This window comes from Sinohyriopsis cumingii, chromosome 7 (genome assembly GCF_028554795.1).
Source record: "Sinohyriopsis cumingii isolate HCF-2022 chromosome 7, ASM2855479v2, whole genome shotgun sequence".
Lineage (NCBI taxonomy): Eukaryota > Metazoa > Mollusca > Bivalvia > Unionida > Unionidae > Sinohyriopsis > Sinohyriopsis cumingii.
Window position 1 is genome coordinate 135,829,550 of NC_142967.1, and position 72,089 is coordinate 135,901,638.

At 36.3% G+C, this 72,089-nt stretch overlaps 1 protein-coding gene across 1 annotated transcript; it reads right to left on the bottom strand.

Annotated features, from left to right (window-relative positions):
* Nucleotides 1-289: 289 nt before the first annotated feature.
* LOC149796199 (F-box only protein 7-like) lies at nucleotides 290-48,616 on the bottom strand. The gene is made up of 10 exons (XM_089966148.1): nucleotides 48,437-48,616; nucleotides 43,497-44,037; nucleotides 37,200-37,353; nucleotides 26,700-26,780; nucleotides 21,986-22,075; nucleotides 17,834-17,886; nucleotides 15,458-15,581; nucleotides 10,216-10,253; nucleotides 8,487-8,661; nucleotides 290-6,535 (listed from the first exon to the last, which is right to left on the bottom strand). The coding sequence occupies exons 1-10, from the start codon at nucleotides 48,562-48,564 to the stop codon at nucleotides 6,420-6,422; spliced, it is 1,500 nt and encodes a 499-aa protein (XP_089822274.1). The 5' UTR covers nucleotides 48,565-48,616; the 3' UTR covers nucleotides 290-6,419.
* Nucleotides 48,617-72,089: the final 23,473 nt, after the last annotated feature.

A 72,089-nucleotide genomic window follows, 5' to 3' on the forward strand; every position in this document is an offset into this window, starting at 1 on the left:
TTGATAGAGTGCAGCTTAAACATATAAAGCTGTTCCAATGACTACTAAAAGACATTAAAAGAAACTATCATGAAGGTGCCCACAGGAATGGTAAGTAGGGTTTGAAGAAAGCCCAATATGGCTCAACCAATTATTGATAATATAGTTTACACTTTCTATGTAGAACATGTATCATATCTGGTGATTTCATTAAACAAATTTATATTTATTTATTCTTCTGCACAAAATGAGCACTTTCTAGCACTTTCCTTCTCAAACCTTACATAAATATAAAGGAAAGACAAACACATTTTCAAGCTGAAAGAGATCAAGCTTTAATGACAACCTGTTTCGCAGACTTACATTTCTGACAATATTATTTTGTTTGCATTAGCATTCAGAATCAAAGTTCATGAAATGTATAAAAAGTATTTAGTCAGTAAATCTATTGATAAATAAACAAAAGGTTATCAAATACTTAAGACTGAATGTGATGCTGCATACTACTTGACATACATACAAATTGTTCATTTAACCACAAATACATTACATGCATTTTGGAGGATCTGACTAGAAGCTTGTGGACATTTCTGGCAGATGGTTTGTGGATACAGGTTACAGTATTTACAGGATTTTATATATATATATATATATATATATATATATATATATATATATATATATATATATATATATATATCAGAGAGAAATAGCATGTGGTAATTTACTGACACATAACAAAGCGTTTTTTTTAAACAACTTTAATTGTAGTTATCAATACATTCAATGCAACATAAAAAATTGTTTATATTTCCGGACTGGCATATACAATGCCATGAATGATGTAAAATACAAAGATCACTTTGCAAGTGAAGAAAACAAGGAAAACTTATAAAAATACAAAATCAATAACAGTTAAATCAGATGAACCAAAATTAGAAAGTTAATTTTTACCTTTTCTCCCAATGGGAGAATTACTGATAGCCTACCAATTAAATTATGAAAATGTATTACTATTATGAAATGACTCTTTTAGTCAAGAACAAATATTATGAGTTGAGGGTCAAGTAGTCTGTCCAAAATAATCTTGATATAGTCAATACTGTGAGTACAATGCTGTTGGGTATTTCTGCACACTTAAGGTTTCCGTCTATGTGAAGGGGCAAATTTCTGGCGATCTAACAAGAATACATTAGTTGAGACCAGAGAACCATTAATTAGAAATTAGATTTATGGAGACAGGCACGTATCATATCGCCATACTACCATGTCTGGTAATGTCTTTTCAAGGGAGAATTTTGTTCCTAATTAAGCATGTGTTTATACAGCAGCCAGACGGACTATTAGGGACATGGTAAACTTTATTTTCATGGTAAAGTTGTCACAACTGAAAAGTCACAGAAACTCTGTTACTCAAATTACCAGGTCAAGCTGACCCCGACTTTGGCGCCTCTGAAAAAGGTGGCAGACATATTTGATTCTGATTGGTTACGTTAAATAAGAGGCATGTTTCCCACACTAAATTTCCTAGGTTTTAATATCGCCACATCAAAATTTTTAACCAGTCTAAGCTTTTCTGCAAGAGAAACCAGAGTAGGCCCTGAGGGATTTGCATGAAATTTCCTCGTAAAAGAACTTTTGTCAAAAGGGGACTGTTGTCAAAAGAAACTGATGAACTAATTTGGTGAATAGAGGGAGGAACGTTGAAAGCAGAGGTAGTGTGACAATTCCATGTAATTTGTTGATGCCATATATAATGCTATGCTGAATTTATTTACTTGCATTTGTATTTGCATGAATCTTTTTTCTACATTCTTATGATAATTCGCTTTATGAAGTATAACTGTTGAGTTTATGCACAGGAACATTAATCTTCTTTAGATAAGTTTGACAAATTGTTTGAATTTGTCATCTTGGTTGCATAAGAATTAGGTTCTAAGAATTTAATGCATTACATTACTTAATATGATTACAAGAATCTATGTGAATTCACTGAATTTAGAAGATTTCACATATGATGAAGAGTAAGTGTGTAGTAATTGATGTAATGTATTTCATTTATTCATTGTGTAAACTGAGGCTGGCTCAGAACCCCAGGCCTCATGTGGTGTGTTAATGTGTGATGTTAATGCGTAACGAATTAGCCATTCGACTAACTAGGGTCATTATAGGACATGTGGAGTTGACTGATAGCCTTAGCATCTCTCTAGCACTGATAGTAAAATCTGATAATGAGGGAGAATAATGCAAAATCCCCTGTATCATAAATAACAGGAAATTTAGGTTGTCTCTATTTATATTTCTTTAAAATGGAGAAAATAGCTCCTGAGACGTATACTGTGATGTAATCCTGCGACATATTAATTTCTGAAACATATTCTGAGAGTATCCAGAGACGGATGGTGGAAAGTATCATCCTGAAATCCAAGGGTCTGAACAGCTACAGTGGAGGCAGAGCAAACATGAATGAGCAGGTTATGCAATTGTACAAGACGCTGACTTCAAATGTTCACTCGATCCTATGATGAACTAAATCTATCAGTAAACAGATCGGCTATTTCATTTAATCTATTTGTGTTTTTTTTGTAATTCGGTGAAAGTTTTATTTCTAAAAGCAGAGTATATTCCTGATGAAATGAATTCTCACAGTTGTTTTATGTAATTGATTAAATGATTAAATTGTTTGTTTACATGTATGGGGGCTCATGTTGGTTTGTTCTATATATCTGCTCAGATCTCTATCTATTTCACCCATAAGTTTCACCACTTATATTTATATTTACTCAAACCAGGCAATAACATCGAGGGCGGTCAACCGCTCGATAACAAAAATCCAAATTAAGCGGGACACCCAGCAAAGTCACACCATCCACCCCACCTTACAGTCTCCAATATTAAAGCAAAATGCATACCGAATTTGACCACTTGACGAAAATAAAATACAGCAATGCTTACCATTTGAAAAGAGGCAATTGTCACCAGAATATTCTGTTCAAAATAATATTAATTTTGGACACTGGGGAGACCTTCTGTGTTTTCCTGACTCGCAATATGTCAGCCTATTCTGCACACAGCGTTGAAAAGATTGTAAGATTTATTAATCGAGCAATAGAAATGAAATGCATTACTTTGGACTGTTTCTGTCAGCATTCAAGTAATTATGTCAGGTTTATAGTTAGTTTTACAAAATTCAACGTAATAATGCCAATAAATGGCAAGATATATTAAGCAAACAAAACCGATCTTGTAAAAAAGTTAGTGAAGTTCAATATTTTATAAAAAAAAAATCTTTTATGTGGAAGAGAAACAACAATTAATAGGAGGTAATGCGTTTACAACATCTTGCTGATGGGGAAAAATTACTAAAGAATTTAGAAACAGACTATATGCCAGTGAATTTCTTGAGAATTTATATTCTAGTGGCAAGTTGACACGTTGGGTAGCAGACAATTTTGTACGTGTGGGACAACTTCTTGCAAAAATGGAAACTTGGATTAAAATGCAGTATTGTTTTAAGGTATACATTTCCATCTTTTATATAATGTATTTATTTGTATGATTCTAAAAGATACACAGTAAATAGGATTTTCTGGGTTACTGGTTCAAGAAGGCCATGGAGTGGGTCTTCATGTTGACATTTATAATCACATTTTCATATGCATTTCAAGTCGAAATGCTGGATATTTTTGTACACTTTATGAATATCACTTTTCTTAATTAAATTGTGATGTTCTTTCTTGATACAAAATGGATTTTTGACCCAAAATAACACATGATCCAATGTTTACAGAAATGACGTATCAATGCGCAGAATTACTCGACGCACAGAATTGGCCGACATGGTGGTAGACATTTTTCGCAGACACAAATTGTCACAATTTTGTCCAGAAATGCACATTTTAAAATTTAGCAAGTTACACTATATATTAAAGATTTCTGATCAAATGAAGTTATCATATATAAAGTTAAACATGTTGGTGAATTTGTGTTTGGTGATCTCATTATGTGATCATTAAATTGCTAAAATTTCTCCACAAGTAAAACATTCTTGCTATGGTAATAAGGTACTACTATATGGGTTTTGGGCATAAGCATAATTTGAATGTCTAGATATTTGGTTGGTTAAGAATTATAACTAAATTCATATTTTCTGGCACATGAACTTTGAAGAAACCTCCAACCCAGATGCCATATTCCATGCAATTTAGCACCAAATGTTTTCATTCAGATTAGCCAGTAACAGTGACTGACTGCAGTCTGCAATTAGGTAGATGCTGCTGTTGATTGGCCAGTAACAGTGACTGACTGCAGTCTGCAATTAGGTAGATGCTGCTGTTGATTGGCCAGTAACAGTGACTGACTGCTGTCTGCAATTAGGTAGATGCTGCTGTTGCTTGGCCAGTAACAGTGACTGATTTGCTGTCTGCAATAAGGCAGATACTGCTGTTGATTGGCCAGTAACAGTGACTGATTGCTGTCTGCAATAAGGCAGATACTGCTGTTGATTGGCCAATAACAGTGACTGACTGCTGTCTGCAATTACTAGGTAGATGCTGTTAATTGGCCAGTAACAGTAACAGTGACTGACTGCAATCGGCCATTAAGCAGATGCTGCTCTTGATTGGCCAGTAACACTGACTGACTGCAGTCTGCCATTAGGTAGATGCTGCTGTTGATCGGCCAGTAATGGTGACTGACTAGTCTGCCATTAAGCAGATGCTGCTGTTGATTGGCCAGTAACACTGAATGACTGTAGTCTGCCATTAGGTAGATGCTGCTATTGATTGGCCAGTAACGGTGACTGACTAGTCTGCCATTAGGTAGATGCTGCTATTGATTGGCCAGTAACAGTGACTGACTGCATTCTACCATTAGGTAGATATTGCTGTTGAATGGCCAGTAACAGTGACTGACTGCGGTCTGCAATTAGGTAGATACTGCTGTTGATTGGCCAGTAACAGTGACTGACTGCATTCTACCATTAGGTAGATATTGCTGTTGAATGGCCAGTAACAGTGACTGACTGCTGTCTGCAATTAGGTACATGCTGCTGTTGATTGGCCAGTAACAGTGACTGACTAGTCTGCCATTAGGTAGATGCTGCTGTTGATTGGCCAGTAACAGTGACTGACTGCAGTCTGCCATTAAATACATGCTGCTGTTGACTGACCAGTAACAGTGATCAATTGCAGCCTGCCATGAGCAGACTTTGTTGTTGATATATTTTATTGATGACATTTACAAATCTTAAGGCATTTTCATCTGCTTTCATAAAATTATTGCTTACTGTGCAATTCAATAAGATGTGACCTATACATGACATGACATCACCTTTTACTAAAGTGTATCATAATGCTAGGAACCTTGGGTAAACCTGAATATTACAGGACTTGGCTGTGATTTCTATCCCTTATTAAGTAATTAAATGCTTTATGAAATTTTACAAATTATGATAACATCAATGAAAAATACACAAACCCATGAAAATCCTTACCAATTTGTGACTTGCTGTAAATTGTCCAAGCAGGCTTTTTGTTGCAGAAAAACCTAACGTGATCTCATCAGTTGTTTCATTCTAAATAAATTCTCTAATTAACATACCTTTTTCTTTATGTTAATAATTAAAAGTCAATGATCTTCAACTTGTACAAATCCAATGAACAGGTGTGTGTGTGTGTGATTTGGATTTTTAATGTAGCTTTAACAATTTTTCAGTCATATCACTACGATGTCTGCAATGTGGTAGTTTATAGTGATGTCTAGCACCGGAGCATCATGCCGCAGACATGTAACATGATGTCCCACCAGTCACATTATCCTGACCCCAGGCTGACCAGTCCTAACACTAACCTCTTAATGAGTGCCAAGTGAGGCAGCTGTTAGTACCATTTTTGTAAGTCTTTGGTATGACTCGATTGGGGATCGACCCCACGACCTCCCGCATCCGAGGCAGATGCTCTAACTACTAGGCCACCGGAGCGGTCCTGATGAACAGGTGAATACTCATTCAGCTATTACTTTATGGACAGGAAGTGGCAGAAGTTTTCCTATAGATTTGTAATGACCCTTACATGGGTATTTATATTTAAGAGTAGCACAAAAACTGCACACCAAGTTATAAATTGTTTAGTGATTTTGAATTACTTTAACCTTTAGCTATGGACAAATTTGAACATATTACAAAAGTTAAAAACTTAAACATTTCAACAAGCAAACATCATTTAACTTTTTATGCATCAAATACAGCAAAACTTTGAAATAAATAATTAAAATACTCTGCACGGCTTGATCGATATGCTCAGTCCCATTCTAAACCATTCTTTAGTCTGCAACCTTTAACAGCGTGAAATGATGTTGAGTGTATCTGCCATGAACATGGAACTTCAGTAATGATTGTAGTTAAGCGTAGAAGTTTTTCAACCAAAGGTAAAGATTAAAGATCAAAAGAACCTTGGCCCCATTCCGCCAAAACCTCCACGTCTTCCTGGTCTGGGAAACATGCCTGGAAGAGGACCCATTGGGTCAAACCTAGGCCTTGGTAGCAAGGGGATAGGGCCTAAAACAAAAACAATATAATGAAACCAACAAAAAATGGCTATCTGTTAGAAATTAAAGATGTCATTTTGTGCTGTATTAAACACTGATGAAACTTTGAACACAGAATCATAAAACTGTGCAATATACGTGCAATACACATTTTCCAAAATGCAGACCCTATCATGCCCCAGCACTTAGAAGGTAAATGAATCAACCAACACTGAGTCTTGCTTGCACACACTATAAATATATTGTTTTCATGAGCGAGTTTCATTTTTGCACACTTTTAATAACATCAGTAAACCCGTAATATGTGGTAAAGATATAAATAGCTGACTCACTGGTTATTTCATCAAGCTATTATTGAGATTATGATGGTGAATTGTTGTTATTTGTCATGTTAAATTCTTGCAGACAAATTTACAGATTAGAAGAAAAATTTACATAAAAAAAGTAATATAAAAGACATATCCAGGATGTTAACTGAAAACTAATGATGCCCCAAGTATGGAACTTTTCAGAAACATATCTAGCGCCTATCTTTGTATCTTTATTCTTTTATTCATCTGAACTTCAACTGATGCGTACGTTAAGTATTTAGTAGATAAATATGTAGAAAGCCCTCAACCGATTAGGGCAACTCACAAAAAGCCCTCTGCAAATTAGGACAACTCACAGAGAGCCCTCTGCCAATTAGGACAACTCACTGCCAATTAAGACAACTCACAGAAAGCCTTCTGCCAATTAAGACAACTCACAGAGAGCTCTCTGCCAATTAGGACAACTCACAGAAAGCACTCTGCCAGTTAGGATAGCTCGCAGAAAGCCCTCAACCAATTACGACAACTCACGTATGATACTACTATGCATCATCCAAATTATTCGCAACATTTTCTGTTTACTGTCATGCTTATATTTCTTAATTTTCTTCTTTCTATCTCCTCTCTATCTAGCACTGTTGTAAAATCCAACTTGTAAAAACCCTAGCAAAGGTTGCTGGTTGAGATATCCATTTTGTTTATACTGGTTAATGCAGAAATGTTCATTCATACAGTACAATACTGAGGTCTGTTTAACTCTTTCACAGATACTTAAGTTTTTCTTTTCTGCATTTTTAGTTTTCAATATTGTCATTATAATCTGTACTGCTGAAATTAATTTTATACATATGCCTGACATCTTTAACATTTTAAAATAACTAGCTATATGAGAAAGGCAGATAGTAAGTTGCTAGATCCCTTAAGCATTGTCTACCACAAAAACATGCTTAAACTATGGTTGAATTTTATACACAAGATTCACACAAAATGATGAAAAGCAATCTGCACAAAAATGTCAATAAAAGAACTATTTTTCAGTTTAACAAATTTGTTAAAAGACATTTCTCAAGCTTCAGCACTGACAGTCTGAATAATTGTTCAGAATCATGGGATCAAGTTTGCCACAACTGATGCCAGGAAAATGATCCATCATTAATGGAAAAATAGTTTACAGCTGTAGCCACTGCTAAAATACTGCTTTAATGAGTATTGATATGAAGCACACACTTAACATACTGACAATTTTCTAAACATGCCTGATTTAGTTGGCACCAATATACATTCCACTTTGCAGTGTAAACTTGTGCTAAAATGTGCTATAGTGTCTTAGAGTGAATGATGTATGATAGACTTAGTTACTATTTGCTGCAAGTCCTTGAGGAAATGAGTCAAATATATGAATGTAATCTACACTGTACTGACTTGTTAGACCCTAATTTGTGTCTGTGATGCTGAGTGTAAATGAACCAGATACACTCATTTGTTTAGTGTAATACAAGGTCTGCAGGTCTTATAATACCGTATGTACTCACTTAGAAGTCAAGTCCAATTGTAAACTGCACAGGCCCAGATCTGCCATCGCATGATATGCTGACAGATCTGGGGATGTGCAGTTTGTTAGGAGTAATCAGTAGAACAAGCAACATGTACCTGAAAAATTTGGAAACAAATCATAATCTCCACCAATAAACCCTGGTCCTGGGGGCCTCCAAGGTCCAGGAAAATATGGTGTGGGGACAGGCTGGAAATATGGGGGCTCAATGAATACCATCTGTTTTAGTCGTTTGTTACGCTCTTTCCTCAGTAAGTATTGCTCCTTGTACAACTGAAACAAGGAAATGCATAATGAACGATTGGCTTGGTGATCACAGCAATACAACATCATTTCTGTAGGTGGATATGGTAACCATTGCATTTTTTTTCTAATTCAGAAAAAAGGGGTTGTTGCCAGAAGCAGCCATATGTATTTTTTTATCCATCATCCAAAATTACTTTTTAAGATATTATTGGTTCAAAGAACTTACAAATGGCAGCACCTTGATATGTTACAACTGAGAAACAATGACTACATGAAGTATGATGTGGTTATTAAATATTATACAGTTATTATGATTTACTATAAATACATAATCCTTAAGGTGAGTTTGCAGTCTTCTGAATCACTTATTTACATATCTGTCACTGAGAGATCATACAAGCCTGCTACATGCTTGTCAGCCCACATTGGTGGGAAGCAAGGCGCAGCAATCCCTTTTCCTGTGGCAGTGGCGGTGGTGTTGTTATCAACAGTTTGTAAGATGTTGGTTAAAGCTTTTTAGCAATGCTCTGATTGTAGATTTGACATGCAGGCTCTCACCTTCTTCTCTTACAAGATTTTGTGACCAGCTCATGTGGCCTGTACTCCCAAGTGTAACTTGAGAAGGTCTGGACTTACATGTTGATCCACATATAGCACTGCTGTAAAATGACAAAAGGCCGAACCGACATACTAGAGAATTAATTCATAATAACACATTCAAAGTATAAGAGAATCCATCTAGGGGTTTAGCAAATAATATAAGCAAATGAAAATTATCCCCCCCCCACAAGCAAATTTTCAGCAGCTCTGGCTCCCAGGTCATAGGTGCAAGCAAGCATGTCATGAACAAAGTATCTCAGCTGATTCATGGCAGATATGATGAGAATTTAACATGGGGTTTTGATAACTTAAATAAATGGCAAATTCTGCTCAAACTCCTAATGAAATGTTCTATTATTATGACCTTGACTCAAGGTCAAGGGGCAAGTAGACATCACAGAATGAATGGCATCAGCTTTATAATGATTTGTCCTAAGTATGAAGACAAACAAATGAAGGGGTTTTGGATTTATGAGCAAAGAAAAAACTTTAACCAAGAACCTAACTGTCAACAATATCATCCCTGCCTTATCTTACCTCCCACTAACATCGGCTTAACTAAAAGCAGACTGGGAAGGTGGGTATGCTGTTGCTTTGTTAAATAACATCTGTATGACTAAAAAGCAGACGGGAAGGTGGGTAATACATGATGTTGCTTTATTCTATAACATGTCTGTATGACTAAATATAGATGAGGAGGTGGGTATGCTGTTGATTTGTTCAATAATCCATCTGGATGACTAAAAGCAGACTGGGGAGGTGGGAATTCTGTTGCTTTGTTCAATAATCTGTCTGGATGACTAAAAGGAGACTGGTGAGGTGGGTATACTGTTGATTTGTTCAATAATGCATCTAAATGACTACAAATAGACTGTACTTACTTTATACTGGATGACTAAATATAGACTACTTACTTTATACTGGATGACTAAATATAGACTATACTTTTATACTGGATGACTAAATTTAGACTGTACTTACTTTGTACCAATCTTGAGAGAGGGAGTTGTCAGACCTGTCTGAAAATGAAACAGTGGAGTAAGGCATCTGAAATGAACAGAAACTACAAAGTTCTGACACTGCCTAAATCAACATTTTGTCTGAATGTGTAAACACAAACATTTTAGACCTGGAAATTATAAACCTTTGGAATGTAAGTTAGTACTCAGATTCAAGATGCTGACTGTAAGTAACTTTGGAATGTAAGTTAGTACTTAGATTCAAGATGCTGACTGTAAGTAACTTTGTTTTTTATATGCATTTAGTCATGACTTTCGAAGGATTTCCAATTAATGTCAGATTTATTTGTGAGAACAGTCAGAGAAATTGTTAAATGGATCTCAAATAACAGGTTCCGAAACATTTCATTTTTATTATCAGTTAAATATGAAAAAGTAATATAAAGTACAGGGTCTATTTATTCGCAAGTTTGTAGAATTTAGCTTTCAGATTTTTTGTCCACTCCTCATTATGTACAAAAAAGAAAGTAAAGAGAAGTCTAAGCCCAAATTTTCCCTTGATCCTGTGGAACAGAAAGTAGAACTGTGAAATAGAGAATAATATTCCTGAAAACAATATTTAAATGGCAAACTAAATTTAAAGTAATAATGCAAAGAAACAGAAAATAGTTCATGAAACTCAAAAATAAACTTAACCAAAGCCAGTGAAGTATAAAATAAAGACTGCACAGACATACTTTATGTAAAAGGTTAATGAACACACCAAGAGGAATCCACTCACAAAGTGGAATGATTTTGCAGCAAAAGTACACAAAAAGCTGACCTAAACATTAAACTAAAACAAAGCCACTTCAGTGTGCAATATAGGTCATACTGACCTTCTGTGTATGTGTCTTGCCTGCACATAGAGATATCTGCACATATTACTGCACAACCTTGCATGCAACAGAACATGAAAAACTGATCAAAATGAAAAACACAACCAAGATGTGACAGTTGGGGCAAAAATGACAGATGAAGAGATAATTCCTTGCATATCATGACAGAGAATAAATATAGTCTAGTTTCTTTCATATCACAGCAGAAAATAAATATACAGTCTAGTTTCTTGTATCTGACATAACTGGTCCCTGGGAATTATGTCGGTTAAAAGCTAAAGTGGATAAAATAATATGGGAACATGACAGTTGCTTTTCTTGACCAGTTAATTCCATTATCAATGTTACTGAAATTAAAACCAACAAATAAGGCCAAATATGCCATGGTCACAGATCTCATCTATTCACCTTAGCATACCTGTTAATCCTGCCTCTGAGTAGATCCATTTATTGTTTATGTTATGGGTGACATTGATTTGACTTTGGGTAGTCAAAAAAAAACCAAAAAAACTGATTTAATTAGCTAACATTTCAATTTAAGTGCAGAAAAAGTAAGTGTGACCTTATAGTTAATTTTGCAATTCACATGCCATAATTTCAATGGACTACATGCATGCTTCTGAAACATCACAGGTGAGAAATATACATTAAAACCATTTCTTTTCTCTTCTCACTTAGAGAGACAGAAACATAAACATTTTACTGGACATAGGAGTCCATCTTGATTATCTCTGTACATATATGTCTGAGACTGCAGATCACAACTGAAGGTAGCTGATTCTTGGCCAGAAATCAGGTTGGCAAATAAGTGTGACTGAATCATAGTTCCTACTAAACTGTAAACAACCCTCTTCCATTAACAATGCCTGATTTCCACTCCTCCTTTGCTGATGCTAGTGAGAGAAGGAAGACAGTTTTAAATGGTAAGGGGGTTTAGATAATGCCCAAAGAACAAATAAAAAGGTTAAATCTCAGTTTTAAAATGCAAGTGACTGGTCTCGAGAGCTCAAAGTACCTATAAATTATGAAAGAAGTGGGTCCAACCCAATAGTTGAGCATACAGAGAACATATGATTACTGGAAATGGCTGGACTAGATCCCTTTATGGTGGATACTGAGCAACCATTACCCTCAAGGAGAAAATCTGCAACTGAAGTTAACTGGGTTAGACAGAATCAATGTATTTCCTACTGCACTAACCACAGAAAATTCTCCAATAAATCTTGGAATCTTAATGTCTTCCAACATGAGTGTTGCATTTGGCAACCTTGACCAAACTGGTTCTGACTGATCTGAGCCAGACATGAATGTGGAGAATATTAAGAGTGCTGTGCAAGAGGGACCCTTTATGCTGTGGCAGCTGATCCCTCCTCAGCAGTAACTGCCTGGGGTCATTAATCAAAAGGTTGTGGAAATCAAAACTATGATCACTGGGACTACCTTTGAGTTATCAAGATGATATATAATTTGGAAGTTCTGACTATTTGAAGATCCTGAGGGACTATTTTGCAAGGTAGTTAGGTACTGGCATACTTTCAATCCCACCTCAGATATCTGGTCTAGAAAGAGAGAAACATAAAGAGGGAGTTTGTTCTTCAGCTCGTCTACTACTACTGGCTTTTGTCAAAGATAACAAAATGTACCAGCTACCAGATGGTGCAAAAATCATTCCATGACTGTCAGCCTGTCTGCCAGAATTGCTTTCTAGCCAAGAATACTGCATACTTCCAAACACAAAGAAGCGGCACAAACACCTTCTAGTTGTCTATGATATGCATTTACCAAAGTGTTGTCCAAGATGCAGTGATGTCTTATGTGGTTCATGCAGTCCTGAAGTGTTAGCAAAACAGTCTGCATTTCTAAATTGTTGAGGTGAATGATTCAGTCTCCCAATGGACAGGAGAAATATCCTTCAGAAGGGTATGTTTGAGGATAATGTACATTAACCATTTCTTGAAGCACTCAATGGGGACCCCTATGGAACCAAGGTGGGGGCCTTGAAAGAAGTGGAGGATTTAGAAGTGAAGCCAGTAGCCATTTTTACTATGGAAAAGATTCACACATTGTTCCATGAAGTCAGACCAAACCTCTAAAAACAGGCTTAATCTGGCAGTTGTTGAAACACTAATAAGAGACAGACTTGGCAGGAGAATAGTGCAACTTCTTAGGAAAGGGAGTTGGGTTTTGTAGACTTCCTCCCTGGCCACTCCAGCCACATCCTATTTGAGAAAGATCAACAGTAAGTTTTAAGCTGGGTCTGATAGTTCTGTTGGTTCCCCTGACTTAAACATTTAGGTGGGTGAGCCACGGATCTTCTGGGAAAGGCGGAGGGGTCCTTATTGATTTAGCCACAAGTCTTGTGAGGCCACTGTATGGATTAGAGCTCTGAACAATGTCTCTGCATCAAGAAAGGCAGTCTGCAAAAGGCTTCTGCTGCGCTCCAGCAAAACCTTTGAATGTCTCCAAGGCAGCATCCCAGGGAGGTTAAGAAATTCTGCTGAATGTGCCATGGATACTGAAAACTCATTTCTAATTGTCTTGGCAAAGGCTTCCAACAATATCTGCAGGACAGCTGGAGATAATGATTCCTCTTTCACTTGACTGAAGGAGGAAGCCAAGAAAAAAAAAACCAGCATTCTAAGCACTGAAAGACTAGAGTGGAAGATTTGCCCTGTTAAGTTTCTGGGCTTAAGGAGCCAAGTTGGTGAATGGACCTTGTAGCTGTAGGCTGGAACCAGTGTCCAAATGATAGGAGAGGACAGACTACTACTCCTGCTGTTTGGATGTCTCTTAGCTTTGAGATAACTTCTGAGTATACTCAGTCACCGCTGCGGAGTGAGGGAGCAAAAGTACATCCAGCATAGTCTGTACCACTGACAGCCTCTTCAGAAATGGAGAGGATCATTGTCTGTTCAACCTGAGAGTTCTGGACAGAGATCTGAGGAAAGAAGGTGACAAAGATGGAGGCCCTAAAAGAGGATTCAATGTGCCTGGTCATAACTCATCTATGTGAACCAAAATTGACAGTTCATGTCATGTATTTATTATCAGGGCAAGATTGGTCTATTCTGTCTCATCTTCATCCTTGGAGAATGGGGGTGTGTGCCTGTTCATAAGGGTAGTAGGATGGATGGATGAGACTAAGCGATTGTTTTGCTCTCTTTGGAAAAGAGATTGACAATTTCCTCTTTATGCAGAAGACAGCAAGTGGCAGTCCTCTTCTTCCCACAATAATGAGGCCCTAGGAGACTGGGATGATCTACAGCATGTCTGGCCTGCAGATCACCACCAGGCTGTGGAAGTCCTCAAGCCCTTTACAGAATGAATGAAATTGCTGAGAACTTGACTCAGTTCCTTACCCTAGATGGGACCAAACTCCCATTCCTTAGACTGGTGGTCAAAGCCTAGTGCCTGCTCCTAAGATTTTTTTCTTGGTGCATGTCACTCAGTGCCTGGTGCTCAGTTATCAGTGACCAAAGACCGAAAACAAGTGCCTGGTGCTAATCACCATAACCACTGATTCATGCCTGATGCCCAGCAATCAAAGCTCTGTGCTCACTGACCTGGTGGCTGGTGTTTGGTGCCTAGTTATACACAGTTGTAGACTGTCACTTGAGATATTACCCAGTGACTGATGACCAGTAACCAGTGATTGGTGATAGACCTTCTCTGTCAACTTGCACATTTCCTCAGACCTTCTTTGACTGTCAACTGACAGTCCTGGTGACCAGTGACATAACTTTGCTGACTGTTGTTTGGAACATTACCCAGTGCCTGGCAGCCAGTGTTTGGTGAGCTAGTGCCTGGTGACAGACACTCAGTTTTGATCATGATTTTCTTGACATTCAACAAACTGAGTCCAATTCTCTTGGTATTTTTTAGAAGAAAAACTGGGATCCACACCTGACCCAAGTTATCCAGCTGCACTTCACTGAGGAAGAAGTGTACTTTGTAAACATGTATTTCATAGTTCAGATATGTTACCTGATGCAGAAAAAGACAACCTTGAGTTCGATTTGAAAAATGCAGGAAGGACACTATGACCTACACTTGTTTCAGAAACGGCAGTTCATCTCTCTTAGTGTAAGCAATACTCAAATTGATGGAGCATGGTGTGTAACAAATGAAATTGTTTTTCAGGATTTTCTTTGATACTGGTAAGGTATATGAATATTCCTTTCTGAACGTCTCTGTCAACTGCTTTTTAAGCAGCTGAATGTCTGTGTATATATTTTGAAAAAAACAGCTGTCCATGGGTCGCATGTATGCTTTAATGGAATAGTCGCAATGTGTTTTGGATAAATGGATAGTCAGACAAGGGTTATATTTAATGTCCATAACATTGGTGAGTAATAAATTAAAGCTATTAGGTTGAAATGAGGTTACTTTTAAAATCTCTGAGGTAATGTCTTCTCCATATATATGGATCTCTGGACAACATTAGTAGCTCATTGTTGACTTCAGAAACAACTACCGTGCTCTTGACATCAAGAAAGCTGATGATCTTTGACTGAAAATAGACAAAAAAGCATACTTAGTGAAGTTTTCTTCCCCACCAGCTGTGCTGAGAGCACAAAATTTGTACATTCATGAACTCTGGTTTGTGAGAGCACACTTTCTGTAGTGGACACTTGGGTATACAAAATCTGTAACTTCCTATTTGTCATTTAATATACTCAGAAACAAACCTGAACATCAGCTGTGCATGCTCAGCGTGTTTCTAAAAACATGATAAAATTCATGATGGCTGATGCTATTTTTAATGAAATATGTTTGAAAATTCAGTGTTATCATTTATTAGATATTTCACAAGTTCAAGTCCAATATGGAGATGAGTCTCAAGCGATTTGCTATCTATCAGAAATAACGATGCAAAAGCCTTGGATTCAAATGCTGTTTTAGTGCCATTTAGTTGAGTAAAACACAATTATTCTTTCTCCATTTAAAATCATGCACAGTTTCATTACACTGTCAAAGTGTTCATACTCTTCTAACTTCAGTACAATAAATGAAGTGACCATCTAGCACTGGAAATCAAGATTTAACATGGAAAACAACCTTTCCAAGTGGCACACAAGGACAAAATGCTGTGCCATATTTAACAATCCTAGTCAGAACTTGTAAGAGACCTAGCTTTACGTGTCACACATAATAGTTTTTTGTCAGTTATTGATCATCGGTCTAATAGTAATGAGATGAAATAACACCAAGAAAAGATGGAAAAAAGCCACAACACTGGTTATTCTAATTTATTTCAATATTATATTTTTTCTTGTGGTGGGGACAGCAACAATTTCTGGGGTTGGCAGATAAAAATAGGCTTGGTTGGGTTTAGGTCTAAAGTGTACCATGTTTCACACCTCAAATACTAGCTTTGAGTTAAAGAGAGAAAATAAAAAACATAAAATATTCATATGTGACACTGATCATGGAGATGCATCTTCTCATGTCAAAATGCATTTATACCAAGTTTCATTCATTTACCTCCAATGGCTTTAAAGTCGTGAAGCAAATAAGCCAGTGTTATGGATTGATAAAATGAGATACATAAATTCTCTAATCTCCATATTATGTATATCGATGTGGCTTTTACTCTTGGTGTATGTCTGTAGATTGCATATGATCTATAAATAGGTGTTTACAAGTTTTAAAATTAATTGTAATAATGAACCTGTGTACAAGTTTCGGGTGATAATTGAGCCAGGTGAGTTCTGTTGCAAAATGAGGTATTGTGATAAATGTCACATCGGAAGTAAGCGCCATGGGTTGAGTAGAAACTATTGTGACATAGAGCCATATGGGTGTATATAAGGACCCCGAGGTGGACAATTAATTCATTCTTATTTCCCATGTTCTAGTTTTAATAACAGTCTGCACATAAATTTAATGCTGTGTTTAGATACAATTTGAGAGGAAACATTTGTTTGGATTATTCATTGAATTTACACAGTGTCCATATTACTGTTTGGATTACAATATTATTCTGGGATTATTATTAATTTATTCAAAGGAGTTCTGGATAATGCTATTTTGATACATCAAGACTGTTGGCACATCAGTGCATTTGATGGCCTGGAATTCATTGGGAACAATCATTTCTTTTGGACTTGTGTAGAACTTTTTAGGATTATTTTGGATTTAATTTATAATACTGTAGTTCCCGTTCATTTAATAATTTAGATAATTAAATTATTTCTTAAGTTTTACAAAACTTGTTGGTTTACTTTTTTCTGTTGCTTAGCTCAAGTCCACAGAGTCTTAACAAATGCTGTTTACAAAAGTGGCAAGGACCAATAAAATATGAGTATTTCTTAAGCTAGTATCCCCCACCCCCTTTTCCAAGTATTTTACAACATTATGGAAATAATTATCATGGTTAAACTGCATCTTCACTGGTTTTATATCCTAAATGAATACTTAAAATGTTACTGCTCCCTTTAGACCATTGTTAAACTGCATTTGTTAAACATGTTTACTATATTTTTCATAGAATAATACACAATACACAAAAGAACAGCTTTTGTATTATTAAATCATGATGATTATATGCAGAATTTTTCAGTTCATGCAATATTGAGTGTTCTTTGGAATTAAAACAGCATACTATCAACAAAGTTAGCATTACATAAAGCACTAGAAACAACTGTAATTCTTTATGGTACAAAGAATATGCAAGAAAATTAATCACATTATTATTTATCATACAAGCATGCATTTAAAATGAAAGGGTCAATGATGAACTGAAATGTTTCCTCTCTTCACCTTGACTTCTTGTGTAAGCGCCAGAAATCCATATGCCTCAGGCTTTCCCACACCTGCAATAAAAATAAAATATGCAAACTGATGGTATCACCTGTGATAATGTCACTGTAGCCTTAGTAACAGACAACCACCCCATGCAAACATGACCTATGACCCTGTAACCACTTCATTCCTGTTAAAGCATTCTGCTAGAAGATATAGCTTTTTTGTACATCTCTCAAATTTACTCCAAGAAAACCCCTAAACAACAATTGACCCCGTAACTTTGACCTAAGGATACTTAACCCCAAACGATAATCACTGCACATTATTGACCCTGGTTCAATGTATAATGCTGTTCATAAAAACATATAACAGAAACCTTTTGTTCTAAAAAACTTAAAATGACCACATTGATCATGACCTTTCGACTTCTGCATCAGTAGACAGCACTGCTAGAAATGAAATCTTTGACTATTAACCACTCACCTAAAATTTCAACAACACCCTCTGTGACCTAGACCTTTGATCTACTTGGCTTTAAATCTTAAGAAATGTTGACTTCCCCCTGATGTATATGCATGCGAAGTATATATTAACTGATTAAAACTGGAGATATGGCTCTATAAAATGTTTATCCCTGGCAGACAGATTAAGTGACAAATTGCGATGTGTGACCTTTTTTGCAAGTAGGTCAAAAACATACCAAGAGAAATACTAAACAATTTGCTCACGTACACTGCCTCTGCTGCACCTCATCCCTGTCCTCATGATGGAGATAAGTCGGAAGTCCAAAATGTGCATCGCTCTTCCAGACTTGATTTAAGTTCAATGACCAGTCAACACACATACCTCTGACATTGACCATGACGTGTACAAAGTTTTATTATTGCAATCCAATCAAAACTGTAAGAAGAGTTGTGTTCACAAAATTCGAAAACATATTTCATCGAGTTAACTTGAAACGGCAATACCACTTAACAAAACTGCTGAAGCACAAACATTTGTTTATGAATGACAATAACTGTGTGTGTGTGTGTGTGTGTGTGTCTGTATATATATATATATATATATATATATATATATATATATATATATCTATATATCTGTGTGTGTGTGTGTGAATGATGCAAAAATCTTTTATAATAAGGGTGTGGTACTAATAAAGATAAATACATTCATCTAGTTTAATGATTGTAGCATTCACAGAGCTTGAGACAAATAAACTTTAAACACAAACTTGAATCCATGTCAGCAGTGTGAAACATAGGTCACTGTGCCCCATTTTGTGATAAAGGTGTAGTATTCATCATAATATATCCACTCAAAATGTTTCATTATTCCAGGTAAAACAGCAGAAAAAACTGGGTGTAGAAACCTATATGGTCATATGCTAAATACCAAAACTTAACCTTAGCCAGTAAAATGTGAACCATGTCACAGTGACCTTCTTTTCTTGTATGGGTGTGACACTAACAGAGTTGCATAAAATCACCTAGTTTGATTAATCTAGCAAGAACAGAGCATTGACAAATAAACTAAAAATGCAAAATAAAACCAAAGACAGTAAAGCAAAATCTATGGGTTGAAGTAATCTACTTTTTGATTTATTTATTTATTTATTGTGTGCAGTGCATGCCCAGACATTTAACAGCACCATCATCAGCATGGTGCATAGCCTGCAGTCCACTGGGAAACTTTGTCAGTGGGTAGCTGTTAACAATGTGTGACATGGTCTGCACAGCTCCACAGCTACAGGAAGAGTCAGTGGCCTGGCTCCATCGCATAAGGTTGACTGCACAAATGCCCCTGTCCTGTCCAGAAATGGATCAGCATGGTCCACAATGTCGTGGAAAGATGAAGCCAGGAGGGCAGACAGATGGCTCAGCTATGAGGGAGTGGTTTACATCTGTTGAAGACCACTCATCACTCCATGCTGAAATAGCCGTCATATCCTCTGGCAAAGGACTTAACCAGATTAGACGTCTCAAAAACAAGCAGACTGCTTGATGTGAAGTGATGTCCACGTACAGTGAAAGTTTCTCACTTTTGTGATGTGGATGCATACTCATCAAGATCCATACCCTCAATAGTATTTCACAATCGTGACATAACTGTACATATACAGGGTGCCAAAAACCTGAAATAAATGTAAAATGTAACTAAGAATATAGTTACTGTTCATATATGCACAAATTAGGTCCCCTTCATCTCCTCCCAAGTTGATAGGTGCTTCAAAGCAAATCCAAACTGTTGCCTAGGAGTCCATGAGTCACACAGATAAAACTTATTTTGCTTAACATCCTGTACTATTTTAAGAATAAACTGGTTCACTAATGATTTTTTTAAATTATAATATAGAATCTGCAAGATACATTTTCAAACTGAAGAAACCTGTCTGTTGTCTTGGAAATTTTTCATATACAGTTGCTATAAACAGAACATACTAGTATGGTCAGAAAGTACAAGTCTGTTATGAAAAAGCATACTCTTCCACAATTTTCACCTACCAGCCTTCTTTTTATGATCATTCTCAAATTTATATCATGATTTGGGATTAAAATGATGATAACAACAATACTATTTATTGCTTTAATTTCTTTTTTTTAAAAATGTTTCAAGAAAGCACCATCCATATACAGGTGAGTATAAGACATAACTCAATTAAAAGCATAATAATGATTATGCTAAAAGCATAATGGTTGGCAGGCATTAACTAACAATGCAAAACTGAATACTTATTTTCATACCAATTTAAAGATTCTATCAAGATTTTCTTTTCTTTCATGTTAAATTCTTTTTACTTTCACTATTTTCAAGAAATTACTATCAAAATAGTAATGATGCATTTAGTTCATGGAATATATTAATGAGACAATAACTTACATTTAACAGTCTTGTTAAGTCCATTCTACACTTCAGATATAATTCTGATGGTTAGGAGAATGAAGTGTATAATAGAATTCCTGTCAAATTCCAGAAAATAAACTTTTCTGTAGTCTTGCAGTGTCAAGTAGAAAAGAAACTGTGTTTGGTTTATGACATCATAAACAGTGAGTTCGAGTACATATATGTTCATGAAAAAATAATGCCATAATCAGTTAAAAATGTTGTCATTGTGAGACAGGGTGATATTACATTGCAGCATCATTTCAACGAGCTGCAGAACCAATTACCAACCAGGTCCAAAAAAAAAATTTTCTTTCCTATAAAATATCAAATTTTTAAGAACAGGCAAAGCAAGACACATAATAACCACCACTGACCCTGTCCTGCTGACACTTCTTACATATTTCATTGTCAATGCTTCTGAAAAAAAACAAGAATGATAAAGAAAAACTGGAATTAATAACCCATAATATGAAAATTCAATAAAAACACCTGCAATATCAGAAAATATTAGATATTATTGTGTGCAACTTAACTCTGAAAAAAAAATATACACACAAACTTTGAAAAATTTGAAAATGTATACACAAAACATTCCAACAAAGGTTACCAATTCCTTGTTTTGAATGCATAAAATTTAACCAAAATTATGGATGGACCATAACAGGCAAATTGATGTTACCAGTACAGAGCAGATACTTAAACAACTGCCATCTGGCAGGAGTACAGGGGAGGTAATGAATAAGAGTTTCTTCCTTTTGTTTACATCATATATACACATAAAAGAAAAACTTTTAGTCTTCCTGGAATTGTCAGACTTTTAAAGGTTTTATAATTATCCATGAAACATACTTTCTTACATGAAACCACACAATGCTGAAGACTGAATGTATTCCATGTGGCCAAGATTATACAAGCCCTTTTCATTTTAGGTGTGCATATATTTTAAAGAAAAGATTTTCATCAACACTTGCTGTGAAAAAAGTGCATATTTCGGAAAAGTTATGGACAAAACTGAATTTCAGGTACAAGTTTTGTTTGGGTCCAGCTCTACAAGGGTCAGCGGATTAGTGAAGTAATCATCTTGTTCATCCATTTGTCCATCAATAACATGGTTTATTCAACATAACTTGACCAGGAATCATTGGATTTGAACCATATGCTGCTTTATACCAATGACACCTCAAGAGGTTATCCTTTTATGCCATCACTTAGAGGAGGAGGCCCACAAAATAAGAAGTTTTATAATCATGAGTTTTACCTGATGAAAATGGGCTTACTTACTTGATCTTAAATCATTCAGAAGTGGCAAGGCAATTGAATCCTTAAAGACCGCTGACAACTTGGAAAGACTTCTATAACAGTGAATACAACCTGCAGAGAAAAGTATGCATTAAAACAGACAGCCTTAAAATAAACTGTCTTTAGCATACAGTACTACCAGTGTTGATCATCGTTTTCAATTCAGTGTATTTAGGCTATATATAGAACTGACAAAATGTGTATTATGATGGACAAAAATCAGACAAGAAAATGAAGACTTAAATGCCTTTTAGTTTGAATTTTTCTCATGCAATAAAGGTGTACTCCATGTCTAAATTACTACAATGAAAAAGACAAGGTACCTGTTGTTTACAATGACATAACATTGTTAATGTTCTCTTATCCTTTATTTATGGATTACAAGCAAACAACAATACAATTATGTCATATAAGCTCATTTTTGTCTTTTCTAACGAATCAATCTGACTGAAATTCATTTTTGTCTTTTCTAACGAATCAATCTGATGGCAATTCATTTGTGTCTTTTCTAACAAATGAATCTGATGGAAATTCATTTGTGTATTTTCTAACAAACCAATCTTATGGAAATTCATTTGTGTCTTTTCTAACAAACCAATCTGATGGAAATTCATTCTTGCAAGCAGCTCATCTGGCTTTCAATAAATATTAACAAAAGTTCAATCCGGACATTAAAAAAAAACTAACAGTTAGACGGGCTAACATACAATATAAATGTACTGCTTTTCCATTTTTTCAGTGGCATTACTTACAGGCAATAAAAAATTATAACATTTCATGCATGGCATCTGACATGCTTTACAGTGTGGAAATTTACATGATGATTTATTGCTTGAAAAAATATAAAAAGATAAGTTAAAGGAAAATGAACTGTAATTTTCATTTTTTTGCCTGGTAGAAAAGTATTAAATGAATGAAAAATACATGCCAAAGTACTATCCAAATCTAGGGGTCAACCTACCAGGCCAAGTGTAAGCTTCATCTTTTTTAAATAAAGAAAGCAAACATGACTTAATGATGTCATTTTTTCAATGTCTACCAAGGGACAGAAATGCTGCGGTGGCCTAAGAGGTTAAAGCATTCACCTCGGATGAGGAAGGTCATGGATTAGAACCGTGGTCGAGTCATTCCAATGCTTATAAAAATGGTACTAGCAGCTGCTGCACCTGGTGCTCAGCATTAAGAGGTTAGTGTTAGGACTGGTTGGCCTGGTGTCAGGATATTGTGACTGGGTGGGTCATGATGCTGCATGTCTGTGGCATGATACCCCAATGCCAGACATCACATTTAACTGCCACACTGCAAATATTATAGTGATATGAATGAATTTTTTTTTTAAAGCTATGTTAAAATCCCAAACACATGCACATGCACACAGGCATGCATGCACGCACACACACACACCAAGGGACATCACTTCATGGCTTTTGAGATGCTCAATGGACCCAGCTGAGTAGTGACAGCATTGTAACCCCAAGGAAAAGGCATTGCATGCTGTCTTAACAGGTGTTGATATCAATCATACCAACAAAATAAATTCTTATGCATTCTCTGGCATGTGTTTTAACAGCTGATTGACTATTAAAAGCAAGAGCTTGATAAATGGTTGGCAAATAGCTGAACACTTGCAGTGCATCAATGAATTCATGTACAGTGAATGGAAATCGATGGTGACTTAGCCGGTTATCAAGGTCTGTCTTCTATTTATTTTTCTGAGGGATCTTTTCTGAATCTTTGTTTGTTTGTAGGTGAAGACATACACATAATCTATAATACACAGTACAGCACTATCCAATCAAACACGATTTAATGTTGGTTGTGCATATCGATGAATATGAGCAAAGTTAAGTAAAACTCTGATCATTTTCTTTGCAGTGTTGAAAACTGAATGTAATGTAGCTAACACAAGAATTAAAATTAATTGCTCTGTGTTTTATAACTTCTGCACTTAATCAATGTTGCTGGACATTTGGCTAAGTGTTGGGTCACCTAGACATAAACATAATCTTCCTGACGGGGACAAGGACCATGACAGCTTGCAATTTTAAGACTGATACACAGTATAATCCCCAAGTTCTAAACCCTCTATGAATTACTGATGTAGTCAAAGTGTATTGATGTTATGATGATGACTGCAATAAAAGTTTGTTTCATTTAGTGAATAATTATACAGAAATCTTCCATCCATCCAGCCAAGTATATATCTCTCCATCCAAACATACACACTTTCAAGTCTGAATACTCTCCATATCAATATGATACATTCATACACTTAAAAAAATGCATTTATACTAAACATGAAACAGAACTACTTTAAAACAATGCAAAATAAATATGCATAATGGGAAAGAGTACACCATTAAATTAAAAGAACCCAAAGTATGCACATACACAAAAAAAGAAACACACACACATATATATGTGAATTTCTTGTTTTGCTCACAGCTGTCCCTGTTTGGATCACACTTCTACTGATTCTGCCCAAAATAATAAGTCACTTCTGACAAAAAGTCAAGTCTAGGTTGACACGTGCATATCTACTGGTCCCTTTAAAGCTGTGGATGATTAATTTCACACATTCATGTTGACAAAATCAAAATATATTCTAATTATTTGAAAGCTTACTAAAATCTACTAAGACTAATCTGCTTGCAAACAACTAACAACCAACCTATGACATGGAATGAACTTAGCAACTAACAACCAACCTATGACATGGAATGAACTTAGCAACTAACAACCAACCTATGACATGGAATGAACTTAGCAACTAACAACCAACCTATGATATGGAATGAACTTAACAACTAACAACCAACCTATGACATGGAATGAACTTAACAACTAACAACCAACCTATGACATGGAATGAACTTAACAACTAACAACCAACCTATGACATGGAATGAACTTAACAACTAACAACCAACCTATGACATGGAATGAACTTAACAACTAACAACCAACCTATGACATGGAAAGAACTTAACAACTAACAACCAACCTATGACATGGAATGAACTTAACAACTAACAACCAACCTATGACATAAGTGGAATGAACTTAACAACTAACAACCAACCTATGACATAATTGGAATGAACTTAGCAACTAACAACCAACCTATGACATAAGTGGAATGAACTTAGCAACAACCAACCTATGACATAAGTGGAATGAACTTAACAACTAACAACCAACCTATGACATAAGTGGAATGAACTTAGCAACTAACAACCAACCTATGACATAAGTGGAATGAACTTAGCAACTAACAACCAACCTATGAATGAACTTAGAAAATTCACTGCATGAACCATTACCTTTTTTTTAAGATGCAGAGGTTACAAATATGGCAGCAATGAATGCCTCAGAAAAATAAATGATGGTGGAAAATAAAGTGAGAAACTTTCCTTTATAACAGTGTTTAGAAACAAAGCTTGGTAATTAGCATTTCACATCTACCAAGAATTCCTCAAAAGAACTGATGCTCTACTGGCCCCAATAAATGTCCAGGAATTTTAGACAGACTATTTCTTCCTTAAAACTGCTGAGTGCTGAAACCATCTTGATATTCTTCAGCAATAATAAGATTTTCAAATAAGATGCTGTAGATGTCAAATTGCCACCATTTTCATTAAGGATCAACAAGACATCATAACAAGTTTCCAGAAAGAAATCCCCATGATAAAGAAGTAACAATCACTAGATTTTCAAAATCTCAGACATGGTAGCCATATTGGATATTAGATTGGTAACATTTTCATTTCAACCAGACATCATAGGAAGTCTTTGTTGAATATCAAGAGGACCAGCTATCAACGAGAAATAGCCATAACAAGATTTTGATGATGGCTCTTGTGGCAGCCAAATTGTAGGTCAGATGGACACAATATTCATTTATGACCAAACAGACATCACAAGAAGTCTTTCAGTGAAAATCTCATGCTGATATGACCATTAATTCAGTAGTGACAGAGAGTTTCAAGTTGGCCAGTGTGGTGGCAATACTGGATGTTTGAGCAGCACCATTTTTATTCAGGACCAACCAGGCATCATATGAAGTCACTTAGTTAAAACCAATGTTGATATGACCATCCATTCAGGATGAGAAGCAATAAAACTTTTTAGGATGGCTGCTGTGGTGGCCATATTGAATTTGCAACCAGCACCATTTTCATCTATGACCAAGTAAAATCATAAGAAGCTGAAAACCTCATGGCACTATTATGTTTTTTTGAGCATTAGTGATAACAACATTTTCAAAATGATTGCTATGGGGGCCATATTGGACATCATATCAGTACTGTTTTCATTTGGGTCCAACCAGATATCATAAGTATTTGGATGAAAATCTCATGTCAATATGAGAAATACTGATAAAGATTTTCAAGATAGCTTGTGAGGTGGCCATATTGGGCATGAAATTGATACCAATTTTATTTAAGACCAAAAAGACCATAGGATAAATGTGATGTAAAAATTTTCATGGCAATCATCCAAACAGTTAAGTCTAAGGAGAAGCAGCATCAAATCTGTGCAAGAAATGAACAGACAATGTATAACAGACAATCCCTTAATCTCTTCAGGTTTATGACCAGTATGACCAGCTTATAAAGTTGGCTTGTCACATGCAGTTCATTTTCCTATAAGGGTTTATATTATTATAAAACCTACAACACTTAATTTTACTTACCACTTGTAACACATCTTACGAAATCATCAACCTTCAATCTGCACTGCCAACTTTTGACTTCTGATGGACTATTGACTTTACCTGCAGAAAAAAAATATACAAACATGTTGACTTTCCTCAAAATATCAAAAGGAAAAAAAAAACTTTAAATGGCATTTCTTACGCATGCATGAATTTTGACCTCACTTCAACAATGATGACCCAAACAGTGCCATTTATAAACTGCAAGTCTTTTCAGTGTTTCTGTAATTACTTCATCAATATGGTCAAGGACAAATGTTCTATGATATAAGCTCTTTTAACGAGAATATACGTATTTTACTACAGTGTTTTCTGCATCAGCTGTAGGGGCCTTGAGTGGCCGATTGGTCTAAAGCGCTCACCATTCCGGATCACTGCCATCTCACCTCTGTCTGCATGGGTTTAAGTCTCAGGCCCGGCTAACATGGGTATGTGAGAAAGCCTGCCAGTAGCTTCTTGTGGGTCGGTGGTTCTTCCAGGGGTTTTTCCAGGGTTCTTCCACCACCAGTTATACTGGCTGCCATGTATAGCCTATCTTGTGCTGAAAAATGGCGTTAAGCACTACAACAACAACAACAACATGGATCAGCTTTAAATGATAGCCAACTATAACAATTAGTCAAGACTATGAAAACATTAGAGTTTTTCAGATACAAAAATCAAGAGAGATAAATAGCAGCTACATAGTTGTCTTTGGTGCACTTACTCTTTGTGATATTGTTTATGAGAATCAACCCTCATTCAAATTCTTCTGAAAAAGGGGTTCAAAACTAATGAGAGTTCCAATAATTTCATATTTTCTGCATGCCCAAGTGTAAAATTGTAAATAATTGTATCATCGACTTCTGCTTTTGCAACCTCTCATTCATTGCCGTCAACTTTGCTTTCCAGTTGATGCACATGATCTGAAGGGATGAGTTTTTGGGGCCTTGGTAGTGTCTGCTTTCTTAATGATGCAAAAGTCTCCATGATTCATGATCAAAGCTGACAGAAGAAATGAAGTCAGTGAAGCATTGGTATATTATATATTATTATATATTAATCAGTAAAAACAGTAGCTTCAAGTTTTGTAATAGCTCATGTGATAGAACTGTGGCTGTGTCATAACTAGCTATTTAACTATGTTCACAGCCCAAAAAAGACAAATTATGCAAATGACCTTTTCTCTGGTGTGATAAAATGACAATTGTGGTTTTCTAGTTTCTGTGCTATTTTAACATACAAAACTACCTGTAACTACTGAAGTAAATTAAATGATTTAGAAACCAGGTGTTGACACCTATTTCAACCAGTTTAGTATTCAACCAATAATGTCAATCATTATGTACATAAAAGAGATACAAATATTTAATTTATCCTAAATCTTGGCAAAACAAAAGCTATTGAACTTTTTCTTACAGTTACAGCATTATATATTGTAACTACATACTGGGTGATTTTAACTTACAGCATTATATATTGTAACTACATACAGGGTGATTTTAACTTACAGCATTATATATTGTAACTACATACAGGGTGATTTTAACTTACAGCATTATATATTGTAACTACATACAGGGTGATTTTAACATACAGCATTATATATTGTAACTACATACTGGGTGATTTTAACTTACAGCATTATATATTGTAACTACATACAGGGTGATTTTAACTTACAGCATTATATATTGTAACTACATACTGGGTGATTTTAACATACAGCATTATATATTGTAACTACATACAGGGTGATTTTAACTTACAGCATTATATATTGTAACTACATACAGGGTGATTTTAACATACAGCATTATATATTGTAACTACATACAGGGTGATTTTAACATACAGCATTATATATTGTAACTACATACAGGGTGATTTTAACATACAGCATTATATATTGTAACTACATACAGGGTGATTTTAACATACAGCATTATATATTGTAACTACATACAGGGTGATTTTAACTTACAGCATTATATATTGTAACTACATACAGGGTGATTTTAACATACAGCATTATATATTGTAACTACATACAGGGTGATTTTAACATACAGCATTATATATTGTAACTACATACAGGGTGATTTTAACATACAGCATTATATATTGTAACTACATACAGGGTGATTTTAACATACAGCATTATATATTGTAACTACATACACGGTGATTTTAACATACAGCATTATATATTGTAACTACATACACGGTGATTTTAACATACAGCATTATATATTGTAACTACATACAGGGTGATTTTAACATACAGCATTATATATTGTAACTACATACTGGGTGATTTTAACATACAGCATTATATATTGTAACTACATACAGGGTGATTTTAACATACAGCATTATATATTGTAACTACATACAGGGTGATTTTAACATACAGCATTATATATTGTAACTACATACAGGGTGATTTTAACATACAGCATTATATATTGTAACTACATACAGGGTGATTTTAACATACAGCATTATATATTGTAACTACATACAGGGTGATTTTAACATACAGCATTATATATTGTAACTACATACTGGGTGATTTTAACATACAGCATTATATATTGTAACTACATACAGGGTGATTTTAACATACAGCATTATATATTGTAACTACATACAGGGTGATTTTAACATACAGCATTATATATTGTAACTACATACAGGGTGATTTTAACATACAGCATTATATATTGTAACTACATACAGGGTGATTTTAACATACAGCATTATATATTGTAACTACATACTGGGTGATTTTAACATACAGCATTATATATTGTAACTACATACAGGGTGATTTTAACATACAGCATTATATATTGTAACTACATACAGGGTGATTTTAACATACAGCATTATATATTGTAACTACATACAGGGTGATTTTAACATACAGCATTATATATTGTAACTACATACAGGGTGATTTTAACATACAGCATTATATATTGTAACTACATACACGGTGATTTTAACATACAGCATTATATATTGTAACTACATACAGGGTGATTTTAACATACAGCATTATATATTGTAACTACATACACGGTGATTTTAACATACAGCATTATATATTGTAACTACATACAGGGTGATTTTAACATACAGCATTATATATTGTAACTACATACAGGGTGATTTTAACATACAGCATTATATATTGTAACTACATACAGGGTGATTTTAACATACAGCATTATATATTGTAACTACATACTGGGTGATTTTAACATACAGCATTATATATTGTAACTACATACTGGGTGATTTTAACATACAGCATTATATATTGTAACTACATACTGGGTGATTTTAACATACAGCATTATATATTGTAACTACATACTGGGTGATTTTAACATACAGCATTATATATTGTAACTACATACAGGGTGATTTTAACATACAGCATTATATATTGTAACTACATACAGGGTGATTTTAACATACAGCATTATATATTGTAACTACATACAGGGTGATTTTAACATACAGCATTATATATTGTAACTACATACTGGGTGATTTTAACATACAGCATTATATATTGTAACTACATACAGGGTGATTTTAACATACAGCATTATATATTGTAACTACATACACGGTGATTTTAACATACAGCATTATATATTGTAACTACATACAGGGTGATTTTAACATACAGCATTATATATTGTAACTACATACTGGGTGATTTTAACATACAGCATTATATATTGTAACTACATACAGGGTGATTTTAACATACAGCATTATATATTGTAACTACATACAGGGTGATTTTAACATACAGCATTATATATTGTAACTACATACAGGGTGATTTTAACATACAGCATTATATATTGTAACTACATACTGGGTGATTTTAACATACAGCATTATATATTGTAACTACATACAGGGTGATTTTAACATACAGCATTATATATTGTAACTACATACAGGGTGATTTTAACTTACAGCATTATATATTGTAACTACATACAGGGTGATTTTAACATACAGCATTATATATTGTAACTACATACAGGGTGATTTTAACATACAGCATTATATATTGTAACTACATACAGGGTGATTTTAACATACAGCATTATATATTGTAACTACATACAGGGTGATTTTAACATACAGCATTATATATTGTAACTACATACAGGGTGATTTTAACATACAGCATTATATATTGTAACTACATACAGGGTGATTTTAACATACAGCATTATATATTGTAACTACATACAGGGTGATTTTAACATACAGCATTATATATTGTAACTACATACAGGGTGATTTTAACATACAGCATTATATATTGTAACTACATACAGGGTGATTTTAACATACAGCATTATATATTGTAACTACATACAGGGTGATTTTAACATACAGCATTATATATTGTAACTACATACTGGGTGATTTTAACATACAGCATTATATATTGTAACTACATACAGGGTGATTTTAACATACAGCATTATATATTGTAACTACATACAGGGTGATTTTAACATACAGCATTATATATTGTAACTACATACAGGGTGATTTTAACATACAGCATTATATATTGTAACTACATACTGGGTGATTTTAACATACAGCATTATATATTGTAACTACATACAGGGTGATTTTAACATACAGCATTATATATTGTAACTACATACAGGGTGATTTTAACATACAGCATTATATATTGTAACTACATACTGGGTGATTTTAACATACAGCATTATATATTGTAACTACATACTGGGTGATTTTAACATGACCCTTTACTCCATCTTATCCATAAAAACTGTTTTCATTGTTGCTATTTTTAGTGCAATGTTCAGTTCTTATGTTTACTTTGATGATAATCAACTTGATCAATCAAAATATGTACATAATTATTACAGGACACAAGTTCTATTCTCATGCCATTACTGCCATACCATGACTTCAAGCAATTTATTTTATTATATTAATTTTCTGTCCAAGAATGAGCCAAATATGTCAGGTCCAACTTCAAACAACATAGGCCCTGATTGGCCACTGTACAATGTGCCAGCAGATTTGCACTTGGAACCGATTTATCAGACTTGTATTTAAGCATATGCAGTATATGTTTCAGATTATGGATGTGCCTGGTGAGGAGTTTTACCTCAACTACCAGAAGAAAATTTGAGAAGAACAGGCTTAAATTTTGTCATGTGAAGAAAGTCTGAGTGGAGGTCATCTAAGCAACGTAAAAAGTTGGGAACTGCAAACTTCAAAGAAGTTATTTTATTATACACCTTCAATTTTCTGTCCAAGAATGAGCCATAATTTTTTACTGTCAGATCCCAAAAATAGGAAAACAATAATTTGTTTTTTTCTGATTCTGTGTTACCATACTCATAACCTTGGCTGAAACTACTTCTCCTCAAGGTTTCTTGGTTGCAAGTGAACAAGCATGAATAACTAAGCCACAGCCTTACTTGACATGCAAATGGAAACGAGTACAATTGTATTTAACAAATCTGTATCAAAGTTCCAACAGTTGTTCAATCCTGCTGTAAATGACTGTTAAAATAATGATGTCATATCCATGCCAAGTCCTAAATGGAACCTCTCACAATCTACCATCAGGTATACTTTAAACTCTATCAGTTAAGCCTCTGATATAAAATTTCTTAGTTATTCAGTTGGTGATACCTACCACGATGCAAAATTTGACAACTACATAATAGTGTTGCATTAAAAATCCTCACATTAAATGAAATGCTCTAATGGCTTGTGAAAGACAATGATATGGTTAGATCCTGCTAAGTTATCTACACTAATGGCTTGTGAAGGAGAATGGTATGGCTAGATCATGCTAAGTGATCTACACTGTCTAATGGCTTGCGAAGGAGAATGGTATGGCTAGATCCTGCTAAGTGATCTACACTGTCTAATGATCCAGTTAAGTGATCTACACTAATGGCTTGCGAAGGAGAATGGTATGGCTAGATCCAGCTAAGTGATCTACACTAATGGCTTGCGAAGAAGAATGGTATGGCTAGATCCTGCTAAGTTATCTACACTAATGGCTTGCAAAGGAGAGTGGTATGGCTAGATCCAGCTAAGTGATCTACACTAATGGCTTGCGAAGAAGAATGGTATGGCTAGATCCTGCCAAGTGATCTACACTAATGGCTTGCAAAGGAGAATGGTATGGCTAGATCCAGCTAAGTGATCTACACTAATGGCTTGCGAAGGAGAATGGTACGGCTAGATCCAGCTAAGTGATCTACACTAATGGCTTGTGAAGGAGAATGGTACGGCTAGATCCAGCTAAGTGATCTACACTAATGGCTTGCGAAGGAGAATGGTACGGCTAGATCCAGCTAAGTGATCTACACTAATGGCTTGTGAAGGAGAATGGTATGGCTAGATCCTGCTAACTGATCTACACTAATGGCTTGTGAAGGAGAATGGTATGGCTAGATCCTGCTAACTGATCTACACTAATGGCTTGCAAAGGAGAGTGGTATGGCTAGATCCAGCTAAGTGATCTACACTAATGGCTTGCAAAGGAGAGTGGTATGGCTAGATCCAGCTAAGTGATCTACACTAATGGCTTGCAAAGGAGAGTGGTATGGCTAGATCCAGCTAAGTGATCTACACTAATGGCTTGCAAAGGAGAGTGGTATGGCTAGATCCAGCTAAGTGATCTATAAACATTACTAATGACATCTTGATTTATCAAAACATACACTACTCCAAAACTTTACATTTTGAGAACCAAGTATTTTCAAAATTTAAACTTTGTCAGTTTTAGCCAAAGTATTGGAAACATGCTTATTTAATTTTAATTACGAAACAGGACAATGATAAAGGAGGGAATAAAAGTTAGTATATAATCTTTTGGACAGAACCATACACCTCTCCCTCACAACACCATGCCCAGATAACTTTCAGACTCACTTATAATGTAGAGGTGGGTGTTGATCACCTTTTTTCTTTATAAGGCCCAAATTTCTTGAATGTGAATAAAAACATGATCAAAACTAGTAGATGAAACCTTGAAATATCACTTATTTTATACATGAAAAGACAGTTAGTGCCCAGCAATTTGAATCATCATGAAATATTGACACTTAATATGTCCTATCTCTTGTAAATTTTCTCTTGTTAAATTTTCATTTAAAAAATATTCTCAGTTCATTGAAGGTAACAATAACAACAAAAGTTTGTTAAATTTCAATGTTAGTAAAGACTAATTGAACACAGAGAACAATATACACACGTAACATAATTAAAGTATCTATGGTATTTACCAAAAATTTTGGACACCATAAATCAATTTTCAAAATAATTTCTTTTAACTCAAGGACAGATCTATTTTTTAAGTTGTAAGCATTGGGCCATCTTTTGAATCATAATACCCATGCTTAGCTGGTAAAATAATTAAAATGGGTATCAAGTGTAGGATCTAAAAATAAAATCATCTGAAACTTGCATCTCCAATACTGAATGCAAGCTTCAATTTTATTAAAAATGATAAAATAAAAAAACTGGTCAGTATTTTTCACACCTTTATTCCTAACTGTAAACTTTGGAAAAACAAAATTTTAAAAATCTGGGTGCAACATAGAAAAATCTTTAGGTTTTTGGCAGTATGTACAAAATACTTTTAATTCAAATATTTTTTTACATTCATCTTTTCCTGAGTCTTAACCCATATCTAATTCCCAAGTAATATTTTATTACTTATTTGCCAGACTATCAACCCCGTAAGTTGTAATGGTAGCACTCACTTTGTTTTCTCAACCCTTTGACAGAAAAGCAAATCTGATACTTGCTCCGTGCTAAGTAGTCCTATATTCAGTTAACAGTTTATCTGAACTTCCTGTGATCATGCCACACAAATGAAACCTATTCAAATAAGGTATATGCTTTAATAGATTCATAGACTGAATGCTCAAAGTGTAACTTACAGAGCCCCAACTGTTCTATTGTTTCAATTTTTTTTCAAAATTCCAAAGAATATTGGCCAAAAGAAACCAAGGTTGTTCCCTAGGTCAGCCTACTTTGTATATAATAAAACTGGTATACGTAATACGTAAAATAATCCAAAGTCAGCTTCTGGGGTTGACTTGCTTTGTATAAAAAATAACCTTGGTATTTGATAGGCCAAGTTGAAACAAATGATTTATTTGGTCACCACCAAAGTTTTTATTATTTGCCACCTCATTATCATAAGTGATACAAATGGGCATTGATGTCTGCAGGGTACAACAGAATACACAGCATTAACTGTGTTCTGCAATACTTTTGTAAACTGTTCTAAAAAAAAAGTAGTTATCTGCACCCACAGTGAATGTATTTAATAATTAATTCTGGGAGGAAATTGTTAATATAGACATATATATATATACTCATGGTTATCTGCACCATACACCATGTCATGCATGATTTGCTTGTGCCTTGAAGCAATAGTTATTTCTCTCTCTCCTGCATGATTATTAGTGATTGTGTTGGATTCAATTTTCAGTTTGATAACATGCTGAAATCCTTAATGAAAAGCAAACACTAATCATTTATACATCTTCACATCAACAAACAACATGCAAATGTTTTTACTCAACCTAAGTGATACACACTATTTATGTGTAGCCTACATCACAGCAAACAATTTCAAATAGTGGAAATGTTTTATTGCACATAAATTGCTTATAAAGAACAAAAAATAAAAATAAAAAAGAACAGCACAATGTTAGTTTCTATCAGTGTGTTATCAAATAAGGATTCTATTTCCTTAATCTTAGCAAATTCCACACAATTTGTTTCATGTCCCAAAGTTCTGAGACATATGATCAAGGTAAAAATGTGTAACCATAGTTATGGGACAGGAAAACAATCATTTACTTTGTCTTGTCCCAAGATATACAGCAACCAGTGGTTTGCCATTTACTTTGTCTTGTCCCAACATGTACAGCAACCAGTGCTTTGCCATTTACTTTGTCTTGTCCCAAGATATACAGCAACCAGTGGTTTGCCATTTACTTTGTCTTGTCCCAAGATATACAGCAACCAGTGGTTTGCCATTTACTTTGTCTTGTCCCAAGATATACAGCAACCAGGCGTTTGCTATTTACTTTGTCTTGTCCCAAGATATACAGCAACCAGTGGTTTGCCATTTACTTTGTCTGGTCCCAAGATATATAACAACCAGTCATTTGCTATTCACATTCACAAAGAAATGTGCACTAGGTAAATGAAAAGCTTAGTTGTGCAGTTAGGATCCATTATGGAATAGCAGGTTTATAAATTTAAATTAAAATTCCTGAATTGGCATTCAGGGGTTTGCTCAAAGGTGAGCAGAAATCTTTGCTAAAACTTGCAATAAAATCACATCATCTGTATTTTACTAACAATTAGATAAAAATTAATTTTTGAGTTCTTTTCCTAAATATGTCACTCTTTAAAAAAAATAGAATCTTGTTTTATTCTAAATCTACAGCAACACTAGAATGTGTTCACATTCACTTGCAAAAAGCAGTGACATAATACACAGTGTTTTGCTGGTACATGTCTGATAAGTGTTGAAATCACTTGGACTATAGTTTTAAACAATCTTTCAGTGATTTCATATATTGAAAATGAAGGTCATTTCCACAGAGAAGTGAAAAACATCATTAGACAAAGCTATTTACTGACATTATTTTTAACATAATTATTAAATAAGTATTCAAACCATTTAACCATCCCACCCTAGTTGCAATCGAATACGTAGAATGTGTGCATTTCTTTCACCTTTGTAGGCTGCTGACTACCTTTAAGTATCAATGTAGAAGCACTGTTTTTAACCTGGGTGGAAGATTTCATTCCATGACCGATTTTGGAAGGAGAGCATTTTGTTCCAAGTTGGTTCATACAAAAGGTGCCTGCAAACTAGATCTATCAGAAAGCTCTCTAGTTCCACTTTAATAAAATTTCTTAAGTCCAAGTTAAACATCAGCCCAAATTCTGCATGCATATTATTAAGCAATTATGCTGAGATATCATTAAAGCCATGTCTTGTTTGGGGATTAACATCAAATGACTAACCTTATGTTTAACTACATTGAGACTTCACTTAAGTACATGCTTATGTGGAAAAATTTTATGAAAGCAGAGCCCGGTTTCTTCCCTTCTCTTGTGAACACACCACACACTATTGAAAGCTTTATAAATTAAGATAAACCTTTCATTTATCAAATGAATTCATTTTACAGATCTACAGTTGATGAGATACACTCTCAGAAAAGTACTTTGGTAGTATAATTAGGAAAGAAAAAGTGCAGCTATTACCTAGGCTTGTTTCCAGGACCACTAAAAAAAGCTCCTATATATTTGCTACTAGACTAAAAGGTCAGGGAAAACTTGTTTGGTCAACAAGAAACTTTGCATACCTCAATTCCTATTAGAAGAAAAATAAATATGATGGTCTTATTTATTTACCATGAATGACAACAAGGTTTCCAGTAGGTATGACTGTGAGGGAGACAGTTCCCACTTCACACTCAGGGTATGTATACTGGAACTTGTAATAGCCTAGATGCTTCCATGTTTCTGTGAATGACTTGCAACAGTCTTTCAAATTTACAGCACCATTCTGAAATTTGAATAAAGCATTATGAAAATAAAAGCAACTTAGTAAATAAAAAAACAGCAGTCAAAGAATAAATAGAAATTAAAACAGTTTACCAATTATAATCATACACAACACAATAGACTCATGCTTTATTGGTCTTCCTTTTATTTAACCTGGTCTTCCTTTTATTTAACACAGGTTTTTGTAGAATGTGGACCGAAGGACATGCACATGGATGCCAAAGTGACTGCTACTGGCTTCCACCAAAACAAGCTTTGCAATAAAGAAAAATATTTTCATTTATACACCATCATTATGTACTTTCATCAAATCCTTAATAGTCTGGACTGCATGCATTGTTACACATCTTCAAATGTAACAGATACGTAGATGCAATGATTGTTTCAAATACAAGGAGATATTGCCAGGATTGTATCTAAAAGGGGATCCCACCCATGCCCCACATGACCCAAAAATAAATAGGGAAGCAGAAAAAACAAGGATGGGTGGTGGCAATAGTTCAATATTTACCTAACGTTTAATTATCCATCCCTTTTTCCTCCTGCTAAACTTAGTTAGGGCTCTAGTGAAATAAAAATCCTTGAAAGCTGTCCCCTCTTTACATGTAAAAAATAATCTATTGATTGTTTCTGAGCATTTTTGTTCCTTATTTGTGTGTAAATACTATTCTATACTGAGAAGCCCCTTTTCACTGTCTGCTGTCTTAGGGCCATATGTATAGGTTGCTTAGCCAGCTTAAAGTGTTATGTACTTATGTGGTGCAAGATCTCTCTTAGGTGAATAGTTTGAAAAAAGAAATGAAAATTGTAATCTAACTGTAAATTGCCTGTATTTTAGTAATGCTTGATATTCTCCATTTCTATATTCAATTTCAAAATAAAGCTAAATAGCGGTTTGATAAACATGCCATCCATTTTTGTTAATCCAGCATGTACATCATATTTGTGCAAAAAAATGGTGGTATTTCCAGCAACAATTTTCCAACTTGAATAATCTGAGATACTTCAAAACATTCAAAATCATTGTAATCATTATTAACCAGTATTTGGTTATTGAAATTGTTATCTAAAGATGAACCATACTGAAGTCAGCCATTTTGTTTAAGGTTATTGTCGTAGGGTTTAACGTCATTTTTCAGCATAAGATAGGCTATACAGGGTGGCCAGTATAACTGGGGAGGAAGAACCCTGGGAAGAACCGACTCATGAGAAGTTACTGGCAAGCTTTCTGATGTACCACGTTAGACAAGCCTGAGACATGAACCCAGCCAGACAGAGGCAAGACAGCAGTGATCCTGAACGGTAAGTGCTTTAGACAACTTGGCCACTTGAGGCCCCTTTGTTTAAGGTAGCTCTAACTAATTTGTTGGACTTATAAAGCATAAGAGCTTTTCAAGTGTGTGAACCAGTGCCAATTCTGTGTGATTCTTCACATTCACACACTCTGTCAACAGCTCTAAAAATGCACAATGACTATCATAAATCCTTATTTTGCATATCAGTCTAAGAGAATCATCTAAGAATCAGAGTAAGAAGCTCATGTAAGACACATGCTTCAAATGGTTTGAAATGCTTTGTGATCATTTCTGTACAACTTTCCCTCATTATACCGGTAATTGGGGCACATAACCACTGGGTGCACAATCTTCTGAACCATGATAGATTGAGAATAACATAATATACTGAAATACAGTAGAGTGGGAACAATACATATTGATAAAAAGACAGTGATTTGAATTATAATAATGATAAAATACTAAGCTTCTTGTTTTTTGTTCAAACCCATATGTTTGAACACTGATCTGGTTTTGGTCATTTGGCCAAGATGGGTACTGCATTGGACCTGGAATCACATTTTAACAAGGCACATTATAATGAGTGACAGCTGAATCAAGTCACCAGACCTCACAAACAACACAAGCATGGCTGTGGATTAAGGATGGAATGTTAAAAATATTATAAAAGTGTGAAGCTAGCAGTTTTTTGAGAGGTGCATGGCTGAAGTAAGCCCAAGCTGTATACTCTATAACCCATATTACACCCATCAATCATACACCAAAATAATGGAATTAAAGGTTTTTTTTTAATAATACCTAAGATATACAAGGTCCTTATTAAACAGCCAGTATCACCAGTGAGTAAACCTGGGGAAATTCTTTTTCTTTGTAAAATATTAAACTGTAGAGTGCCAGCTTATATAAGCTGGGTTCCAAGGTACCTGAATGGTCTGAAGTGCTTGCCTTTACCAATCAATACCACCTCACCTCTGTCCATTTGGGTTAGAGTCTTGGGACTGGCTAATGTGTGTGTGTGAGAAAGCTTGCCAGTAGCTTTCTGTGGGTTGGTAATTCTTACTGGGGTTTTCCTGTATTCTTCCCACCATCTATAGCCTATCATGTGCAGAAAATTGTGTTAAACCCATAACAAAAGGTAAGCCATTAACCTTGTTCAACCTGTGATTATTTCATTTAATGTACATTGTTTACAACTTATCATGAAAGGATACAGTTAGCAAGGCAGGACATTGTTGAATGTATCTGACAATTTAAGTAGAAAATCCTTAGGAATGCTGTGATAGTGTCTGATGGTGCCACATATATTGTATATCATGAAAAAATTATAATGCAGCTGGACATAATGTTTGGGAATACACACTGTCTAACACATGACTGTATTTACCTAATCCATGTTATATACAGATACTGATTTTACAAAAATGTACAGGTAATAAAAAACATAGCCATTTACATCTGGCTGATTACATGTAAGGAGGGATTTTCCTACCATATTAAACATTTTCTAAATATGAAAGTGGAATAAAAATTTGGTCCTCATGAACAGCCCTGGAAATATCAACGTATATAATGGCAATTACTGGTGATTTCATATAATAGCACAGTTTATAAAACCATGTATAGGCAACTAAAGAGAGTCTATGTGTTGCAAAGGTCCCAGTTTTGAATGTACTATAGAGGTTAGGACCTTAGATGGGTTTCACCAAATATCAAAACCCTAAAAATGGTGCTTTAGGTACAATGGATCAAAAGGGATCATGGTTTGACATATATAAGACAGAATTCAAAAGCCTTCTTCATACAGGAGGTGGGGTGGGGATTGTCATCTCTAATTAACTGGCAAATGGAAATTGCATATTTGTCACATTTGTCTCAAAAGTAGGAGACTCAGTCCAAATAACAATCCTTATTTTTCCTTGTAAAATTTCATAACACTGTCTGTTTACCAATTTTTATATCAGATTGCTAATGCTCATTCAGTGTGAAATAATTATATAGTATTAAAGTAAAAGAATGAAAACAAAAAAGCAACTGAGAATTGTAAACAGATGTTGCCATTATAACAATACTCAATGGCTTTACCTTGCCATTTTTTAATTTTTTGTGTAGCTAAAAAATATCAAGGTAGAGGTTACATTTTCCTGTCTATACTGTATTAATTTATTTATTAACGTTAATTACATTTCAAATCAATAAATGTGGAAAATACTGGAAGAATAAACAAAGGAATGATATTCCATTACATTTTTCCATTTCATCTTCCATCATTAGTTTATTGTTTAGAATTCCTTTGGGTTGTTATGATTATGTGAGGGAATCTTCACTCACATGCCTGGATGCATATGGAAAATAATAATCCATTATTTTCTCATTTTGTGGCCCATGGAAATGTCCTATTCCCCAAGGATTTATTCCATGAACCTTCCAGTCTCTTTCTTTTGGCTACAACTGGATGCATTAACTACTTTTTGCAAGCTGTTCAGTTCAGTAAGAATCTGGTTAAAGTACATAATAATTAATTACTCAAAAGGAAAGTATATCTGCACATTAAATAAAAACAACAGCTGAGTTTACAACAATTTATAATGATTAATATGGGAGTTTGCATTCCTCCAACAAATAAAACAAGTCCCAAGATCTTGGCACTATTTTTCCAAAATATAGTATACAATAAAACGCAAATGTTCCAAACATCAATGATTTAAAATAAATTTGCTAATACTGAAAAGTGTGCTGAATAACACTTATCAGGGCCTCCCTTGGAAATATTTTTCTTTGCGCCATGAAAATTGCCAAATTTAAAAATCTAGAGCCACTTTTCAGCGGAAGGAGCCATTTTATGCCATGATGTAGGGACTTAAATATATGTGTAATATTATACTGCCCTATTTTTAATCTATATAAACATGACAATAAAACAGTTTTTACATGTTTTCATTGCATTTCAAAGCACAAGAATAATTATTAATAAATAAAACAATACCATTATATATACGTGAAGTTCAATGTATATCATATGAAAAGCAAGAATGAATAAGAATGTTTCTTTATAATGATAATACAAAATTCTGCTTAGTCTTTATGAACAATGTCACTGACACTTCATCAGTATCTGCCTCTTTTTTTCCCCCAATACCATTTCTTAAATGCCTTCCAGAAATCATAATTCTGAACACAAGACCCATCAAGAGAAATTCTCATTAAATTTTTCAGAGTAGATATACCCACTGAATTTCGTAAGTTTGTTTTGGTCAGATTCTGGCGACTGAACCGCCCTCTCTCAGTCTGCAGTAGAAATGGGGCAACAAGTAACCTGGTAGCTGCCTCAGATGCCCCTGGATATAAATCTGTTTTTTCAGAGCTAGACTAGCCATGTTCTTTGTTCTTGATACAGACTTGTTTTGTATGATACATTTTTTATTTTTCATTGATATAAGCGACATGGGCCCTTTACAGTCAATGACTGGCATCCTGTGTTACTCAGTTGAGTTCAGACCACAAAAACATGTTATATAAGTAAATAATCCCTAAAAATCTAAGCAGTCCCACGTGCATCTCACACTCTCAGTTTGCAAGAAACATAAATTAACAACACATGCAAATGACACCGAATCTTTTTGCTGACCTGTTGAACATTAGAGTATAGCATATCCCCCGGTCTTTCCTTACTTCCTACTAATCACATTTTATTTCTTCTCAAGACAGCTTGCAGTTAGCTGCAGTCATGTTCGAATAATGTCTTATTCATCATCTACTGACATGATCAACTGACTGCCACAGATAGTGAAAACGGGTATTATATCGCACAAGTCGTTTATATCAATGAAAAATAAAAATATTTACTTTACAAAAAAATTTTGCCCGCAACATTTGCCAGTTAGTAAAAACTAGCAACACTTTCAGAATTCCTGCATATTTGGCGACAAATGCTAAGCCTAGCGGAGGTGCTGCTTATCAAATCACATGCATGTAATCAATCTTTAATCAAATGATTATTTGGAACTGGCAATCAAGGATGAGGTGTGCTAATATCCTGGTCTGCTAGCTTCAGTTTTTGAATTACCTGAATCTTGTATGGCAGCCTGCACATACATGACTGATATTTACCTTGTAAAATTGGATCAAATGAAAAGGAAGTCTACTGATAAAATAAACCCATAGAATTTGACCAATATAATTATCATGCATAAAAATTGAAAGTAAGCATACTTCTACACAGATTTTGGTGTCCCAAAGAACCCTGCTAATCAATAGTAATTTTTGCTCAATAGTGTTGAGGCCCGAAAATAAAATTAAAATAGGCTGAAAATGCAATAGTTGTATTTTTAACTTTTTACCCCGTCACATGGAGCTCAGGAGAGAGCTCCAAAAATTACATGCCTCACCCAGAGGACTACCACCTGTGCCACCTACGTATTAAGTTTTATGATAAGAGAGAAGAGTTATGGATAGATTAATGACAGCTGGATCGATCATTGGACAGAGGGTACCACAATATATACCTTCTGACTCACTATGAATCTGCATTATCCACACTTCTTTCTCTCAGTCATCACTACCCCAATTTAATGTATTTGTCGATACGTTTCCAACCTAAAGTTCTGCCCACTCAGAAATGGTTTGAAATATCAACCACACCCATTCACCCATTCGTATCTAAATGTTGAAGTCTCTACCTTGAAGTTGTGTAACATTACGCACACATGCACTCATGTTCTGGCAAGATGGAAACATAAACAATTACATAATGTGTTTTAGGTCTGTTAAAGTCCAATTTTTTTACATTTGGTATGAATGTAGACTACACTGGAAAGATTTATTTCCCTTTAATTTGTGCAATATGTCATACCTGAGTATCACACGTTGTATATCCTATTTCAAGCATCAGTACATGAAGGACAACACACAGTGCTTCTGTCCCATCTGTTGGTTGCGCATCATGATATGTCTGTATTAGCAGTGGTGGCAGAGTTGTGTCTGTGGCATCATGACACTGCATTGGCTCTTTAAGGTACTTATTAACTAAAGTCATGTCCACAGGTGGTTCACTGTCTGGTCTTGAATCAGAGTTTGCACCTTCCTCAATTTTACTAGATGCTACTATATCATTATGAACAGATCTGACAGTCTCAGTCGTACTAATCCCATACTCTTCCCTCTGATCAGAACCACTCACTTCCATTGGAATGTGTTTAGTCCTTTCTTTCTTATTACCATCTGTAACACTGGTGTCTTGCAGCCCTTTTGTGTTGATATGATCTGTAACATCTTTGTCTTGCTGCTGATGAGAAATAATGAAAATCAAATCACCAGACACTATTCCTAGTCCTCCTAATGTTACTGTCTCATCCTGTATGATGTCGCTGTTGTTTAAACTCAGGTCAAATGTTCTGAAAAAGGACATTATACATTTTATCAAACAGACTTTATTTGGACTTATATTTGGTTTCCAGTGGATTGTAGCACCAATGATTGAGTAAAATACATGTAGATTTTATTGAATTTAGAACATTATTATGTTCATTGCCCCAAATTCCCTTTGGCTCAGCAATTCATCAATTACACAAGGATGATCGTGTTGGCTACAATGACATACTTTGGTCAGGGAGCTACAGTAAATTCATCGTGGATTATGGATTGCCCACTCACTCCAGTGAATGTAGACTCAAGGGTATGGAGCTGAGTGTCCACCCACTACAAACTATGGATGTCCACTAAAGCTGTTAGATTTTCCCTATGTCCAGAGGACATCTGCACAACCTAATGAAACACTGTCATGGATTTACAACAGCCTTAAAGGGTTTTATGCCCCCGCAAACCCCACCCCCGGTGATTTAAATGCAATTTGCTGTGAGTGGACACACTAAACAAACAGATGGAAGAAAATCCTGACACCATAAACCAGGCAATGGCAATTGTCAAAAAGGCAGCAAAGTGATGTGGCCTTGGTCTGACGACAGACTGTCACAGTCCAATTCTAACACAATTTATAACTTTGTTAACAAAACTTCAATTTTACAAAATGCTTTTGATACTATTTTTTTCAACCTCTGAGTACAATACAACGGCAGACAAAAGTAATTATGCTGATAATGTCATTGATGCGCAACTATTCAGTGACTGGTTGCATACATATTTGGCCATTGAAATGTGAGAGTAATGGAAATGCTTAAACAAAATCTGGAGACTCAGCCTTTCTAATGTCAAACACACAACTTATTTTTGTACATCACTGTGACTTTTCAATTATATTTCTATTACAAAATACTCAGGTTGTATTAGAATTCTGGGTAAAATCAGCATTAATCATGATAAATTTTGTCATGCATGTTACAGAAAGCTCATTCAAGCAATCATACTGGAATCTGAGTGTGTGCCTCCACATGTCTGGTCTGCACAACTGTCCAATTTCATGTCTCACTCTTGAACAGTATATAATTTTGTTTCATTGATATATATATATTTAAACATTATAAGGTGAAGAAATTACATAATTCATATCCATTATTTCATTTAAATCATTTTGAAATATCAATGAAATTGCACTGAAAATTTTGGACATCATTTTTGTGGATGTTTGGTGAGAGCCCACCAAAATGTTGTCTAAATTCTAGTAAAATTTCAATTGTATCTCTTTGAAATTTCATTGAGAAATTAAAAATTTTAGTGAACATCCAGTGACATCAAACAATTTTCATTTAAATTTCAGTAATATGTTGAGCATCTTTTTCAGTTGAATTTCAAGAAATTTCACTGGAATTCTAATTAAATGTCAGTGAAATTTTCAGTCACATTGGCACTGGGGTTGTTTAATACCATGATAATATATGGCATGCCATCTCACACATACCAGTAATTCTGCCATGATGACAGTGCATCATGGAAAGACAAGCCTGACCCACATCAAAACTCAGTTTCAGGCAAAGCTCACAAGTTAAAAAAATTTCATTGCCTTAGAAAAAGTCTCAAATTTTTCTTTTTCTAAAATTGTAGGTGTAGAGTGTGTATTAAGAGGATCAAATACAATTTGGACTTACCTTTCCCATACTCACCTCAAACACAGTTCTAAAGCAAGAAAGATGTCAGAATTCTGCTCTGCATTAATACCCATAATTCAAGCAAAAAGGAATCATGCAAGTACAAATAATGGTGCAAAATTAGAACTGAATTTGAAAACTGTGTCTAATGTTATCTTCAAACATGTGTCTTAATTCCATGCACTGAAATATAGTGACATTTTCATTACATTCATTACTTTGTTGTTAAATTCCAGAAACGGAAACATTAGTTGACATGTTTTATCTCAAGTCATAGTGCAACACTTCTTTATAACAACTCTACCATCATAAAGAGATGGCAGACTGTGTGATGATCTATTTAAAATAGTTAGTAAAGTGAGAATAGGAAAAACGAGTACCATGGTTCAGATATTCCCACACTACATGTTCACTCTTTCAGATTTTAACGAAACAGATATTTAAAAAAAGATGGATAACATACTTTGATCCACAACAAATGATTCCCAAAGATTCATAACACTCATTTCCAATGGAACATATGATACCTAGTGTTCCAATGTAAGATGCCCAGTGTTCCAATGTAGGGCATCAACCCTGATATTTACGTTGTTAATGTGATGCTGGCAACAACAAAAAATGGTGTTCTGTAGCATGTTCCCTGCAGGTTAGTCAACCAGGGAAGTAAAGTCAGCATTTTCAAGAATATCTCACTTACTTGGCTGGGTGCAGGCTGATTCTAATCAACTTATGGACTAATTTGGACCAAAAGCCAGGCGGATTCATACTACTATTACATTTTATCTTAGACCTGACTGACATAAACAACTGTTTCAAATGTGACATTTTTCATTATTTGTCAGGTTTGTTAAGCAGTTTAAAACTGCATTTAAGGAAATAAACCCACAATTTTACAGTTGGTATATATACACAGATCAAATGAAATATGTTCCCTTTGCATTGCCATTTTAATAGTGATATAACAATTTATGTTCTACTTTAAGCTGTTCATTGTTTGAAATGTTGTGTAAACATTAAACTTCTTTTTTTAATCTCATTTGATAGGTATGGCACTGATAGTCCATTATTTACATCACACTATTTCTAATAAGGAGAATTTAAATGAAGCGCAATGAAGAGATACAATATATTGCTATAGCCCATAGCAACAACCAATTGCTAATAAATACAATAAATACATGTAAAACTATTTCTAATGTCATGTATATTGTTTTCATCTCCATTGATATATATGACACTGATGGTCCATTATTTACTTCATAATGAGACCTTTTTACTTTGAACGTATTGACTGGATCCGCTTCGACATGGTAACCAACACTGGCGATGAATCCAGTAACTTTGCCTCCGGTTCATTTTCACTGGATGTAAATATTAAATGCACCATAATTTGTCATCTGTTTCTACAAGATAGTACTATTTTCTATGTTTTCTTTTGGTTTTGGGTAAGTTTCATTTGATTTACGTCATGTCTGTGGTAGATTTGGGCAGTTCTGGGTGCATCGTGCAGCCCTTAATCTGTGCAATGTTCTGTGTCAATATGAGCTGCCAAGTGCACGGGATATTCTTAAAAATGTGGCACTAGTTCCTGGTTTACACTACACAACACCACTTATACTAGCAGAAAGACGTCTCACCCTCCATACCATAACTAGTAGAGTGGACGTCTGACATTGTAGGCTACCCTAAGACGCATCGCATATTTTTGTTTCGTTGGTAGCGACAAAATATAAATAACACATGACACATCAAGTCCTACAATTATTCTTCCATGTTACTGATGTAAGACTTCAACACTGATATTTATGTTTTGGCCATCAGGGTCTTACTGTCTAATAGTACTGTGTAGTGTTTTGATGTCAATTAACATTGTAACAAAAGTCATATTTTCAGAAATATCTCACACAACTGGCAACTAAAATAACGATGCTTTTCTACAAAGTCATAATGTTTTAGTCAGACTTTATTTACTCTGTCTTTTCCCTAATAAATTCAAATTCTCACAAAAGAAATGGAGCTTTTTTAATGTTTCATTGGCCTACATTTCACTTGGCTTGAAAGCAGTGAATGCCGGGAATGCTTCAATAGTCTAAGTTGAAATATAATTCTTTAACGAAACAAATAAAAATATATTATGCCTATGGGAACTGTAAGCAACGTTTCGTTTTGTTTAAGAAACATATCCTCCACATGAACCTACTTCGGCATACCTCGACTTCATCGCATTTCAACAAATTCAAATGCATGTGATGTCAATGGAACGTTGAAAATGTGTCCATTTGCTAGTGTCAGATTTTGATTCCGCCATGATAAAACTGTACAGTAAGTATATTAATTACATATCAATTTGTGGAAGAGTGTTGAAGGGGGCTGCCAAGTGTGTGAAATATTCCTGAAACTTTGACTACTCGTTCCCATGTAAACCGACTATACAAGCCCGTTATTTGGATAGCACTAATACAAAAATAACGTGTTATGTCTTACATTGTAGGACTAGTCCTACAATGTAAGACGTATCACGTTACTAATGTTTAGGTAGCATGTGATACGTCTTACGTTGTAGGACTAGTGACACTACATTAATGTTTTGGTAGCATGTGATACGTCTTACGTTGTAGGACTAGTGACACTACATTAATGTTTTGGTAGCTTGTGATACGTCTTACGTTGTAGGACTAGTGAGTCTCTTGTAAGTTATATTGTAGGATTAGGCTACCCTACAGTACAGTTTTTACATCGACTATCTACATACTCGAAAGTCAACTCCTGAAATAAATCTACTGCTACTTGTCTCAGGTCAGCAATCGTAACCGACGTTTCTATTCCTTCTGAAATTGTGTATGGCTTGGTAGTTTTACGTAAACGTAATCGTATCTTCATTCTCGCAATTCATGCGCCCACCATTCCATGACACAACAACAATAAACTCGGCAAGCACTGGACTAATCTCATTGGCTGATTCCACACAGGAAGTCGACCCGTAGTCCCACTTATGCTCAAGAAAAAGAAAAATAGTAACACGTGCGGAAATAAATGCTTGAAAAAGGTTCGAGTTTCGTCTGAAAAGTTGTCATATGGGCGACAAACAGAAAATGTTATTTGGCAGAAATATTAAGAGTAACAGAACTTTTCCTTTATTCAATTCATATCATTAACACGTGTTACTGGATCGTAATATATGTGCTCGACGCGAGCTAGATGTTGAGAAACAAAAAAACAACAAAACAATAATCTGAAGGAACAAAATCATACAGAGTGACAAAACACCTTAGATTACCCCCATTACCCGTTCCGACATAGGATCCTCTCTATCATAATATATAAGAGAGAAGGTACGTAACTTCTAAAGGTATATGGAGAACGCGCCCCATGGAGAACTCGCCCCAACGTATCTGGATAAGTCGCCCCAAATGGTTGGAGAAGTCACGCCAAAAATTGTCACCCAGAAAATCTATTTAATTTATCATTGAAATAAATAAGTTATTTAAAAGATACAAATGTGTACCTTAGAACAATAATTTTAGCAACAAAGATGTCGCCACATGGTGATTACCACATTTGATCGCATTTTGAATTTTTCAACTACCTAATTGCAGAGGCGTAGCTATGATATTTTGCGCCCGGGGACGAACTATAAAACTGGCGCCCCAGCCCCCTCCCCGTTTAATCACATTTTTGAATATTACCCTTGTTTACTTATTATAATGTAACGTTGTAAGCCTCATTTTGGCGCCCATGTACCTTGGCGCCCGGGGACAAATGTACCCCCCTGCCCCCCCCCCCCCCCCAGCTACGCCTCTGCCTAATTGAGATTAGAATTCATCGTGATTAACACACTGAAATTCAAATATACCACCCCACATACGTCGTTTTCCATTGCAAGTGTTTACTTAAGCCCTGTATATCTCGGACTATTATTATCGATCATTGCGTAATGACGGTTTGCTGTTGTTGATGTTGTTTAGTACTGTCAAAATTGTCAGGCGTTATAGCAGACTTGTTTGTCTGAAAGTTACCATATACGAGATGATATAGTCATCTGTGCGGTGTCCAAGATGGTAAAAAATTCATGCAGCCCCGATTGTTGTTACATCATATAACAGATAAATTTACAGTTTCCTAAGTTTTGTCTCCATCAATCAAAGAGCAGAACGTTCATTGTAACTATTTATTTAACTATTTATTTTCAATGAAAGCCATTATTTTAAATGGAATTTGCCTCTTATTTTAGTAATATCTAAGTTATATCAGTGTGTACCCTTTTTAACTTAAACCAACCTTGGTTAGTATAACTGAAATACGTCTTGATTATCTGATGGCTTCACTCCGTTTGTTCTAGATTAAATGCTGTACCTGCATCCAAATTTGCTGAGATCCTACTTTTCATCGGACATCTACTAAACAAACAGGAACACTTGTATAAAAATTAGTATTGTTGGTACCAATGGTTTATTTACGGAAGAGTTTAGAATTAATTCGATTGCATACAAAAAGCACTAGTCGTCATTGTTTTTAACTCTGATATAAATAGTTTTTGTTTTTAACCCGTTTTGACAAAATCTATTCAAGTCCCGTGCTCAACTTATTTAAGTTCATCGATGTTCAAATAAATATAATTAATTTTATCAAACGTAAGTAGTGACATTCATTTGTGAGAAACTAGAGGATTCAGATTGTCTAATAGATCGTTGAATACCTTTTCCTTGATTGAATATGTTCAGCGCGTATCCGAATATATGTGGGTTTTTTCATTCTCTCAGACGATCCGACATTAGTTAATGGGGACGATATAGCCTCAGTGGAAAATGTATTATAGACCTATACCGTTGGGCAGTGCTGTCCAACTTTTTTGACACCATGGGCCACTGAAAAATGCTTTTGTTTTTTTTTTTTAAGCCGAGGGCCGCAGCAGAAAACTGAAAAGCAACGACTATATAGCTGCCCGAGCTCTAGCGGGCCAATTAAAATCAGCCCGCGGGTTGGACAGCACTGCCGTAGGGCAAATGAGAACACACAAGGAAAAACAACCTGGAAACGTATAGGGACAAGGGGAATTTAAAATGGAGAAATTTAACATGGGTGGGACTATAGCTAGACAAGGGAAAGCTTAAAATATGTTGGGACTGTATATGGACAATGGAAAAATGGTGTAAGGCTTGTCTAGGGACAATGATGGTAGAGAGCCAAACACAACAGAGACAGACATACGATAAATTAAGCCCGAGATTTATATATATAAAACGTTACCTATACCTGAAATTATGTTGGCCGTGTTCATAAATCTGCATAATTGTAAAGATGCTTTAAATAGCTATAATCGAGGAAAAGACCAACGCCAAAATGGATGTGTCTAAAAGTAACGCTAAAATTACGAAATTATCCCAGAATTTAAGGGAGACTAAACATATCCCCGAACATTAGATTACATTGGTTTAGACTAAAATGGATAAACCTAGTAACTATTTATAGTCACATTTTGTGTGAAGATCGTGGATAAACACCCACGCATCTACTTATAGCTATAATCTGTTGAAATTCCCATGAAATCCCACTACCTACGTATAGCTACAACTTGTGGGAAATTCCTTTGAAGAAAAAAACTCACTATCTATTAATGGTCTCAACTTATGTGACGTTCCTGTTTAAAAACGCTAGTATTTATTTATAGCTACAACCTGTAGAGAAAAAAACCCAAGTCTATATTTATAGTCTCAAAATTTCCAGCTTCAATGACGTGACTGTACTGGACACTAGGGGTATAATGACAATAGTGTTGCAAGTCGCTGACCTGAATACGCGCTACTGTAGGTAGGTAGGTAGGTGAAACGAATTTGATAGGGATAAAGGTAGTTTTATAGAGACAAACAAAGACCAATACATACACACACAGGCAAACATACGCGCGCACACACACACACACACACACACACACACCACATACAGAAGAAGAAAAAACAAACCTAAAATATACTTTCCACACGGAGGGAAGAGGAAAAAACAAACGTCAAATATACTATCCACACACAGGAAGAGGAAAAAACAAATCCAAAATCTACTCTCCACGCAAGGAAAGTAGAAACAACAAACTCCAAATATACTATCCACACAAGCTTAGCAATGGAAATACAAGATCATATATGCAAGTTTCATTACAAGTCAAGGGGAGAGGAGAAGACCAAGCTAGTCAATAACGATTATCTTGGCCAAGAGTTGCATAGGAGAAAGGCAGATCCAGTGAACAAATATATTCTATTCATATTTGTTAGAACTTTCTTTTGGAGCCTGTTCTTGTCAAGAACAGATTTGACTGCTCAACAACATCATGGTATACTCTCCAGGTATCCTACTGAATTTACTGGAGATGTTTGCAGATATGTTTGAAGATTTACTTCAACGTGCGCGTAATGAAGTAGAAGCAGAATGAGGCTGAGTATTTGTTTTGTGAAGAAGATGAGGAAGTAGAAGTTTAAATTTGATGTTATTTCAGTAACTGTATTAGAGTTTAACAGTACCGTTTGTGATGTGAATTTGGGTGAATCTAAAGGGTTTTAAATTGAAAGGTGGAAGAGAAAAGCCAGCTAAAGTTTATGGTTTTACATGTGGCTAAAAGTAGTACATGGAAAGGAAATATGTATAGACTTTACACGGATAAACGTGAGGAATATAGGAATGATACATATGATTTGTATAAGGACTCTGAAGTATGGAGAGATCATGGTGTTGAGTAACGAGAAATTTGTAAGGTACTTTGCGTTGGGATATACAGATGAATATGTACGTAACTTGTAAATATGATTGTTACATGTACAATTGTTATGTATTAAATGGATAATGCTTAGACCAAAGCACAGGTCGTAGAGCTCGTGTATGTAATTGAGTAAATATTTTGTATGCATACAAGATAAATTTCTTTTTGTATTCACTGTTCTTTCTGAGAGTCTTTCTTTTAAATATCTCTGTCTTTTTCTCTGTCTTTCTATCTTCTGTGACTTAGAAATCGGTATCCCTTCGGTTCAAAACCTACCACGAAAGAGAAAGGTTGCAAGAAAAAGAAAAGCAAAAACAGACAGCTGGTGTCATCAAGAGTGCAAGAGACTGTACTGTGCCATTAGAACACGTACGTACTCCAGAAAACCACGCTACTCGACTACGATGTATCATTTTCTTTGTCACTTTTACTTTGTCGTTGACTACGATGTCTACCAACCCTGATTTCTACTGCGTCCACGCTTGAACCTTATAAAGCGAGGCAGTCTCCAATCTGACCATCCACTGTTGACTCACCCTCCCATGAAGATGTATTCAAGACTAGCCAAGCTTAACGAAGCTTACGTGAATTTATATCGTGTCAGGCAAAGCCTGATACCGAATCCTGAAGAGATAGAGAATGTCAGAATGTTGAAAGTGATCAAAGACCTGATAGAAAAGCTCTTCAGAGAGGAAATCAAAAAGGAGAAAGCAGAATGGACGGAGAAGTACAGACTTCAAAAGCAAAGAGAGCAGAGATAACAGCAGCAGCAAAAGAAACCAGAGGATTTGTCGACTGCCGTGTAGACACGAAAGAGGTCTCCTTCTCTTTCCGAAGAAGCAGACCCTATCCTGTGGGAAAGCCTGTCGCCAGACGGGGACTCGATCTTAGACGATTAAAGATTGCCATAACTCCCTGTCCACAAAACAGCCCTTTTCATGGCTACCCCAATACTCTAGAAAAGAGATAAGTTCAATTGCCAGTCATATTATTGTGTGTGTCTATAAATACTTCGTTTCGTTGTTTATGTCCCAAAAAATAGAAGTGTGTCTATCAACACTTCGTTTTTCTGACTTGTCAGATAGTGTGTATATGTTTGTAAGTAAAAAGTCAGCGTGAGTGTTTCTTTTAGGTCCGCAGGTTCCATGTTTTTTAGTTATGATATGGACATTGTGAGTTTTGGTGTGAGGGGATGTTTTCCTTCACATCCGTGCTTGACATACCAGATATATACGACAACAAGAGTAGTAAGATATAAATAAATACAAAACATTCTTAGGCCCCAACCATCTTAAGACTATAAGGTGACCTAAGCCCAGTCATCAGCCCCCCCACCACCCCCACCCACCCACCCCACACAAGGCTGAACTAAATAAGTAACAACAACACAATCCCCAGTTATTAACACGACAAGTAAATCCAACACTGATACTCAGACCAAACATACTAATTTATACAACCACAAAGGGGCACAATATACCTTCCAAATTCAATACAGCTATTAAACAAAGAATCATGGCTATAAAAGACCAGTCGCAAACATCAAAATCTAAGGCAATGGAAGTCGAGTCGAAGAAGAACAGCAAACTCTAGCAAAACAGCCAAACACTACAACAGCACGAAGAAAGAAAGAGGGTAACACAGACTGAAGAAGGAGTAAAGAAGAAAACGGACATCGACTTTCAAATTGCCAATTTATATGAGGTTCTTCCTTTGGCTATTAAAGACCTCTTTCGCAAAAAGCTCTGTCCGCACAACCCGAATTCGATCATTTGTATACCACTATCAAAAGTGAAAACCGAAAGTAAATACATCGTGACCCAAACATGTACAGGGTGCATGATAGCCAGCTGACTGACAACATTTTGGAAAATTAAAAGTACACCATGTACAAAAAATTCTAACTTGATTAAAAATAGTAACGAAATTACACAACTCAGAGGATTAGGAAAATTACACGAATGGCTCACACACCATTGGAATAGATTTCTGTCCACTAGTACAACTGGACTTGATTTGATCTTACGCGCTTTGCCGTTTCTGGGCGTACAGCTTTCCTGTGGCGTTTTGCGTCCTGCGGGTCCTTTGCCTCCTTACCTTGGCCGGACATGTTCACGAATTAAAAAGTGCGACATTCGCACATGAAAGCGGGACTGTAGTGGCTCCATTCACACAGTCCCGATTAATTGAAAATCTTGACCTTCGAGACTTAACCAGTCACTAAAGCACTAGTTGCGTAGGCGACTTAAATCCTTTAATTGATTGACTGAGTCAGGTCGTTCAACTGATTATACAAACTATAAAATAAAAGTACAACAATCAAATATAGCCATTAAAAGAGCAAAAGAAAAATCTTGGCAAAAGTTTTGCCCCACTCTTGAAATTAACCAATGCAATTCAAAACAGGTTTGGAATAAACTAAAAGCAATGCGAGACACAAATAGTAACAGTATTCCAAATATCAAGGATGCAATAACTGATAAAGAAAAAGCAGAACTACTAGAATACACTTCGCTGGAATGAGCAAAAATGACAACCATAAAGCCAAATTCCAAGCGCATAGAAAAACAATAGAGTATAAATATCCATAGCTATTTACTGACCTAGATCAAAGAATTTCTCCCTTAAACGAACTATTTAACTTGGACGAATGGAAATCAGAACTGAAAATAAGAAATCCACCTCCCCAGGAGAAGACAACCTAGGATATGAAATATATAAGAAAATACCACCCAATATGGAAGAAATCATATAAGATATGATTAATCAATCATGACAGACAGGACAAATTCCGCACAAATGGAAACAGGCTATAGTTATCCCGATCCCTAAAGCTGGCAAGGACCCCACATAAATATCCTCGTACAGACCGATCTCCACCATACGCAAGGTGATGGAGACAATGATAAACGACAGACTCAAACATCACAATGAAAGCAACAATCTTCTCTCACAAAACCAAAGTGGCTTCCGCAACAAAAGATCCACCCTAGATCAACTAATAAGGCTCGAGTCCCGTATCAAACTAGTTTTTAATGCTGAAAGAAAATGCGATAGACACCTCATAGCTATCTTCTTAGACCTTGAGAAAGCCTTCGATTTAATTTGGACTGATGGTCTCATTGCCAAACTAAACCATTATGGAATCGATGGCAACATGCACAAATGGATTAAAACCTTTATAAAAGACAGACACATCAGAAGCAGAATAGGGGCACATTATTCAGAAGAATATGTTTGAGAAACACACCCCACAAGGAAGTGTCCTGAGTCCGACCCTATTTAACATCATGATAAACGATCTAGAACGTTCTGTTGACCTCAGTAAAATAGACCTATCACAATTTGCTGACGACAGCGGCTTATGGAAAGCGGGCAACCCAGGCAGCCAAAAACTAATAACAAAACTACAAGTCATTTTAACTAATATCGGCAAATAGGCCGACAAATGGGAGTAGTGAAGTGGGGCTGTTTAGCCTCAATGGGAATTAGCATTAAAAACACCCCTGGGCCTGTTTAGCCTCAATGGAAATTTAACATGGGAGAAACACCTGGGCCTGTTTAGCCTCAAGGGAATTTAACATGGGAAAAAATCTTGGGCCTGTTTAGCCTCAAGGGGAATTTAACATGGGAAAAAGTCTTGGGCAACTCTAGCCTCAAGGAGAGTTTAACATATGGAAATTGAACATGGTGGGACTGTGTAGGGACAATGATGGTAGAGGGTCAAACACAACAGAGACAGAGACATACATACACTAGTACAAGCGTGAGATTTATATATAAAGCATTACCAAGACCTGAAATCTTGCTGGGGTGTTCAAAAATTTGCATAATTGTAATGATGCTATAAATAGCTATAATCAAGGAAATGCTCAACGACAAAATGGATGTGACTAAAAGTAACGCTAAAATGACGAAATTGTCCCAGAATTTAAAGGAAAATAAACATATCCCCGAAAATTAAGTTACAATGGTTTAGACTAAAATGGATAAAATTAGTAACTACTTACAATATCAACTTGTGTGACGATCGTGGATAAACATCCATGTATCTATTTATAGCTATAATCAGCTGAAATTCCTATGAAATCTCACTATCTATTTATAGCTACAACTTGTGGGTTATTCCTTTGGAAAACCCCACTATCTTTTTTTTAGCTTCAGCTTGAGTGACGTTCCTGTTTATGAACTCTAGTACATATGTATAGCTACAACCTGTGGAAAACCCCAAGTCCATATTTATAGTCTCAAAATTTCCAGCGTCAGTGACGTCACTGTACTGGAAACTAGGGGATAAATGTAACAGTGTTGCAAGTGGCTGATCTGAATACGCGCTACTGTAGGTAGGTAGGTAGAATGTATTTGATAGGGATAAAGGGAGTTTTATAGGGACAAACAGAGACCAATATACACACACACACACACCACAGAGGGAAGAAGAAAAAACAAACCCAAAATATACTATTCACACAGGGAAGAGGAAAAAAACGCACAAATATACTATCCAGACGTTCTTACACTAACACACACACACACACACACACACACACACACACACACACAGACAGACAGACAGACAGATCGAAGAATAAAACCAAAATTAAAATATACTATCCATACAAACGTACGCGAACGCATACAAACCCCAAATATACTATCCACACAACGTCGCTAACGCATACAAACCCCAAATATACTATCCACACAACGTCGCTAACGCATACAAAACCCCAAATATACTATCCATACAAACGTACGCTAACGCATACAAACCCCAAATATACTATCCACACAACGTCGCTAACGCGTACAAACCCCAAACATACTATCCACACAAAAGTACGTGAACGCATACAAACCCCAAATATAATATCCATACAAACTTACGCGAACGCATACAAACCCCAAATATACTATCCACACAACGTCGCTAACGCATACAAACCCCAAATATACTATCCACACAAACGTACGCGAACGCATACAAACCCCAAATATACTATCTATACAAAAGTGTGCGAACGCATCCAAACCCCAAATATACTATCCACACAACGTCGCTAACGCATACAAAACCCAAATATACTATCCATACAAACTTACGCTCACGCATACAAACCCCAAATATGCTATCCACACAACGTCGCTAACGCGTACAAACCCGAAATATACTGTCCACACAAACGTACGCGAATGCAAACAAACCCCAAATATACTATCCATACAAACTTACGCGAACGCATACAAACCCCAAATATACTATCCACACAACGTCGCTAACGCTTACAAACCCGAAATATACTATCCACACAAACGTACGCGACCGCAAACAAACCCCAAATATACTATCCATACAAACTTACGCGAACGTATACAAATCCCAAATATGCTATCCACACAACGTCGCTAACGCGGACAAACCCGAACTATACTATCCACACAAACGTACGCGACCGCAAACAAAACCCAAATATACTATCCATACAAACTTACGCGAACGCATACAAACCCCAAATATACTATCCACACAACGTCGCTAACCCGTACAAACCCAAAATATATTATCCACACAACGTCGCTAACGCATACAAACCCCAAATATACTATCCACACGGAAGGGAGGGAAAACAAAACCAAATATACTATCCATACAAGCGTACGCGAACGCATACAAACCCCAAATATACTATCCATACAACGTCGCTAACGCATACAAACCCCAAATATACTATCCATACAACGTCGCTAACGCGTACAAACCCCAAATATACTATCCACACAAACGTACGCGAACGCATAAAAACCCCAAATATACTATCCACGCAAACGTACGCGAACGCATACAAACCCCAAATATACTATGTATACAAACGTACGCGAACGCATACAAACCCCAAATATACTATCCACACAACGTCGCTAACGCATACAAACCCAAAATATACTATCCATACAAACTTACGCTAACGCATGCAAACCCCAAATATACTATCCACACAACGTCGCTAACGCGTACAAACCCGAAATATAATATCCACACAAACGTACGTGAATGCAAACAAACCCCAAATATACTATCCATACAAACTTACGCGAACGCATACAAATCCAAATATACTATCCACACAACGTCGCTAACACATACAAACCCAAAATATACTATCCACACGGAAGGGAGGGAAAACAAAACCAAATATACTATCCATACAAGCGTACGCGAACGCATACAAACCCCAAATATACTATCCACACAACGTCGCTAACGCATACAAACCCCAAATATACTATCCACACAACGTCGCTAACGTATAAAAACCCCAAATATACTATCCATAAAACGTAGCTAACGCATACAAACCCCAAATATACTATCCACACTCGGGAGGAAGAAGAAAAAAAAAACAACCAAATATAAGATCTACACAACGTACGCGAACACACACACACACACACACACACGCACGCACACCACAGAGGGAAGAAGAAAACCATTATACACTATCCACACGGAGTGAAGAAATGACCCTTTATATTCCATCAACACAGAGTGAAGAAGAAAAAGTTTTTTGAAAGCACCTAAGCCCTCACCTGCAATGACCAACTCTGCCAAACACCTACACCCCACACCCCACCCCCAACACTACAAAACCCATTTAACCCATTATTTTATGGCATCATTGTGTGATTTAGGAAACATCAAGACACAAAATGATGGATGAATAGACTGACTATTGTTTACCGACTTGCATGCCTAAAGAGCGTGCGTGAAGGAAAACATCCTTCCATTTCAGTTCTAACTAAAACATGATCCAGAGGGATAGAAAGAGGTGAAAGAGCACAATTTCATAAAGTGTGAGTAAAAACAAAACACGCCATCCTTATTATACAATGTCAAGACCAAGGGACACTTACGTTTTCTTTCTGGTCTATTCTCTTTTAGAAGGTAGTATGAAATTTCACATCAGGGCCAACGCATCGGCTCACATTGTCAATTTTTCCATTTCCATGTTTTCACTGGCCAAGTTCTTCCTCATCTTCAATTTCTTCTTCTTCTGAATCCCTCTTCTCTTTTTCGTCTTGTTTCTGTTTCTTCTCTTTTCTCTTACGGCACTCTGAATCCCAGTGTCCTTTCTCCTGACAACGATATTAGGTATCTTGACTTTTGTCTCTCTTTCTTAGACGAAGCAGGTATTCTGGAGACAAATACCCATTTGCCTTTGCAGATATAGCAAACTTCATCAGCACTTACACACTTTCGTATGGCTCTCATCAAATCAACGACCAAAAGAGTAAGTTTTGTTGCCACTTTCGCCTGTGAATTATGCTTCCGTATGACTTTTAGCATATATTTGACCAGCAGGTCGATCTGTGCTGACTCTTCCATCTTCTTGATCGTTTGAGAGTGGAATGAATACTCTGACGCTAAGACACTCTCCCTATATACAGGGACCTGCTGCGTATGAAACCTAGTCAAATGTAATTTTGCAATAAGATGAAACGATTTCATTGAGAAAGCAAAAGGCAATGACGTGCCGTGTCGCCTCACACAAGACCTGAAGTGTTAGCTCGAATCCGTGTCAGCGATTTCGAAGACGACATAACTGAGCTTGAATCAATGCTCTCCAAGTATGCCACAAAAACCACGAGTCCTGATTCACGCCAAAAGAAATTTCGTTCGGTCCATAAAAAATAGTATCACATCTGAGAAACGCAAAAACGAACTTCCAGAAAACTGAGAACGACGGCTTACACCTACAACATGAAATGTATGAGCTCAAGTAGTGCGTAAAACTTAGTCAAATTAAATTTTTATAGTGAAGACGAAACGATCTCTTTTCGAAGAAGAAAGCAGACACCAAGCGACAATGGCGATCCGTGTCACACAACGCTTTTCAAAATGTGTATTATTAGAGGTTTGTTCTAGCGATCTGAACGGTTAAATTAAATGTTGATGTATTTTGCAATAAGACGGACACAATCTCCATGGGATCGCCCATGGTACCATTGTTCGTGCATTAGTTTAATTTTTTTAAATATTTTTTTATATAAATCGCCTTTAGGATAGACCCAGTAAAGCATGGCCATTCTCGTCACTGTGTGAATAGCTACTCAAGTCAATTCGAAGTGAACGCGGTAAGAAAATAAGTATAGCCAATGAAATGGCTTACAACGGGTGATGCATTGTTTTGTTCTAGGACTGTGTGACATAATAATCCCTACGCTCTTGCGTTGTTACCATTACAGTGCAGACAGACTGGAATGTGAACTTACAAGCCCTCTTTGTGTATTGTACCATTTCTTCTTACCACATCAAAATACTGAGCGTCACAGTATTGGTTCGCGTTTTCAAGCTGACCATTTTTTTATCTATTACTTAAACATTTTAACATAAACACTCACTCTCACATCGGTAGAGTTAGAACAGACGTGTTACAGTATTGAGGGCATGTTATCTTTTTTTTCTTTCTTCAAACTAATAAATTTGGGGTTTGTATGAAGTAAAGAACCGAAAGTACAGTGAACCTCAAGGATGATGACCCAATCTGTCTGTCTATTGATGCGTGTATTTACTTAAGAAGAAATATGACCTCTAAAACACAAAGAGATACGGCAAGCATGATTAGAATGAACACAACGATGTTTTCCTTCACGCCCGTGTAATTTAGAGTTTCAATCCTCTTTCAAGACAAACTTGGTCTCCTTTTGTAGGGCTTGAAATAAAAAAAAAATGAAAAATCTTAAGCACTTTGCTATAGATAATTTCATCAACAGACTAAACAACATAAATACCGTTACAACACCAGAAAGCCTTAAATCTTCCATCAAAAAGAAATGCAACAAAAAATTAAAGATTAACAATAACTAACCAATGAAACCGAATTTAACAAAGGCAATGACATGTGAAGAAACGTCTCTCACTTTGGAAAGGTAGGCGAATGTAATCTGTCATGCACCGTCAACTTGAAAAAATTATGAACAGAGAGAAATCTGAATTCAAAATTCATTTTTTTTAAAAAAAAATTGTTTCGTTTCTTTTTTCTTTTTTGGAACAAATCTAAGCACTAATATAGAGTGGAAAAGGGAAAATGCATATAAAAGCTTTGATAGTTCTGAAAAAATGATGGGATATTCCTAACGTTCACATTAGGACACATGGGCGTGTGGCAGGTGGAAATCGTTCCACAGTCTGCCACGTGTACCATGTCCGAGCGTGGTAAAGGAGGAAAAAAGGTGCTCAGCAAGCCAGCGATGGATGTTAAGTACTCCCCAAAACGCCAGCCCGTAATTATTTCAAATCAAGTCGTATCACCAAAAAAGAAGACGTGTACGACATCGAAGGCATTCTCGAACGCAGAACCCTTAAAGTGGGCAAACGACGTGTCAAAGAAGTCTAAGTACGTTGGAAAGGATATCCACCCAGTTTTGATTCTTGGATCGACGCTTCGCAAGTCATCGACTATAAAAAGAAGTGACCATCATGCCCGTTCACACAGATTCAGCTACTGCGATCACTCCATCACCCAGTTCTTCTCTGCAAGATTTGCAAAACAACCCTTGTGGGTGTGGTGTGGAGAACGTGTGATTAAAACGCAAATCGTCTTTTTCTGCCAAATCTTCGTGGTGTATTGTGTCATCGGGGCAGCCATTGCCAATTTGAGTTTGCAACAAGGAGACAAACAATTATGGACCATTTTATTAAGCAGTTGCATCGGTTACCTGCTTCCCAATCCCTTCCTGAAATTCTCCTCGAACGGGAAGAACGGGAATCTTGCGTCCAGTGTCAGTCACCACTCTAACAACAACAACAACAACCCATTTTGGGCGGAGACACTGCCTGACTTCCATTAACCCCTCGGACAGTCACAGAACTCTGGAATTATGAACAATAACAACCAATTTTCTTAACCTTACCCAGTGACAGTTCTATGGAGGTGTTTCCCAACAACACTTTGTGCTGTTACACGGTCAAGTTACCTCAAACCATCCATTTAGATCACGAAGCCCATTGGGAAGTGGCTTTGGTGGAAATCATTCACCCAACACAAATCAAAAACATCACCGAAAAGCAAAACACTTTCCAGGTGGAAATCCTGAATGCCCAATTGGAAGAAGAAATCAATAAAATCGGGTTTTTAGGGGACACAAGACCAGCCAGCAATCCAGCCTTCATTATCTACACCTTGAAAATTCCTTCAGGTTATTATTTTAGTGATGAACATTTGGAGGACACTATTGCGGACAGGTTCAACTTAGCCTTTGGCAAAGCACTGAACAGAGCCAAAAAAAGTGTGAAGATTGAGTACCATAAAGTGGCTCATCGTCTCATGATCAAATTTCAAGATACGGACACATTGTCCCTCAGGTTCAATGGTAGTTTGTTTGAAATTTTGGGTAGACATGCAGAAATGGTCACAAACAATTTGAGCCCCAAGATCAACAGTAATATGGATTTTTACAGAGCTTTTGGAAACCCAGTAGAACTGAACCAAGAACTGAATTTGATCTTTGTGTATTCCGATGTGGTGGAGTACAACGTGGTGGGACACACCTACTGCGTGTCATTCCTTTCAAAGTGGATAGTGCCACGACCAGTGACCACGAAGGTGGAAACACCTATCACGTACACCGGGAATTTGTACATCCTCATTATTTGCCCCTCAGTAAGTCGTATTTGGACACTGTCAACATTGCTATAAAAGGAGATCTGAGACAAAATATTCCATTCACCAAAGGGAAAGTTACAGTGAAACTCCATTTTCGAAAACAGTTCTCTAACGAATTGTAAGTCAAGACAGCGACGAGGAACATTTCCACCCTATAAAATCCGGCCAGATTCGTGTGGAAATTCAGTTTGCAGAAAATCTAAGCGCAGATAATATGGTGAACGTCATCCTGTATGCTGAATTTGACAAGACAGTTAGCACTCCACTCACCTCGAGACCACAAATAACATCTAGTCAACAGCCGACTATCACCCCGGAAAGAGTGGTGGCAAAACAAAGGGCCAATTATGTTAGACAAACGGTATGGCAAACTCAGACTCAATTATCGGAGGCACTACGTTCTTCTCTCACTCCGATACTACAGGCAATCCCAGCTGAAATAACAGCCACAACAACAATAACAGCGACAGACACCATAGCAGCGGATTTGAAACTATCTACCTCAACTGAAGAATTAGTATCAGAACCAGAAGAGGAAATAGAGGCGGTTGAGGAGGAGGAGGGGGACGCTGACCCTCGTTGAGAAGTACACCGAAATGGGGCTAGATCAAGCATTGTATGGCGTCAACAAAGCAGGACAGTGTATAAGAGTCATACAATACGTTGCCTACAAATCTCTAGACACCTTTAAACCAAGACCTTATCAATGGGGATTTGGGGTCAGAGTTCTCCCCCCCCCCCAATTCTACAGACAAGCCTACACTGGATACCCCCTCAGTCAACTTGTAGAAGCCGCTGCTTACATTGTCGCCCATCATGGCTACGCATTTCCTGATATCAAGAATCATGAGACTAGGAGTGCGGGAAAGATCGTGAGGGCGAAAGAGAGACGTGGTACCTTCTAGCAGAAAAAACAGCCCTTTTTAGGGCTCCAAAAGATTGCCTTTTATTAAATAGGGAACCATATTTGGCTTGGTATCCGTCCTTGACTTAACTATTCTCGAAACAAACTTGACCCATTGGAACACCACAACAAACTTAACTTGTTAAACCTAACAGTGACAAAACTTGTATATGTCGCTTAGACATATTAATTTAAATAAGACCAGTATAGTTATTTTTATGTATACTAAGTACTAATATTAGATAGATACGTTAGAAAGTAGGAAATTTAACAGACTCGTTAGATTTGAACTAATTGCACAGGTGAAAACGCATTATTGGTACTTTTTATTGTCCATTAGCAAACACGGGACTTGATTTGTGGCGTTTTGGGGAGTACTTAACACCCATCGCTGGCTTGCTGAGCACCATTTTTTCTTCCTTTATCACGCTCGGACATGGTAAACGTGGCAGAATGTGGAACGATTTCCACCTGCCACACGCCCATGTGTCCTAATGTGACGTCATCGCTACCGACCAATCGTAGCGGGCTTTACATACTGCTTGGGTTGACACCTGAGGCATTTCAAACCATCTAAGAAAAATGAGTGTGTGGTGAGACTATTCCCACTCATGTTTAAAGCCTTTCCGTCAGGTTGTTAAGGACTAATTAGTCCTACACCTGAGTGGCCAAATTTAAAAGTAGTCTGTGAGTACATAAAAGCCTGGGGGATGAGGCTCTCTTTCCTTCCCCAGGAGTAATTAAAAATCACGCGGTGCGTGATTAAACCAGTGATACATACTCCATTGGAGCGAAAATCACTTTAATTCAAGTAAGCAAGCAAGCGAGTTCGGGTACCGTCTCTAGCACTCTTGATGACACCAACTGTCTGGGTTATTTTCTTTCTTGCAAGCCCCTATGTTCCACTTCAGTTTGTGATAATAACTTGTGATACTTCACATTTTCTAAAGTGGACATCTTTACAAGCCGCACAAAATACAAAACTTATATGACTTTGGCTTTTGACACTTGCACAGACTCTTCACTTTATAAGTGTCACGAGAAGATTGCATATCCAATTTTTACCATTTTCCAAAACACGCACAACTTGCAGCTTAACCAGAAATATGTACATCTTGTTTTGTGGATAAGTCACAGACAAGTCCAAGCATATATAGGTGATTATGAACGTTAGGAATATCCCATCATTTTTTCAGAACTATCAAAGCTTTTATATGCATTTTCCCTTTTCCACTCTATATTAGTGCTTAGATTTGTTCCAAAAAAGAAAAAAGAAACGAAACAATTTTTTTTTAAAAAAAATGAATTTTGAATTCAGATTTCTCTCTGTTCATAATTTTTTCAAGTTGACGGTGCATGACAGATTACATTCGCCTACCTTTCCAAAGTGAGAGACGTTTCTTCACATGTCATTGCCTTTGTTAAATTCGGTTTCATTGGTTAGTTATTGTTAATCTTTAATTTTTTGTTGCATTTCTTTTTGATGGAAGATTTAAGGCTTTCTGGTGTTGTAACGGTATTTATGTTGTTTAGTCTGTTGATGAAATTATCTATAGCAAAGTGCTTAAGATTTTTCATTTTTTTTTATTTCAAGCCCTACAAAAGGAGACCAAGTTTGTCTTGAAAGAGGATTGAAACTCTAAATTACACGGGCGTGAAGGAAAACATCGTTGTGTTCATTCTAATCATGCTTGCCGTATCTCTTTGTGTTTTAGAGGTCATATTTCTTCTTAAGTAAATACACGCATCAATAGACAGACAGATTGGGTCATCATCCTTGAGGTTCACTGTACTTTCGGTTCTTTACTTCATACAAACCCCAAATTTATTAGTTTGAAGAAAGAAAAAAAAGATAACATGCCCTCAATACTGTAACACGTCTGTTCTAACTCTACCGATGTGAGAGTGAGTGTTTATGTTAAAATGTTTAAGTAATAGATAAAAAAATGGTCAGCTTGAAAACGCGAACCAATACTGTGACGCTCAGTATTTTGATGTGGTAAGAAGAAATGGTACAATACACAAAGAGGGCTTGTAAGTTCACATTCCAGTCTGTCTGCACTGTAATGGTAACAACGCAAGAGCGTAGGGATTATTATGTCACACAGTCCTAGAACAAAACAATGCATCACCCGTTGTAAGCCATTTCATTGGCTATACTTATTTTCTTACCGCGTTCACTTCGAATTGACTTGAGTAGCTATTCACACAGTGACGAGAATGGCCATGCTTTACTGGGTCTATCCTAAAGGCGATTTATATAAAAAAATATTTAAAAAAATTAAACTAATGCACGAACAATGGTACCATGGGCGATCCCATGGAGATTGTGTCCGTCTTATTGCAAAATACATCAACATTTAATTTAACCGTTCAGATCGCTAGAACAAACCTCTAATAATACACATTTTGAAAAGCGTTGTGTGACACGGATCGCCATTGTCGCTTGGTGTCTGCTTTCTTCTTCGAAAAGAGATCGTTTCGTCTTCACTATAAAAATTTAATTTGACTAAGTTTTACGCACTACTTGAGCTCATACATTTCATGTTGTAGGTGTAAGCCGTCGTTCTCAGTTTTCTGGAAGTTCGTTTTTGCGTTTCTCAGATGTGATACTATTTTTTATGGACCGAACGAAATTTCTTTTGGCGTGAATCAGGACTCGTGGTTTTTGTGGCATACTTGGAGAGCATTGATTCAAGCTCAGTTATGTCGTCTTCGAAATCGCTGACACGGATTCGAGCTAACACTTCAGGTCTTGTGTGAGGCGACACGGCACGTCATTGCCTTTTGCTTTCTCAATGAAATCGTTTCATCTTATTGCAAAATTACATTTGACTAGGTTTCATACGCAGCAGGTCCCTGTATATAGGGAGAGTGTCTTAGCGTCAGAGTATTCATTCCACTCTCAAACGATCAAGAAGATGGAAGAGTCAGCACAGATCGACCTGCTGGTCAAATATATGCTAAAAGTCATACGGAAGCATAATTCACAGGCGAAAGTGGCAACAAAACTTACTCTTTTGGTCGTTGATTTGATGAGAGCCATACGAAAGTGTGTAAGTGCTGATGAAGTTTGCTATATCTGCAAAGGCAAATGGGTATTTGTCTCCAGAATACCTGCTTCGTCTAAGAAAGAGAGACAAAAGTCAAGATACCTAATATCGTTGTCAGGAGAAAGGACACTGGGATTCAGAGTGCCGTAAGAGAAAAGAGAAGAAACAGAAACAAGACGAAAAAGAGAAGAGGGATTCAGAAGAAGAAGAAATTGAAGATGAGGAAGAACTTGGCCAGTGAAAACATGGAAATGGAAAAATTGACAATGTGAGCCGATGCGTTGGCCCTGATGTGAAATTTCATACTACCTTCTAAAAGAGAATAGACCAGAAAGAAAACGTAAGTGTCCCTTGGTCTTGACATTGTATAATAAGGATGGCGTGTTTTGTTTTTACTCACACTTTATGAAATTGTGCTCTTTCACCTCTCTCTATCCCTCTGGATCATGTTTTAGTTAGAACTGAAATGGAAGGATGTTTTCCTTCACGCACGCTCTTTAGGCATGCAAGTCGGTAAACAATAGTCAGTCTATTCATCCATCATTTTGTGTCTTGATGTTTCCTAAATCACACACTGATGCCATAAAATAACGGGTTAAATGGGTTTTGTAGTGTTGGGGTGTGGGGTGTGGGGTGTAGGTGTTTGGCAGAGTTGGTCATTGCAGGTGAGGGCTTAGGTGCTTTCAAAAAACTTTTTCTTCTTCACTCTGTGTTGATGGAATATAAAGGGTCATTTCTTCACTCCGTGTGGATGGTGTATAATGGTTTTCTTCTTCCCTCTGTGGTGTGCGTGCGTGTGTGTGTGTGTGTGTGTGTGTGTTCGCGTATGTTGTGTAGATCTTATATTTGGTTGTTTTTTTATCTTCTTCCTTTCGAGTGTGGATAGTATATTTGGGGTTTGTATGCGTTAGCTACGTTTTATGGATAGTATATTTGGGGCTTTTATATGTTAGCGACGTTGAATGGATAGTATATTTGGTTTTGTTTTCCCTCCCTTCCGTGTGGATAGTATATTTTGGGTTTGTATGCGTTAGCGACGTTGTGTGGATAGTATATTTGGATTTGTATGCGTTCGCGTAAGTTTGTATGGATAGTATATTTGGGGTTTGTTTGCATTCGCGTACGTTTGTGTGGATATTATATTTCGGGTTTGTACGCGTTAGCGACGTTGTGTGGATAGTATATTTGGGGTTTGTATGCGTTCGCGTACGCTTGTATGGATAGTATATTTGGTTTTGTTTTCCCTCCCTTCCGTGTGGATAGTATATTTGGGGTTTGTATGCGTTAGCGACGTTGTGTGGATAATATATTTTGGGTTTGTACGGGTTTGCGACGTTGTGTGGATATTATATTTGGGGTTTGTATGCGTTCGCGTAAGTTTGTATGGATAGTATAGTTCGGGTTTTGTTTGCGGTCGCGTACGTTTGTGTGGATAGTATAGTTCGGGTTTGTCCGCGTTAGCGTCGTTGTGTGGATAGTATATTTGGGATTTGTATAAGTTCGCGTAAGTTTGTATGGATAGTATATTTCGGGTTTGTTTGCGGTCGCGTACGTTTGTGTGGATAGTATATTTCGGGTTTGTAAGCGTTAGCGACGTTGTGTGGATAGTATATTTGGGGTTTGTATGCGTTCGCGTAAGTTTGTATGGATAGTATATTTGGGGTTTGTTTGCATTCGCGTACGTTTGTGTGGACAGTATATTTCGGGTTTGTACGCGTTAGCGACGTTGTGTGGATAGCATATTTGGGGTTTGTATGCGTGAGCGTAAGTTTGTATGGATAGTATATTTGGGGTTTGTATGCGTTAGCGACGTTGTGTGGATAGTATATTTGGGGTTTGGATGCGTTCGCGTACGTTTGTGTAGATAGTATATTTGGGGTTTTTATGCGTTCGCGTACGTTTGTGTGGATAGTCTATTTGGGGTTTGTCCGCGTTAGCGACGTTGTGTGGATAGTCTATTTCGGGTTTGTATGCGTTAGCGACGTTGTGTGGATAGTATACTTGGGGTTTGTACGCGTTAGCGACGTTGTGTGGATAGTATATTTGGGGTTTGTATGCGTAAGTTTGTATGGATAGTATATTTGGGGTTTGTATGCGTTCGCGCACGTTTGTGTGGATAGTACATTTCGGGGTTTTACGCGTTAGCGACGTTGTGTGGATAGTATATTTGGGGTTTGTATGCGTTCGCGTACGTTTTTGTGGATAGTATATTTGGGGTTTGTATGCGTTAGCGACGGTGTGCTGATAGTATATTTGGGGTTTGTATGCGTTCGCGCACGTTTGTATGGATAGTATATTTTAATTTTGGTTTTATTCTTCGATCTCTGTGTGTGTGTATGTGTTAGTGTAAGAATGTCTGGATATTATATTTGTTGGCTTTTTTCCTCTTCTCTGTGTGAATAGTATATTTTGGGTTTGTTGTTTCTTCTTCTCTCTGTGATGTGTATGTGTGTTTGTGTGTGTGTGTGTGTGTGTGTGTGTGTGTGTGTGTGTGTGTGTGTGTGCATTGGTCTCTGTTTGTCCCTATAAAACTCCCTTTATCCCTATCAAATACATTCTACCTACCTACAGTAGCGCGTATTCAGGTCAGCCACTTGCAACACTGTTGACATTTATCCCCTAGTTTCCAGTACAGTGACGTCACTGACGCTGGAAATTTTGAGACTATAAATATGGACTTGGGGTTTTCCACAGGTTGTAGCGATACATATGTACTAGAGTTCATAAACAGGAACGTCACTCAAGCTGAAGCTATAAAAAGATAGTGAGGTTTTCCAAAGGAATAACCCACAAGTTGTAGCTATAAATAGATAGTGAGATTTCATAGGAATTTCAGCTGATTATAGCTGTAAATAGATACATGGATGTTTATCCACGATCGTCACACAAGTTGATATTGTAAGTAGTTACTAATTTTATCCATTTTAGTCTAAACCATTGTAACTTAATTTTCGGGGATATGTTTATTTTCCTTTAAATTCTGGGACAATTTCGTCATTTTAGCGTTACTTTTAGTCACATCCATTTTGTCGTTGAGCATTTCCTTGATTATAGCTATTTATAGCATCATTACAATTATGCAAATTTTTGAACACCCCAGCAAGATTTCAGGTCTTGGTAATGCTTTATATATAAATCTCACGCTTGTACTAGTGTATGTATATCTCTGTCTCTGTTGTGTTTGACCCTCTACCATCATTGTCCCTAGACAGTCCCACAATGTTCAATTTCCATATGTTAAATTCTCCTTGAGGCTAGAGTTGCCCAAGACTTTTTCCCATGTTAAATTCCCCTTGAGGCTAAACAGGCCCAAGATTTTTTCCCATGTTAAATTCCCTTGAGGCTAAACAGGCCCAGGTGTTTCTCCCATGTTAAATTTCCACTGAGGCTAAACAGGCCCAGGGGTATTTTTAATGCTAATTCCCATTGAGGCTAAACAGCCCCACTTCACTACTAATGCGGGTTCAAATTATGAAAAGGAAAAACAACGGGAGTACTATTCTCCCCCATAAAGGATACGACATAGAGCCACCAACCCTATATATCCATGGCGAACCAATCAAATTTGAAAGAGTGGCAGCATTTTTAGGCATGTACTACGACCAACATCTCACATGGAATGATCACATCACCAAATGAATACGGAAATGTAGCGGAGACGTTAACCTCCTGAAAAAACATCAAAGGTTTAAAATGGGGTGCAGACCAGGATACACTGGTAACACTTTATAGGGCCTTAATCAGATCCAAACTGGATTATGGATGCCAGATCTATGCATCTGCCAAGCCATCAATTCTCAAACGCCTTGACATAATCCAAGCAAAAGCTCTACGTATATGTACGGGCACACTCCGAAATACCTATAAAGAACTAAAGATCTTATAGGCGTTGTCTGATGTTGTAAAGCGCTTAGAGCTTCTCAAGATTGGGCGCTATACAAAGTCCTCATTATTATTATTATTATTATTATTATTTAGCCGGAGACTCGTCCCCTTCCCACCATCTGGGAAAATGAAAACTCGACTGCCTTCGTGCAGAAATAATACGAAATCCAGAACCTACTCCATGGACAAGGAAAAAACCCAATTATCAACACCTTAGGGGCGCTCACCAGTTAATATGTACTTTTGAGAGAGTGACGTATGTAAGGTGAAGTAGTTCGCATTTAAAACATGCACAATGGAGAGAATGTTGGCATACCTCTATGTTACATTAATATAATGTGGATGATATTTCTTTGGATATTGTACTTTTGGAAATTTTACATGATTTAAGCACACTGCTAACTAAAATGACTGCTCCATTGTGTTAAAAAATCAGCCTGAATTAGTCTAAAGTACACTATACATAGCAGTTATTAAAATATGGAAAATGAATTTTGCCAGACTAGACAATATCAGCTTCTGAAAGTGCAATGAATGAATTGCCAAATATATAAAATGTAAAAAAAAGTTATCGGCTCTTTTTTTTATACAATTTACCTATGAAGTTCAGGAAGTGAAAATGACCAAGTAGAGCTAGCACTTTTTCGAAAGGCGCACATCTGAAGTAAGGCCAAGCTGTATACTCTATAACCCATAGTACAACCATCAATCATATACCAAAATAAAGGGAATTAAAGGTTCTTTGAATTATACCTAAGATATACAAGGTCTTTTTTTAAATAGCCAGTACAACCAATGAGGAAAGCCGGGGAAATTATTTTTCTTTAAAATCCTAACCCATGCAAAATACGAAACTGTAGAGCGCCACCTTAGCAACAACCTTCGGATCCAAAGAAGAACATCCTTTAGAAATAAGATCAAAGATCATCACTGTATTAGACAATTCTTACTAAGGATTTGACAAAATATACACAGCCGGGTCTAAATCAAATAACCCAGACAGAACTGCTGCAGCATTTAATATCCCGGAACTGAATAACGAAATAGAAAGCCTCTCCCGGATATATGTCAAATAGACAGCATAATTCTGGGCCATATTTGAAACAGTAAAGACAGCATAGCAACAGAGAATTCAGAAAATACTAATAATA

What these genes read in the sequence shown, in the direction of transcription:
- LOC149796199 (XM_089966148.1), bottom strand. Translation starts at nt 48,564, where the DNA reads ATGAAGATACGATTACGTTTACGTAAAACTACCAAGCCATACACAATT. An exon ending in CGCTTACACAAGAAGTCAAG is followed by an intron (nt 15,582 to 17,833) that starts GTGAAGAGAGGA and finishes GTCTATTTTCAG; the next exon opens with TCAAAGATCATCAGCTTTCT. An exon ending in TTTGTTTCCAAATTTTTCAG is followed by an intron (nt 6,536 to 8,486) that starts GTACATGTTGCT and finishes TTTTTGTTTTAG; the next exon opens with GCCCTATCCCCTTGCTACCA.